The following is a 72089-nucleotide window of genomic DNA, read 5'->3' as shown; positions in this document are numbered from 1 at the left end:
GATTCTTTTCCAGCACCTGTGCTACTGTTTTTAGTTTCCGGGCTCCTGTTGTCGCTGTTTTGAGTTTCTAGGCTCCTGTTATCACTGTTGTGAGTTTCCAGGCTCCTGTTATAACTGTTTTGAGTTTCTAGGCACCTGTTATCACTGTTTTGAGTTTTCAGGCACCTGTTATTACTGTTTTGAGTTTTCAGGCTCCTGTTATCACTGTTTTGAGTTTCCAGGCTCCTGTTATCACTGTTTTGAGTTTCTAGGCACCTGTTATCACTGTTTTGAGTTTCTAGGCTCCTGTTATCACTGTTTTGAGTTTCCAGGCTCCTGTTGTCACTGTTTTGAGTTTCCAGGCTCCTGTTATCACTGTTTTGAGTTTCCAGGCACCTGTTATCACTGTTTTTACTGGTTTTCAGGCACCTGTTATCACTGTTTTGAGTTTCCAGGCACCTGTTATCACTGTTTTGAGTTTCCAGGCTCCTGTTATCACTGTTTTGAGTTTCTAGGCACCTGTTATCACTGTTTTGAGTTTCTAGGCTCCTGTTATCACTGTTTTGAGTTTCCAGGCTCCTGTTGTCACTGTTTTGAGTTTCCAGGCTCCTGTTATCACTGTTTTGAGTTTCCAGGCACCTGTTATCACTGTTTCTACTGGTTTTCAGGCACCTGTTGTCACTGTTTTAATGGTTTTTCAGCACCGTTTGTTACTGTTTTAATGCTTTCCAATACCTGTTGTCACTGTTTTAACTGAATTTTTAGAACCTGTTGCTTCTGTTGTCGTCGTGTGTTTTCCGTTACCTGTTGTATACTTTTTCGACGGCGCTTTATCTTCTGTTGTTACTGCAATAACGGGTTTTCCAAAATCTGTTGTGACAGTTATTTTTAACACCTATTTTTAATGTGTTTCACCCCTGTTGTAACTGTTTAATGGTTTATCAACACCTGTTGTAAATTACAAATACGCCTAACTTATAGATTTACAAAGTAAATTTGAAATTTTCAAAATTTTGAAGTTACAAGTAAATTGTAAATTTAGAAATTGTAAATTTTCAAGTAATGGTAAATTTATGAGTAAATCGTAAATTTACAATTAAAATGCAAATTCACAAGTAAATTGTAAATTTAAATTGTAAATTTACAAATTGCAAATTTACAAATTGTAAATTTGTAAATAACTTGTAAATTTAAAAAAATTGTAAATTTGCAAATAACTTGTAAATTTGCAAGTAAATTGCAAATTTACACGTAAACTGCAAATTTACAATTGTAAATTTACAATTGTAAGTTTGCAAGTAAATTGTAAATTTGCAAGTAAATTGTAAATTTGCAAGTAAATTGTAAATTTGCAAGTAAATTGTAAATTTGCAAGTAAATTGTAAATTTGCAAGTAAATTGTAAATTTGCAAGTAAATTGTAAATTTGCAAGTAAATTGTAAATTTGCAAGTAAATTGTAAATTTGCAAGTAAATCGTAAATTTACAATTAAACTTTAATTTACAATAGAAAATTTACAATTGTACATTTATAAATAATCTGTAAATATAAAGGTATACGAAAGAAGGTGTTTAACCTCGCTCAGCCAATTATCTGGTATATATCGCTTCATTAAGTAACGCAAAAGTATAGATAATTCTCGTCTGAGGGTAAATACTTGAGAGGCTGTGTGTTGTGAGATGGTAGAGATGAGAAGACGAGTAGCAAGCATCACGTTGAAGTGTTGTGGGAGATAAAGTGGAGCCAGCGTGCAATTTGAAGAGGAACCAGGGAGCAAAATATACATAAGAGGGAGAGGTTAAGTGGTGTGTTGTGTTTAGGAGAGGAGTAAGTGATGTGTTGGGGAGAGGTGTAAGTGGTTTGCTGTGTTGGGAGAGGTATAGAAAGGTATTGTGTTGGAGAAGGGTGTAAGTGGTGTGTTGTGTTGGAGAGGGGTGTGTGTTGTGTAGGAAAAAGGTGTAAGCAGTGCCTTAGGGTGGTGTAATGTTGGATTGTGTTGTAAAGGTGTATCAGGTTTCGTGAAGATGCATTAAGAGTGTGTAGTGTACAACTTACTGGGATCAAACTTACCCAAGTAATAACTGACACGATCTTCCCTGAAGGCTACCACATACTGAGGAAGAGATAAGAAAGGGACGTGATGTACTCACTACATTGTTCAAAGTCGGTAAAATTTAAAAGGAAAGAATATTCAAAATGCAGAGGAACTCACAGAGTAGATGGCACGCAGACAGCTGTAATAAGAGAAATATACAACCCTCTGCCAAACAACAGTAGGCCCAACAACCCTGTGTTTACTAAGCTATTTCCTTATATTGCTCTAGTATATCCCACAGTGTTTCTCTAATTTTTTCTAGTGTAAAGAGGTTAACGAAAATGGGAGGAACTGTGGACTGTTGCACTTGCATATATCTCAGCATTAATTGACTTAAGAAATCGTAATGACACGATTGCAAACAAACCATACCCCCGGCCGGGATTGAACCCGCGGTCATAGTCTCAAAACTCCAGCCCGTCGCGTTAGCCACTAGACCAGCTAGCCACAATAAGATTCATCCAACTAGGTATATTTCTACACCATAGGAAGGCTAGCACAGGCACCTCTGTGACCACAAATGCAAGTTTTTACAGACGAATCTCCAGCTAGCGTGGCCGTGACGAACTCTAGCTCAAGTCCCTTCACTGCCGTCAACATGACTTAAGAAATCGTAATGACACGATTGCAAACGACTTGAGCTAGAGTTCGTCACGGCCACGCTAGCTGGAGATTCGTCTGTAAAAACTTGCATTTGTGGTCACAATGGTGCCTGTGCTAACCTTCCTATGGTGTAGAAATATACCTAGTTGGATGAATCTTATTGTGGCTAGCTGGTCTAGTGGCTAACGCGACGGGCTGGAGTTTTGAGACTCTATGACTGCGGGTTCAATCCCGGCCGGGGGTATGGTTTTCTCAGCATTAATTGTTTTGCAATATACCAGTCTCGCTGAAAAGCGGTACTTCCAGGCAAAGAGAATCAATACCCTCGCTTGGATAAATCCAGATTCTTATCCATGACTTATGCCGAAAAATCAATCAGCGATTTTGTGTTTGTATTGCAATATTAATAATTTAGAAATTTCAGAGGAACTGGGTGCTAGCGACCACAAGTCAATTACATTTAGCATTGAATGGAAGTACGATAGTAGCGATAACTCAGTAACAGTCCCAGATTTTCGCTTAGCAGATTACGATGGGCTTAGAGAACACTTATCATCTGTTGACTGGGGTAACGAAGAGAGCTATCAATATGACAGTTTTCTGAACACTATACATGCTGCTCAAAGAGCGTTTATCCCATATAAAGAAATTAGATCAAATAGAAATGACCCAAAATGGATGAATAATAGGCTCAAATATCTACTAGGGCATAAGAAAGGAATTTATAGGCGTATCAAAAGAGGTGAGGGTCATCTTATGAATCAGTATATTGACATTAAGAGGGACATTAAAAAGGGGATAAGAAAAGCTAAAAGGGACTATGAAATTAAAGTTGCTAGGGATTCTAAAACTAACCCAAAAAGTTTTTTCCAGGTCTATAGAACAAAAGTTAGAGATAAGATAGGTCCCCTTAAAAATAACTATGGGCACCTTACTGACAATGAGAATGAAATGTGCTTGATTTTAAATAATTATTTTCTCTCAGTTTTTACACAGGAAGACACTAACAATATTCCAGTAATTAATTTTTACAGTGGGCTAGAAGAAGATAAATTATGTAACATCACAGTCACTAGTGAGATGGTTGTGAGGCAGTTAGACAGACTGAAGCAAAATAAGTCGCCGGGTCCTGATGAGGTTTTTTCAAGGGTTCTTAAGGAATGCAAAATGGAACTCTGTGAACCATTAACTAATATTTTTAATTTATCTCTTCAAACAGGTGTAGTGTCTGATATGTGGAAGATGGCTAATGTAACTCCTATTTTTAAAACAGGGGACAAGTCGTTACCGTCAAATTACCGCCCAATAAGCCTGACCTCAATTGTAGGCAAATTACTAGAGTCAATTATAGCTGAGATTATAAGAAGCCATCTCGATAAGCATAGCTTGATTAATGATACTCAGCATGGATTCACAAGAGGCCGGTCTTGTCTAACTAATTTATTAACTTTCTTCAGTAAAGCTTTTGAGGCTGTTGACCACAATAAAGAATTTGATATTATTTACTTAGATTTTAGTAAGGCTTTTGATAAAGTTCCGCACCATAGACTGTTAAAGAAAGTGGCAGCTCATGGCATTGGGGGAAAAGTGCTCTCGTGGATCGAGTCATGGCTCACTGACAGGAAGCAGAGAGTGTCCATAAATGGGGTTAAATCCGAGTGGGGATCTGTAACAAGTGGCGTTCCACAGGGATCAGTCTTGGGCCCGTTGTTATTTATAATATATATCAATGATCTTGATGAGGGAATTACTAGTGATATGAGCAAATTCGCCGATGACACAAAGATAGGTAGGTTAATTGATTCAAACGTAGATGTTAGGGAACTTCAGGAGGATTTAAACAAACTCTATTCTTGGTCAGAAAAGTGGCAGATGCAGTTCAATGTGGATAAATGCAAGGTTCTGAAGCTTGGGAGTGCCCATAACCCTAGTACTTATAAATTAAATGATGTAGAACTTAGCCATACAGATTACGAAAAGGACTTGGGGGTTATGGTGAGCAGCAACCTTAAACCAAGACAGCAATGCCTAAGCGTACGTAATAAGGCAAATAGATTACTGGGATTTATATCAAGAAGTGTAAGCAACAGAAGTCCAGAGGTCATACTGCAGCTTTATACATCATTAGTAAGGCCTCACCTTGATTATGCAGCTCAGTTCTGGTCTCCGTATTACAAAATGGACATAAATTCGTTAGAAAACATTCAGCGTAGGATGACTAAATTAATACATAGCATCAGAAATCTTCCTTATGAAGAAAGATTGAAGACTCTTAAGTTACATTCACTTGTTAGACGAAGAATGAGGGGAGACCTGATCGAAGTGTATAAGTGGAAGATAGGTATTAATAAAGGGGATATTAATAAGGTCTTGAGGATGTCTCTCCAAGAGAGAACGCGCAGTAATGGATTTAAATTAGATAAGTTTAGATTTAGAAAGGACATCGGAAAGTATTGGTTTGGAAATAGGGTAGTTGATGAGTGGAACAGTCTACCTAGTTGGGTTATTGAGGCTGGGACTTTGGGTAGTTTCAAATCTAGGTTGGATAAGTACATGAGTGGGATGGGTTGGATTTGAGTGGGACTTTCACATCAGAGCTTATTTCTTGGGTGGCATTGAAAATTGGGTAGGGCAAATGTTTTGTTAGTGGGATGAATTGTAAAGGACCTGCCTAGTATGGGCCAGCAGGCCTCCTGCAGTGTTCCTCCTTTCTTATGTTCTTATGTTCTTATGTTCAATTGAAGTCCCCCATCAGACGACAGTTCCATTACTTGCTTCTTTTCGTGAAATGACAGGTGCGATAGAGGGGAAAGAATTGACAGAGGCTTTGTATATTCAGATCCGAGGAGTTCAGAATCTGTAGCTTCAGAATCTGTAACTGCTGATTCAGATGCTTGAAATGCTCAGCTACAAGGCTTTTCACAACACTACAAGGATTTCGATGAATTTTTATGGTGTTGGTAAGTATCGAATGGAATTATTGTAGTGTTCGTGAGTACTGAATAAAATTCTAGTAACATTCGTGAGTACTGAATAGAATTATTGTAGCGTTCGTGAGTACGAAGTGGGATTCTTGTAGCTTGCGTGAGTACTGAATGGAATTCTTTTAGCGTTTTACACGGTTTTACAAAGGGGCGTTCCTGTCTTACGAATTTACTAACATTTTTCTCTAAGGTGTTTGAGGAGGTAGATCATGGTAATGAATATGATATTGTGTATATGGACTTCAGTAAGGCTTTCGATAGAGTTCCACATCAGAGGCTATTGAGGAAACTTAAGGCACAAGGAATAGGAGGAAAATTTTTTTCCAGGGTAGAGGCATGGCTGACAAATAGGCAGCAGAGAGTTTGCATAAATGAGGAGAAATCAGAATGGGGGCACGTCACAAGCGGTGTTCCTCAGGGGTCAGTATTGGGCCCGTTGTTGTTCACAATTTACATAAACGACATAGATGAGGGAAAAAATAGCGACATAAGCAAATTTGCTGATGACACCAAAATAGGCCGTCCAATTCATTCTAATGAGGACACTAGAGCACTCCAGGATGATTTGAATAGACTGATGCAATGGTCGGAGAAGTGGCAGATGCAATTTAATATAGACAAATGCAAAGTTCTAAATGTTGGACAGGAAAATAACCATGCGACATATAAACTAAATAATGTAGATCTTAATACTACTGATTGCGAAAAGGATTTAGGAATTCTGGTTAGCAGTAACCTAAAACCAAGACAACAGTGCATTAGTGTTCGCAATGAAGCTAACAGAATTCTTGGATTCATTTCTAGAAGTATAAATAATAGAAGTCCTCAGGTTGTTCTTCAACTCTATGTATCCTTGGTTAGGTCTCATTTAGACTATGCTGCTCAGTTCTGGTAACCGTATTACAGAATGGATATAAATGCTCTGGAAAACGTACAGAGGAGGATGACAAAGTTGATCCCATGTATCAGAAATCTTCCCTATGAGGATAGACTGAGGGCCCTGAATCTGCACTCTCTCGAAAGGCGTAGAATTAGGGGGGATATGATCGAAGTGTATAAATGGAAAACAAGAATAAATAAAAGGGATGTAAACAGCGTGCTGAAAATTTACAGCCAAGACAGGACTCGCAGCAATGGTTTCAAGTTGGAAAAATACAGATTCATGAAGGATATAGGAAAGCACTGGTTTGGTAATAGAGTTGTGAGTGAGTGGAACAAACTCCCGAGTACAGTTATTGAGTCTAAAACGTTGTGTAGTTTTAAAAATAGGTTAGATAAATACATGAGTGAGTGTGGGTGGGTGTGAGTTGGTCCTGACTAGCTTGTGCTGCTGGGTCTGGTGCCGTGCTCCTTCCTTGAGTGGAGGTGACCAGACTGGGTGGGTCATTGGGCTAAACCGGGGGGGATATGGACCAGCTCCGCATGGGTCAGTAGGCCTGTTGCAGTGTTCCTTCTTACTTATGTTCTTATGTTCTTATGTGAGTACTGAGTGGAATTCTCCACAACACAGCTCGAACAGTATTTTAGTTCCTTTATATAATTGTCTGGGCCATGTCTTGTGTGTTGAACACTGCCACTGGCGTCCTGGAGACTTAAATGCAGACAATTCCAAACGCATGCCTGCTTGGACTTCCAGCAGGCATGCGTGAGCGTGTTTGATAGGAGTGAATGGAGACAAATGGTTTTTAATACTTGACGTGCTGTTGGAGTGTAAGCAAAGTAACATTTATGAAGGGGTTCAGGGAAACCGGCAGGCCGGACTTGAGTCCTGGAGATGGGAAGTACAGTGCCTGCACTCTGAAGGAGGGGTGTTTATGTTGCAGTTTAAAAACTGTAGTGTAAAGCACCCTTCTGGCAAGACAGTGATGGAGTGAATGATGGTGAAAGTTTTTCTTTTTCGGGCCACCCTGCCTTGGTGAGATTCGGCCAGTGTGATAAAAAAAAAAATTCCAAACGGAAAGTATGTCTGTCAGATTTGCTACTTTCTGTACTAGCCATTTTCGTGAAGGCAATAAAACTTTGTCAAAACATTGTTTTACGACAACGTACTGGCCTGTAATTTTTAGGACTCACTTGTCATACCTGAAGAGAGTTCCGGGGGTTAACGCCCCGGCGGCCCGGTCTGTGACCAGGTGTCATGGTGGATCAGGGCCTGATCAACCAGGCTGTTACTGCTGGCCGCACGCAATTCAACATGCGAACCACAGCTCGTTCCTGTCCAGTGCCTGCTTGAAGACAGTCAGGGGTCTATTGGTAATCCCCCTGATGTATGCTGGGAGGCAGTTGAACAGTCTTGGGCCTCTGACACTTATTGTGTTGTCTATTATCATGCTAGTGACACCCCTGCTTTCATTGGCAGGATGTTGCATCGTCTGCCGAGTCTTGCTTTCATAGGGAGTGATTTTTGAGTGCAAATTTAGGTTCGAACGTCTCATACAGTGAGTATGAGACGTGATTCATACTCACTGCACATTTCCTTGCACAGATTTGAGGATGGATTTTTGACGATATTTGCCGTTTTCACGGAATCATTGAGTTATGACAAGCTAATTTGAATGTTAAGGACCTGTCTGTGAGTGCTGTGTCCAGGAAACTAATGGAGAGCCTCACCTGACTTTGTATACAAATCCCTTATGCTACCGTGTCACTGACATCATTCCCTCGGTATATGTTCCCAGACAACGGGCTCAGTTGATGTCATTATCTCTCATGAAGTTGAAGATCAAATTAAAACGAAAACTTGTTGTACTAATGACAAGGAGATAAAGAAATTTATGAACTGTATCCTCAAATCAGAGACGTAATTCGTATTCGGTTTAGCAGTCACAAAGAAATCAGGTCGCCCTAACAAATCCTCATCCCGCTGGTCCCTTTCTTGATAAATTAGACACATGTGCAACTCTTGGGTATCTTTATTGAGGAAACGTTTCGCCACACAGTGGCTTCATCAGTTCATACAAAGGAGAATAGTGAAGAACAGGAGGAGAATGAGGTAATCAGTCCCTCAACATTGAGTCGAAATGGTCAGTCCATAAATCTTGAATAGAATACGGCATATGTGCGGAGAAGTAGCTTATATACTGTAGGCAGGAGAGGTGCAGCAGTCGTAGGTGGTATCACATTTGTCCAATGTGGAAGTAGGTCGTGCCCAAGGGTTAGGCAAGCGAAGAATTCCCAAGAAGTTGCAGTGTCTGACAGGATTGTAGATGAATGGCTCAGAGAACCGACACGTTCTCTGAACCAATAAAGATACCCAAGAGTTGCACATGTGTCTAATTTATCAACGTGTCGGTTCTCTGAACCATTCATCTACGGTTCCTTTCTTCTCCCAAAACACTCATCATTTATGCAGTGAATTACATCTTAAAGTCACTTTGACTTTACCAGTGTGATTTCTGACTTGATTAATTCTAATGTTTCTGCTCAGTGTATTATTACCTTGCAGTGTAATGCTGACCTATGTGTGTAAGAAAAACCTTGCAGTGTAATGCTGACGTGCGTTGTAAGAACACCTGGCAGTGTAATTCTGATTGTGAGGAAAATCAACCTGGCAGTGTAATACTGGTTGTGGGTAAAATCAACCTGGCAGTGTAATTCTGAAGTGTGTTGTAAGATCACCTTGAAGCGTAATTCTGTCGTGTCTGATGTGTAATTCTTTGACTCTCAACAACAACAAAAGAACAGAATCTGTACCATCCTCTCCTATAACAACAATGATTTTGTTGTAAGTCAACTGTTGTGAATGGCATTCTGAGGCAAGGCACTAGGATGCCTATGACAGTGCCTGTGTGATTGTCGACTCTTTCTGGCATCCCGTTATCCCGTTATGCTTTAACATGATCTAAGACAGAAGTCCTGCTTATAATTTCAACGGTGCAACAGCCTCAGAAACTATATAAATAACTGAAGTCTATAACGGCCATAATCTAACAGTAAGAATCAGCAATGATTCGAAATAGTATAATAATGGATTAGTTAGAAACGGTATCCCTCTACTTACTGGCAAAACTTCCAGAATTGCCTCAACCATAACTTCTCCATTTCTTTCTTCCTCTCTCCGTCCCATTCTCCATATATATATACTGGCTTCCTCACCGTCGTGTGTTAGTGTAACTTGTCAGTGGTACAAGTCGGACCGCAACGTCGTCATGAGGTTCTCTCTCCGATGTGCAGGTTATTTATATATGTAATACTTAACAGAAATCACTACCAACTGTGTGGAAGGTTGGAACAATGGGTAAGTACAGAGTGTATCTCATGTCTGGAACAATCACGAGGAAACGAAAATAAATATCCAGTATGAAAAGTCTTTTAGTCCAAATAACGTATTCAGTGTGTCTACCATTATTATTAAATAACAAAAAAAGGCACAATACCGTGACTGGAACGATACATAAATAATAAAATGGTATAAAATACCGACAGGTTGTTAGGTAAGACACATATGCAACAGTTAGGTATCTTTATTTCGAAACGTTTCGCCTACACAGTAGGCTTCTTCAGTCGAGTACAGAAAAGTTGATAGAAGCAGAAGATACTTGAAGACGATGTAATCAGTCCATCACCCTTAAAGTTTTGAGGTGGTCAGTCCCTCAGTCTGGAGAAGAGCATTGTTCCATGGTATGAAACATATTCTGTACTCGACTGAAGAAGCCTACTGTGTAGGCGAAACGTTTCGAAATAAAGATACCTAACTGTTGCATATGTGTCTTACCTAACAACGATACATAAATAACCCGCAAGTCGGACCGAAACGTCGTCGTAAGCTCCTCTCTTCTATGTGCGGGTTATTTGTGTACCATTATTATTCATGAACGAATGTGGTAAATTGCGATGTCCCTAACGACAAAAGATGCAATAACAATGTATGAGAGCAAACTCTTGCCAGCAAAGGAAAAGAGTTCGTCAAGAGTCTTTTCTTGTTTTGTTTTGGTTTCTGCCTTGCAAGAGAAGATTTGGTCTTCGGCCTAAAAATACTCCGAAGACGGGTGGCCCAACTTCAGAAAAAATGAAGGTGATTCAATTTGTTTCGTGAGGCGAAGATCTCCATGTACGCCATTGTGACTTGGTGGTGGCTGGCCTCTGTGACCTGGTGCCTGGCCTCGGTGACCTCCAGGTCCCTGGCCTCGGTGGCCTCATGCTGGTCTAGCAGCCCTCCCACGCGCTCTTTAAGTCAGAAGATCACTCCCACACATGCACAAAACCCATTTTACCTTGATAACCCCACTGCAGCCCCCCTCCACCCACGTCTGCTCCCTCTCCCACCCCCTCCAACCACGCCTGCTGCTGCCACCATCACCTCCACCCACGCCTGCTGCTGCCACCACTACCTCCACACACGCCTGCTGCTGCCACCACCACCACCTCCAGCCACACAATATTATACCCGCCACACACACACACACACACACACACACACACACACAATAGACCAGGAGGACAACATGACTGAGATAGTAAATGTCAAGCCATTACAATGGCTTGACAAAGCTCCTAGAGAGCGAAACGTTGCCACAATAAAATGTCCCACTAGTTGCACTTGTGTCCTTTTACTTTACATATTGTCGGTAATTTTACAAACTTTATTACAAAAACTTATTCTCCAAAATATATTTTTTTCCTGTACTAAAATCTGCAATAATAATATTTTAGAGATACTTAAAGACACGTCGTAACTCAAAGATTATATTTAAAGTGATTACAGTTACCTCTATCTTTTTTCCCGAAACTTTTCGCCTACATGGCAGGCTTTTCTTTCCAGTCAAATACATGTACAGAGAAGAGTGCGGAAGTAGAGAGGTGAAGATGAATCAGTCCATGAACGTTTTAGTAGTAGTTTTGAGGTGGTCAGTCCCTCAGCCTGGAGAAGTGTTTGCCTCCATAGTTGTGAACAATATGGAACTAAACACCTCTCCAGGCCCAGGGACTGATCACCTCAAAACTACGACTGACGTCATCAATCTTTACCTCCCTGAACGTTTTCTCCAGCGCTGCCTCTCCTCCCAGGTACAAATATTCCCTGAACTCACCTGTTGCTTCAGAATTGCTTCCTACCCACACGGGCAAGCAGGAAACATGAGATGTCATTACACAAAGTGTCCACTATTGGCTTCATTTCGCCGCCAGCGTCCAAGAGCGAGACATGACCCCAACACCAATCGTGGCACATCTCATGTCTTTTCCTGGCTGGCTATCATGTCAAGAGGAGGAGGAATGTGAATAAGAAAATAAAGAAGTCTAGATAAAGTGGGTACCTGGGTGTTAGTGGACTGGTGTGGGTGGCATCCTGGGTGTTAGTGGACTGGTGTGGGTGGCATCCTGGGTGTTAGTGGACTGGTGTGGGTCGCATCCTGGGTGTTAGTGGACTGGTGTGGGTGGCATCCTGGGTGTTAGTGGACTGGTGTGGGTGGCATCCTGGGTGTTAGTGGACTGGTGTGGGTCGCATCCTGGGTGTTAGTGGACTGGTGTGGGTGGCATCCTGGGTGTTAGTGGACTGGTGTGGGTCGCATCCTGGGTGTTAGTGGACTGGTGTGGGTCGCATCCTGGGTGTTAGTGGACTGGTGTGGGTGGCATCCTGGGTGTTAGTGGACTGGTGTGGGTCGCATCCTGGGTGTTAGTGGACTGGTGTGGGTCGCATCCTGGGTGTTAGTGGACTGGTGTGGGTCACATCCTGGGTATTAGTGGACTGGTGTGGGTGGCATCCTGGGTGTTAGTGGACTGGTGTGGGTCGCATCCTGGGTGTTAGTGGACTGGTGTGGGTCGCATCCTGGGTGTTAGTGGACTGGTGTGGGTCGCATCCTGGGTATTAGTGGACTGGTGTGGGTGGCATCCTGGGTGTTAGTGGACTGGTGTGGGTCGCATCCTGGGTGTTAGTGGACTGGTGTGGGTCGCATCCTGGGTGTTAGTGGACTGGTGTGGGTGGCATCCTGGGTGTTAGTGGACTGGTGTGGGTCGCATCCTGGGTGTTAGTGGACTGGTGTGGGTCGCATCCTGGGTGTTAGTGGACTGGTGTGGGTCGCATCCTGGGTGTTAGTGGACTGGTGTGGGTCACATCCTGGGTGTTAGTGGACTGGTGTGGGTGGCATCCTGGGTGTTAGTGGACTGGTGTGGGTCACATCCTGGGTGTTAGTGGACTGGTGTGGGTCGCATCCTGGGTGTTAGTGGACTGGTGTGGGTCGCATCCTGGGTGTTAGTGGACTGGTGTGGGTCGCATCCTGGGTATTAGTGGACTGGTGTGGGTCGCATCCTGGGTGTTAGTGGACTGGTGTGGGTCACATCCTGGGTGTTAGTGGACTGGTGTGGGTCGCATCCTGGGTATTAGTGGACTGGTGTGGGTCGCATCCTGGGTGTTAGTGGACTGGTGTGGGTCGCATCCTGGGTGTTAGTGGACTGGTGTGGGTCGCATCCTGGGTATTAGTGGACTGGTGTGGGTCGCATCCTGGGTGTTAGTGGACTGGTGTGGGTCGCATCCTGGGTGTTAGTGGACTGGTGTGGGTCGCATCCTGGGTATTAGTGGACTGGTGTGGGTCGCATCCTGGGTGTTAGTGGACTGGTGTGGGTCGCATCCTGGGTGTTAGTGGACTGGTGTGCGTCGCATCCTGGGTGTTAGTGGACTGGTGTGGGTCGCATCCTGGGTATTAGTGGACTGGTGTGGGTCGCATCCTGGGTATTAGTGGACTGGTGTGGGTCGCATCCTGGGTGTTAGTGGACTGGTGTGGGTCGCATCCTGGGTGTTAGTGGACTTGTGTGGGTCGCATCCTGGGTGTTAGTGGACTGGTGTGGGTCGCATCCTGGGTGTTAGTGGACTGGTGTGCGTCGCATCCTGGGTGTTAGTGGACTGGTGTGGGTCGCATCCTGGGTATTAGTGGACTGGTGTGGGTCGCATCCTGGGTGTTAGTGGACTGGTGTGGGTCGCATCCTGGGTGTTAGTGGACTGGTGTGGGTCGCATCCTGGGTGTTAGTGGACTGGTGTGGGTCGCATCCTGGGTGTTAGTGGACTGGTGTGGGTCGCATCCTGGGACAAAACTGACGTAATTTGCGAGAAATGCTCAGCATAACAAGCGACCTTCTATATAGTAGTATGTCACTGATGTCACCTATGGTCTGTATGCCTTGTACATGTACTTGTATACCTTGTACATGTACTTGTATACCTTGTACATGTACTTGTATACCTTGTACATGTACTTGTATACCTTGTACATGTACTTGTATACCTTGTACATGTACTTGTATACCTTGTACATGTACTTGTATACCTTGTACATGTACTTGTATACCTTGTACATGTACTTGTATACCTTGTACATGTACTTGTAGAAATAAAGATATTATTATTATTATTATTCTTATTCTTATTCTTATTATTATTATTATTATTATTATTATTATTATTATTATTATTATTATTGTTATTATTATTACCAATAGAAACCTGGCTATTGGGAGTGAGGTGGAGAGACACTTAAAGTCAGTACCTGACCAGCCGGGCTGTGGTGCGTGAGATCAGCAGTAACAGCCTGGTTGATTTAGTCCTGATCCACCATGAGGCCTGGTCATGGACCGAGCCGCGGGGGCGCTGACCCCCGGAACACCCTACAGATTAACAGTGTGATCAACCAACATTTACAGTGTTGATCCATGTAGCACACTGGATGGTTTGCTGGGTTTCAATCCTTTCGACTGCATGGCATTAAAGTAAATTCTGATTCAACTCCATGATATTAAATTCTGATTCGACTGCATGATGTTAAGGTAAATTCTGATTCAACTGCATGATATTAAATTCTGATTCGACTGCATGATATTAAATTCTGATTCGACTGCATGATATTAAATTCTGATTCGACTGCATGGTGTTAAGGTAAATTCTGATTCAACTCCATGATATTAAAGTAAATTCTGAGTCAACTCCATGATATTAAATTCTGATTCGACTGCATGATATTAAATTCTGATTCGACTGCATGATATTAAATTCTGATTCGACTGCATGATATTAAATTCTGATTCAACTGCATGATATTAAATTCTGATTCGACTGCATGATATTAAATTCTGATTCAACTGCATGATATTAAATTCTGATTCAACTGCATGATATTAAATTCTGATTCAACTCCATGATATTAAGGTAAATTCTGATTCCAGTCTGTATACTGTTAAGTAAAAGGCCACAAGTGCAACTAATGTGACATTTTATCGTGGCAACGTTTCGCTCTCCAGGAACTTAGTCAACGTTGCCACAATAAAATGTCACATTAGTTGCACTTGTGGCCTTTTACCTAACATATTGTCGGTAATTTAACGAACAATTATTACAAATTGCATACTACTAGCTGGAGGAATCTTATTGTAGCCAGCTGGGAAAATGGCTTACGCAGTGGCCTACAGTTTTCCGACTCACTTGCCGCGAGTTCAGTCGCCATCCGCACCCTCGTTTATTTGCAATCATATCATTACGATTTCGTGAGTCACTGTCGTTGAGCGCTAATGCCATGTGAGTCATTCGACGCAAGACACAGTGGAGGCTCGATCCTGCGTCTGCGGAGAGGGAGATAGACTCACTTCCTATATGTACTCACCTACATGATAACAGTGAAAAAAAACTCCTCACAGAACGAGTTTTATTAGGAAAATATCTCTGCCAGCAACGTATATCCTCCTTTCAGATCAATTATCTTCACCTTCCTTCAGGAAATACATTGGATCTGTGATACAGTTCACTGAATGACTTCCATCGACCCCCTTCCACAGGCGCTGTGTAATTCTTGCGGGTTTAGCGATTCCCAGGTGATAATCAGGAGAGAGAAGTATGTAGTTAAAATAGGACTGGAAACTAATGATTACATTTACCTTTCAGAATCTGTTTGGAGTCGATTTTTGGGGTCGCCACCCCCGCGTCCCGGTCCCAGACCAGATTATGTATGATAGGGCCCATAATGACAAGAATCAGTGTATGTCTGTAATTTTTTTTTGGGGGGGTTGGGAATTTTTGTGATGGGGCCAGGAGATGTTGCTTAACCTGTGGATTGTACTCCATGAGTACAAAGATAGTTGAGACGAGAACAAAAAGGCACAATACCGAGACTAACGACTACGCTTTGGTCTGACTTTGACCATTTACCATTTGTAAATGGTAAATAAAGTGTAAAATGGGATAGTTTCGTGTTTCAAACCCATGGAGCCACTATGCTACCTTGGAAGGATGGAAAGCAGATTGCCTGGGACTACACATGTGCCACCACATTGGCAGACACCTACTTGCCATACTCCGTAGTGGAAGGGGGTGGAGCTGCCAGCCACAGGGAGACCCAGAAGATCCGCAAATATGAAGACCTTCCCTCTTGCTATAACTTCATCCCAATAGGGTCGGAGACCCTTGGAACATGGGGTAAGTGTGCTCTAAAGTTCCTAATAGAGCTGGGTGAAAAGCTCATCATAGAAACCAAGGACCACAGGGCGACCAGCTTCCTCTTTCAGAGACTCAGTGTTGCAATCCAGAGAGGAAATGCCTGCAGCATTCTGGGCACGCGGCCCACCGCCGGGGAGCTGGACGAAGTATTCGAGATGTAGCTCTGAGTCACCTATGTTGTTTTACTTTCTATCGTATTTTTGTGAATATTTTGTCAATGTATTTTGTCTTTAAATAAAATATACATAAAATATAGGGGGTGGTAGGAGAAAATTCTCAAACAGCTTCAGGGAAAACCTTGAGTTTTCCCTGAAGCAAGTTTATTCTTTTCTCTGAGGATGAGGGTCCCTATAACAGTTCTAGAGGTGGTACCTCCCTATATATATATCTATATATCTATATATATATAAATATATATATATATATATATATATATATATATATATATATATATATATATATATATATATATATATATATATATATATATATATATATATGTCGTGCCGAATAGGCAGAACTTGCGATCTTGGCTTAAATATCAACGCTCATCTTGCCATACGGGACAAGTGAAAATTCGTGTATGCAATAATTTCGCCAAAATCATTCTGAACCTAACGGAAAATATATATATTTCACTTTGTTTATTTAGTATTAAATTATTGTAAACAAATCTAAAATATATTTTGTTGGGTTAGGCTAAAATAAATTTCGCTTGTTATAATAAGGTTAGGTAAGTTTTCTAAGTTCATTTTGGTGCAATATCATAAATTTTTACATCAACATTAATGAAAAAAATATATCTTTAAACGTATAAGAGAAATTTTTTAGAAAGGACTTAATTTTAAATGAGTTCTTGCTAATTGACCAGTTTTACATATTCGGCACGACATATATATACATATATATATATACATATATATATATACATATATATATATACATATATATATACATATATATATATATATATATATCATGACTTGTAGAGATAAAATACAAACCTGGAGGCAGCAATGTACATTATAAAAATAATTGCTATGGTATACATGCATATGTATACCGATGAAGCAAAACGTACTGCATGACGCAACACGTACAGCGATAACGCAATTCGCATAGCAGTGACGCAATATATACATAACATGCAACAATGACGTAAAGTTCCGACACGAAATCGTAATAAAAACACATAAAATAAAGCGAGATAAAGGAGGTGAAGAAATGACAATAAAGCCGTGGGAGGAGCAAACTGCAATAATGAAACAACGAATAATAAAAGCGAAAAAAATCTGCACAAAATATTAGAATACAAAGAAAAGAGAAGCACAAACACAGGCAGAAATTGTTGCCAAGAGAGAGAACAATAAACAAAAGACTACATAAAAACAGAAGTAAAAATGTTAAGAGAAAGAAGAAAGGAATAGAGAGAAAATATAAGGGGAAAAATGTTTGATGGGAAAATGCGATGAACTGGGAAAATGAGATGAATTAGGGAAAAAATAAGATGAGCTAAGGGAAAAATGAGATGAACTAAGGGAAAAATGAGATGAACTAGGGGAGAAATAAGATAAACTAGGGGAAACATAAGATGAACTAGGGGAAAAATAAGATAAACTAGGGGAAAAATAAGATGAACTAGGGGAGAAATAAGATAAACTAGGGGAAAAATAAGATGAACTAGGGGAAAAATAAGATAAACTTGGGGAAAAATGAGATGAACTAGGGGAGAAATAAGATAAACTAGGGGAAAAATGAGATGAACTAGGGGAGAAATAAGATAAACTAGGCGAAAAATAAGATGAACTAGGGGAGAAATAAGAAAAACTAGGGGAAAAATGAAATGAACTAAAGGAGAAATAAGATAAACTAGTGGAAAAATGAGATGAACTAGGGGAGAAATAAGATAAACTAGGGGAAAAATGAGATGAACTAGGGGAGAAATAAGATAAACTAGGCGAAAAATAAGATGAACTAGGGGAGAAATAAGATAAACTAGGGGAAAAATGAGATGAACTAGGGGAGAAATAAGATAAACTAGGCGATAAATAAGATGAACTAGGGGAGAAATAAGATAAACTAGGGGAAAAATGAGATGAATTACGGGAGAAATAAGATAAACTAGGTGAAAAATAAGATGAACTAGGGGAGAAATAAGATAAACTAGGTGAAAAATAAGATGAACTAGGGGAGAAATAAGATAAACTAGGAGAAAAATAAGATGAACTAGGGGAGAAATAAGATAAACTAGGGGAAAAATGAGATGAACTAGGGGAGAAATAAGATAAACTAGGAGAAAAATAAGATGAACTAGGGGAGAAATAAGATAAACTAGGGGAAAAATGAGATGAACTAGGGGAGAAATAAGATAAACTAGGCGAAAAATAAGATGAACTAGGGGAGAAATAAGATAAACTAGGGGAAAAATGAGATGAACTAGGGGAGAAATAAGATAAACTAGGCGAAAAATAAGATGAACTAGGGGAGAAATAAGATAAACTAGGGGAAAAATGAGATGAACTAGGGGAGAAATAAGATAAACTAGGCGAAAAATAAGATGAACTAGGGGAGAAATAAGATAAACTAGGTGAAAAATGAGATGAACTAGGGGAGAAATAAGATAAACTAGGAGAAAAATAAGATGAACTAGGGGAGAAATAAGATAAACTAGGGGAAAAATGAGATGAACTAGGGGAGAAATAAGATAAACTAGGAGAAAAATAAGATGAACTAGGGGAGAAATAAGATAAACTAGGGGAAAAATGAGATGAACTAGGGGAGAAATAAGATAAACTAGGCGAAAAATAAGATGAACTAGGGGAGAAATAAGATAAACTAGGGGAAAAATGAGATGAACTAGGGGAGAAATAAGAAAAACTAGGCGAAAAATAAGATGAACTAGGGGAGAAATAAGATAAACTAGGGGAAAAATGAGATGAACTAGGGGAGAAATAAGAAAAACTAGGCGAAAAATAAGATGAACTAGGGGAGAAATAAGATAAACTAGGCGAAAAATAAGATGAACTAGGGGAGAAATAAGATAAACTAGGGGAAAAATGAGATGAACTAGGGGAGAAATAAGATAAACTAGGGGAAAAATGAGATGAACTAGGGGAGAAATAAGATAAACTAGAGGAAATTTGATATGAACAAAGGGATAAATAAGATGAACTAGACTAAAATTAGTTGAACTAATGGGTAAAATAAGATGAACTAATATACTTATTAAAATGAATTATTTAAAAAATAAGATGAACTTGGGAGAAAAACAAACACACAAATATAAAACAATAACAGAGATAAAGAACAAAAACTACAGAGGCAAAAAACGAACACAAACACACACACACATACACATACACACACACAAACACACACACACACATACACACACATACACACACACACATACACACACACATACACACACACACACACACACACACACACACACACACACACACACACACACACACACATACACATACACACACACAAACACACACACACACATACACACAGATACACACACACACATACACACACACATACACACACACACACACACACACACACACACACACACACACACACACATAAACACACACAGCGCAGAGGCGCTATGTGTACCCCTAACAACAATATTCAATACATCTATCGAAACAGGGAGATTGCCTGAGACATGGAAGACAGCAAATGTAGTCCCAATCTTTAAAAAAGGAGACAGACATGAAGCATTAAACTACAGACCAGTGTCACTGACATGTATAGTATGCAAAATCATGGAGAAGATTATCAGGAGAAGAGTGGTGGAACACCTAGAAAGGAATGATCTCATCAACAGCAGCCAACATGGTTTCAGGGACGGGAAATCCTGTGTCACAAACCTACTGGAGTTCTATGACATGGTGACAGCAGTAAGACAAGAGAGAGAGGGGTGGGTGGATTGCATTTTCTTGGACTGCAAGAAGGCGTTTGACACAGTTCCACACAAGAGATTGGTGCAAAAACTGGAGGACCAAGCAGGGATAACAGGGAAGGCACTACAATGGATCAGGGAATACTTGTCAGGAAGACAGCAGCGAGTCATGGTACGTGGCGAGGTGTCAGAGTGGGCACCTGTGACCAGCGGGGTCCCGCAGGGGTCAGTCCTAGGGCCAGTGCTGTTTCTGGTATTTGTGAACGACATGACGGAAGGAATAGACTCTGAGGTGTCCCTGTTTGCAGATGACGTGAAGTTGATGAGAAGAATTCACTCGATCGAAGACCAGGCAGAACTACAAAGGGATCTGGACAGGCTGCAGACCTGGTCCAGCAATTGGCTCCTGGAGTTCAACCCCACCAAGTGCAAAGTCATGAAGATTGGGGAAGGGCAAAGAAGGCCGCAGACGGAGTACAGTCTAGGGGGTCAGAGACTACAAACCTCACTCAAGGAAAAAGATCTTGGGGTGAGTATAACACCAGGCACATCTCCTGAAGCGCACATCAACCAAATAACTGCTGCAGCATATGGGCGCGTAGCAAACCTCAAAACAGCATTCCGACATCTTAATAAGGAATCATTCAGGACCCTGTACACAGTGTACGTTAGGCCCATATTGGAGTATGCGGCACCAGTTTGGAACCCACACCTAGCCAAGCACGTGAAGAAACTAGAGAAAGTGCAAAGGTTTGCAACAAGACTAGTCCCAGAGCTAAGAGGTATGTCCTACGAGGAGAGGTTAAGGGAAATCAACCTGACGACACTGGAGGACAGGAGAGATAGGGGGGACATGATAACGACATACAAAATACTGAGAGGAATTGACAAGGTGGACAAAGACAGGATGTTCCAGAGATTGGACACAGTAACAAGGGGACACAGTTGGAAGCTGAAGACACAGATGAATCACAGGGATGTTAGGAAGTATTTCTTCAGCCACAGAGTAGTCAGTAAGTGGAATAGTTTGGGAAGTGATGTAGTGGAGGCAGGATCCATACATAGCTTTAAGCAGAGGTATGATAAAGCTCACGGCTCAGGGAGAGTGACCTAGTAGCGATCAGTGAAGAATCGGGGCCAGGAGCTCGGACTCGACCCCCGCAACCTCAACTAGGTGAGTACAACTAGGTGAGTACACACAAAAACACACATAAAACACACGCACACACATAAACACACACATAAACAGGAAGAAGACCAAATACAGCCTCCCTCAACTTCCTATAGAAGCCTCCCAACCAGGTCAACCCCAGTGCAACCAAACACTCTAAATCAAAACACCCATGCCACATCCAATGCCCCCACCCACTGCATTACAAACTCCACCCCCACAGCAACCACCCATAGTTCCTTATCAGGTCTCCCACTTCCCCAACCCCAATAAACCTCCCAGACCACAGTCTTAGAAAAGAAGTTGAAGGTGTGGTATACAAATGCAGATGGAATAACAAATGAATATGAGGAGTGGCACGAAAGAATCAAGGAGACATCCCCAGACATAATAGCACTCACAGAAACAAAACTCACCAGAATAATAACAGATTCAATCATTCCATCCGGATATCAAATCCTCTGGAAAGACAGAGGGAGGAGAGGGGGAGGAGGAGTTGCACTGCTCATTAAAAACCAGTGGGGGTTTGAGGAAATGGAAGGAATGGACGGCACGGGCGAAAGGGACTACTTAGTAGGAACAATCCAGTCTGAGGGACATAAGGTGATAATTGTAGTAATGTACAACCCACCACAGAACTGCAGGAGGCCAAGAGAAGAATACGATGAGAGCAACATAGCAATGGTCGACACACTAGCCGAGGTGGCCAGGAGAGCACACATGGGGGGAGCAAAGTTACTAGTTATGGGTGATTTCAATCACAAGGAGACTGACTGGGAAAACCTGGAGCCCCATGGGGGTCCCGAAATATGGAGAGCCAAGATGTTGGATGTGGTACTGGAAAACCTCATGCATCAACATGTTAGAGACACTACCAGAGAGAGAGAAGAGGATGAACCAGCAAAACTGGACCTTGTATTCACCTTGAGTAGTTCGGACATCGAGAATATCATGTATGAAAGGCCCCTGGGAGCTAGTGATCATGTGGTTCTGTGCTTCGACTACATAGTTGAGCTTCAAGTGGAGAGAGTAGCAGGAATAGGGTGGGAAAAACCAAACTACAAAAGGGGGAACTACTCAGGCATGAGGAACTTCCTTCAAAACATTCAGTGGGAGAGGGAACTGACAGGAAAACCAGTACAAGAAATGATGGACTATGTGGCAACAAAATGCAAGGAGGCGGAGGAGAGGTTTGTTCCCAAGGGAAACAGAAATAATGGGAAGAACAGAACGAGTCCTTGGTTCACCCAAAGATGTAGGGAGGCAAAAGCTAGGTGTGCTAGAGAATGGAAAAGGTACAGAAGACAGAGAACTCAGGAAAATAAAGAGATTAGCCGAAGAGCCAGAAACGAATATGCACGGATAAGAAGGGAGGCTCAGCGACAATATGGAAATGACATAGCATCGAAAGTCAAGACTGACCCGAAGCTGTTGTACAGCCACATCAGGAGGAAAACAACAGTCAAGGACCAGGTAATCAGACTGAGGAAGGGTGATGGGGAATTCACAAGAAACGACAGAGAGGTATGTCAGGAGCTCAACACGAGATTTAAAGAAGTATTTACAGTGGAAACCAGTAGGACTCCAGGAAATCAGAACAGGGGGGTACACCAGCAAGTGCTGGATGAGGTACATATAACCAAGGAGGAGGTGAAGAAGCTGCTATGCGAACTTGACACCTCAAAGGCGGTGGGACCAGACATCTCTCCATGGGTCCTTAAAGAGGGAGCAGAGATATTGTGTGCCATTAACAAAGATCTTCAACACATCATTTGAAACTGGGCAACTCCCTGAGGTATGGAAGATGGCAAATGTAGTCCCAATATTTAAAAAGGGAGACAGACATGAGGCACTAAACTACAGACCTGTATCACTAACGTGTATAGTATGCAAGGTCATGGAGAAGATCATCAGGAGAGTGGTGGAGCACCTGGAAAGAAACAACTGTATAACTGACAACCAGCACGGTTTCAGGGAAGGAAAATCCTGTGTCACAAACCTACTAGAGTTTTATGACAAGGCGACAGAAGTAAGACAAGAGAGAGAGGGGTGGATCGACTGCATTCTTTTGGACTGCAAGAAGGCCTTCGACACAGTTCCTCACAAGAGGTTACTGCAAAAGCTAGAGGATCAGGCACACATAACAGGAAAGGCACTGCAATGGATCAGAGAATACCTGACAGGGAGGCAACAACGAGTCGTGGTACGTGACGAGGTGTCAGAGTGGGCGCCTGTGACAAGCGGGGTTCCACAGGGGTCAGTCCTAGGACCTGTGCTGTTCTTGGTATATGTGAACGACATAACGGAAGGGATAGACTCAGAAGTGTCCTTGTTTGCAGATGATGTGAAGTTAATGAGAAGAATCAAATCGGATGAGGATCAGGCAGGACTGCGAAGAGACTTGGACAGGCTACAAGCCTGGTCCAGCAGCTGGCTCCTTGAGTTTAACCCTGCCAAATGCAAAGTCATGAAGATTGAGGAAGGGCAAAGAAGACCGCAGACACAATATAGTTTAGATGGCCAAAGACTGCAAACCTCACTCAAGGAAAAAGATCTGGGGGTGAGTATAACACCGAGCATATCTCCTGAGGCGCACATCAATCAGATAACTGCTGCAGCATACGGGCGCCTGGCAAACCTACGGATAGCGTTCCGATACCTTAGTAAGGATTCGTTCAAGACTCTGTATACCATTTACGTTAGGCCCATACTGGAGTATGCAGCACCAGTTTGGAATCCACACCTAGTCAAGCACGTCAAGAAATTAGAGAAAGTGCAAAGGTTTGCAACAAGACTAGTTCCAGAGATACGGGGATTGTCCTACGAAGAAAGGTTGAGGGAAATCGGCCTGACGACACTGGAGGACAGGAGGGTCAGGGGAGACATGATAACGACATATAAAATACTGCGCGGAATAGACAAGGTGGACAAAGACGGGATGTGGGATGTTCTAGAGAAGGGACACAGACACAAGAGGTCACAATTGGAAGTTGAAGACTCAGATGAATCAAAGGGATGTTAGGAAGTATTTCTTCAGTCATAGAGTAGTCAGGCCGTGGAATAGCCTAGAAAGTGACGTAGTGGAGGCGGGAACCATACATAGTTTTAAAGCGAGGTATGATAAAGCTCATGGAGCAGGGAGAGAGAGGACCTAGTAGCAATCAGCGAAGATCCGGGGCCAGGAGCTATGACTCGACCCCTGCAACCACAAATAGGTGAGTACAAATAGGTGAGTACACACACATAAACACACACCCACACACACACACACACACACACACACACACACACACACATAAACACACACCCACACACACACACACACACACACACACACACACATAAACACACCCACACACCCAAACGCACACACACACACATACACACACACACACACACACACACACACACACACACACACACACATAAACACACACATACACACACAAACACACACACACGCACATAAACACACACCCTGTACACCGTGTACGTTAGGCCCATATTGGAGTATGCGGCACCAGTTTGGAACCCACACCTAGCCAAGCACGTGAAGAAACTAGAGAAAGTGCAAAGGTTTGCAACAAGACTAGTCCCAGAGCTAAGAGGTATGTCCTACGAGGAGAGGTTAAGGGAAATCAACCTGACGACACTGGAGGACAGGAGAGATAGGGGGGACATGATAACGACATACAAAATACTGAGAGGAATTGACAAGGTGGACAAAGACAGGATGTTCCAGAGATTGGACACAGTAACAAGGGGACACAGTTGGAAGCTGAAGACACAGATGAATCACAGGGATGTTAGGAAGTATTTCTTCAGCCACAGAGTAGTCAGTAAGTGGAATAGTTTGGGAAGCGATGTAGTGGAGGCAGGATCCATACATAGCTTTAAGCAGAGGTATGATAAAGCTCACGGCTCAGGGAGAGTGACCTAGTAGCGATCAGTGAAGAGGCGGGGCCAGGAGCTCGGACTCGACCCCCGCAACTTCAACTAGGTGAGTACCACTAGGTGAGTACACACAAACACACACACACACAAGCACAACACAGTGACAAAACAGTTGAATAACGAACATAGACGCAAAAACCATGCAAAGTGACGCAAACCAAAGGACGCAAGTACAACTAATGTGACATTTTATTGTGGCAACGTTTCGCTCTCCAGGAACTTTGTCAAGTTGTTACAGCCAATACAAGGACACAGATGGTATATATGTACCACAACAACCACTACTACTACTAATGTTACTGCTACTGCTACTACTAATATTACTACTACTACTACTAGTACTACCTATAGCGGTTATATTATGATTTTACATATCTCTCTAATACATTATATATATATATATATATATATATATATATATATATATATATATATATATATATATATATATATATATATATATATATATATATATATATATATATTATATATATATATATGTTGTTTGTGACGGCTTGACAAAGCTTCTGGAGAGCGAAACGTTGCCACAGTGAAATGTGGCATTAGTTGCACTAGTGTCCTTTTTACCAAACATAAACGAACACACAGACAAAAACAAACACAGATGCAAAACAAAGACAACCACAGTCGGAGATTGGTATGCAGAAATGAAGTGAGAGAGAGAGAGAGAGAGAGAGAGAGAGAGAGAGAGAGAGAGAGAGAGAGAGAGAGCAAACGCACACACATCATTCACCCTTAAAACAAAAGTGACCTTTAATGACCTTCGTCTCTTCTCTGGACTCCTCACTAACTAGTGCATTCATGCCGTTGTTTGCGCTTGGAAACTGCCAGCCTGTTTGTCACCGCTTCAAATTTATTATGCTAGACTCTTTACCGAGTTGACTGGCTTCAGAGGTGAACCGGTTGACGAGGTTGACTGTTTACGCTCTCTCTCTCTCTCTCTCTCTCTCTCTCTCTCTCTCTCTCTCTAGGTTGAAGTCCTCTTGGCTTGGAACTCATCTCAATGAAATTACTGAAGAAATTTTTTTTTAGTAAAAAAAATGGATTTCAATTCCTTTCTGAGGTTTTTTAAAATAGTTAAAGTTGAGTCTGTCTTCGTCTTCCACTGGTTTGTTGTGTCTGTGTTCCTATTTCACTGTCTGTATTCCTCTCCCCCACCTCTATTGTCTGTTTCTCTGTCTCTTCTTATACAGTTTGTTTGTTTCTGTCTTTCCCTGAAACTGCATTAATATATATATATATATATATATATATATATATATATATATATATATATATATATATGTATATATATATATATATATATATATATATATGCAATAAGATCACAGTAAACAGGTGATTTCAAAATATGCAAAACAACCACTCTGAAAGAATAGAGAAATTCCAAGCGCTATCGTGACTACTCACATTATCAAGTGAGTAGTCACGAAAGCGCTTGGAATTTCTCTATTCTTTCAGAGTGGTTGTTTTGCATATATATATATATATATATATATATATATATATATATATATATATATATATATATATATATATATATATATATATATATAAATATATATAGCAATTAAATCACGAAACAAGTGATTTTAAATCATTTACCAAATTGCGGCAGGCCAGGACTCGACCCTACGAACCTTGTACTGCCTCCAGAGACAACACAATGTACGCATCACCTTACCACTAGGTAGGATCAGTGGCGTAGTGGTAAGGTGATGTGTATATTGTGTTTTCTCTGGGAGATACCATATGTGTGTGTACGCACTTAATTGTGGTTGCAGGGGTCGAGTCATAGCTCATAGCGTGTGTGTACTCACATAGCTCCTGGCCCGGCCTCTTCATTGATCACACAATTAAGGTATTAGCAAGAATATTCTTCAAAATCATAAATCTGGCCATCACATAGCTGCTACTACTACTATCACTAGTATTATTACTACTACCTACGACTATTATATACCTTGCCCTCACTAATACGTATCTATATATACCTTCTGTGTCCTTGATGTAATGCCTTGACGAAGCTTCTGGAGAGCGAAACGTTGCCAAAATAAAAATATCGCATTAGCTGCACACGTGTCCTTTAAGCTAACTTGCTACAATAGCCAGAAACTTGAGTATCGTCACTGGTCTACTGCAAATCTGTCATCTAGGGCAGACATGTGGAGCAACTTGTAAACCTATCTTCTGTGATGGAAACCTCGGATGGGGGTGGGAGGGTAAACTTCGCTAGCCTTTGCTCCTACTGCGCAAACTTCATGTAGAATAGGGTAACGGCACACTACTGATGTACCCAATTTTGCTAAATTAAAAAGAAAAGGCAAAGCAAAAAGGGTGGTAATGAGCCCGTTAGTGTCTTTCCTCAATGGTTCCTTTGACGAGCCAACTACTCGTTAGTGTCGGAATTACGCGATTGCCCGTCTTGTCTTACCATACAGAGGTGGGGAGAGGGAGAGGGTGAAGAGAGGGGTTGGGGAGAGGGAGAGGGTGAAAAGAGGGGTTGGGGGGAGGGAGGTGGGGGAGGCCGCAATCACCCCCAACCCTCACCCAACACAAATACGCTATTCAAGGCGAGGACAAATTACTGTAATCCAGAGTTGGTAAACTCTCATTGGAAGGGCTGGGAGGTGACGAGGTTTTGACAGTAGGGGAGAGACGGGGTGACGGTAGGGGAGAGACGGGGTGACGGTAGGGGAGAGAGGGGGAGGCGGTAGGGGAGAGACGGGGTAACGGTACGGAAGAGAGAAACGGGGTGACAGTAGGGGAGAGAGGGAGTGACTGTAGGGGAGAGGGAGTGACTGTAGGGGAGAGGGAGTTTTTGTAGGGGAGAGAGAGAAAAATGAGATGGAGAAAGGAATGAGAGACAGGAGGCAAGTTTTTTTTTATAACCTGACGTGCTCTTGGAGTGTGAGCAATGTAACATTGTTGGACGAATTCAGGGAAACCGGTTAGCCGGACTCGAGTCCTGGAAGTGGTAATTAGAGTGCCTACACCCTGAAGAAAGGTCATTTGAACTGTGACGTCAGGACACGCTTCTGGCAAGACAGCAATGCTCATCTTGCCATATAAGACAAGTAAAAATTTGTGTATGCAATAATTTCGCCAAAATCATTCTGAACCTAACGAAAAAAAATATATTTGACTGTGTTTGTTTAGTATTAAATTATTGTAAACAAATCTAAAATATATTTAGTTGGGTTAGGCTAAAATAAATTGTTCTTGCTATAATAAGGTTAGGTAAGTTTTCTAAGATTGTTTTGGTGCAAAATTTAAAATTTTTACATTAACATTAATGAAAAAAAATATATCTTTAAACGTATAAGAGAAAATTTCAGAAAGGACTTAGTTTTAAATGAGTTCTTGCTAACTGACCAGTTTTACATATTCGGCACGACATATATATATATATATCTATATATATATATATATATATATATATATATATATATATATATATATATATATATATATATATATATATATTTATTTATTATATATAAGTTCAGATTTTACCGTTGAGAAAAAACGTGAGATGCTGGGGAAAAGTTTTGACAATATGGCGAAAAAGACCGAGTGGGGTTCAATATTGCGTGGGTGGTAACACTGATGAAGCATTCACGCACACACACACACACACACACACACACACACACACACACACACACACACACACACACATCTAATATCCTAAATGTAGTACTGAAAGAATGTTTTGCAGCGCTTTGCCAGTCTTAAAAGTTGTTGATGTTGTTGGAGCGGTGGTGGTGGAAGAAGCAGCAGCAGGAACAGCAGGAGAAGCAGCAGGAACAGCAGGAGAAGCAGCAGGAACAGCAGGAGAAGCAGCAGGAACAGCAGGAGAAGCAGCAGAATAAGCAGCAGCAGGAGAAGCAGCAGCAGCGTGCCAGTGTCTGCACTGGTCGTCAGTAATTATAAGATGGCTCTTCTTTTTCCAGCTGGTCCACAGGGCTCAAAGCGTCCAGCATCTTATTATTGAAGATGCAATGGTTTTTAGCCCAAGACGCAGGACATGCGACTTTAACAGCACTCTATATGAGGATGCAGCAATACCAGCTGTAGGTACACGCACATCCACCCACCTACCCACCCGGTGCAGCAATACCAGCTGTAGGTACACGCACATCCACCCACCTACCCACCCGGTGCAGCAATACCAGCTGTAGGTACACGCACATCCACCCACCTACCCACCCGGTGCAGCAATACCAGCTGTAGGTACACCCACATCCACCCACCTACCCACCCGGTGTAGCAATACCAGCTGTAGGTACACGCACATCCACCCACCTACCCACCCGGTGTAGCAATACCATCTGTAAGTACACCCACATCCACCCACCTACCCACCCGGTGTAGCAATACCAGCTGTAGGTACACGCACATCCACCCACCTACCCACCCGGTGCAGCAATACCAGCTGTAGGTACACGCACATCCACCCACCTACCCACCCGGTGCAGCAATACCAGCTGTAGGTACACGCACATCCACCCACCTACCCACCCGGTGTAGCAATACCAGCTGTAGGTACACGCACATCCACCCACCTACCCACCCGGTGCAGCAATACCAGCTGTAGGTACACGCACATCCACCCACCTACCCACCCGGTGTAGCAATACCAGCTGTAGGTACACGCACATCCACCCACCTACCCACCCGGTGTAGCAATACCAGCTGTAGGTACACGCACATCCACCCACCTACCCACCCGGTGTAGCAATACCATCTGTACGTACACGCACATCCACCCACCTACCCACCCGGTGTAGCAATACCAGCTGTAGGTACACGCACATCCACCCACCTACCCACCCGGTGCAGCAATACCAGCTGTAGGTACACGCACATCCACCCACCTACCCACCCGGTGTAGCAATACCAGCTGTAGGTACACGCACATCCACCCACCTACCCACCCGGTGTAGCAATACCAGCTGTAGGTACACGCACATCCACCCACCTACCCACCCGGTGCAGCAATACCAGCTCTAGGTACACGCACATCCACCCACCTACCCACCCGGTGTAGCAATACCAGCTGTAGGTACACGCACATCCACCCACCTACCCACCCGGTGTAGCAATACCAGCTGTAGGTACACCCACATCCACCCACCTACCCACCCGGTGTAGCAATACCAGATGTAGGTACACCCACATCCACCCACCTACCCACCCGGTGCAGCAATACCAGCTGTAGGTACACGCACATCCACCCACCTACCCACCCGGTGCAGCAATACCAGCTGTAGGTACACCCACATCCACCCACCTACCCACCCGGTGCAGCAATACCAGCTGTAGGTACACACACATCCACCCACCTACCCACCCGGTGTAGCAATACCAGCTGTAAGTACACCCACATCCACCCACCTACCCACCCGGTGTAGCAATACCAGCTGTAGGTACACGCACATCCACCCACCTACCCACCCGGTGTAGCAATACCAGCTGTAGGTACACGCACATCCACCCACCTACCCACCCGGTGCAGCAATACCAGCTGTAAGTACACCCACATACACCCACCTACCCACTCGGTGCAGCAATACCAGCTGTAAGTACACCCATATCCACCCACCTACCCACCCGGTGCAGCAATACCAGCTGTAAGTACACCCACATACACCCACCTACCCACCCGGTGCAGCAATACCAGCTGTAAGTACACCCACATACACCCACCTACCCACCCGGTGCAGCAGTACCAGCTGTAGGTACACCCAAATCCACCCACCTACCCACCCACACACACATGAGAAGGTATGTTAATGATCTTGGAGAGGGGAGAGAACGACCTAGTAGCGACTAGCGTAGTGGCTGGGCCAGGAGCTTTGACTTGACCCCTGCAACCACATATAGGTGAGTATACACACACACACACACACACAAAGTCACAGGGATGTTAGGAAGTATTTCTTCGGTCATAGAGTTGTCAGGAAGTGGAATAGTCTAACAATTGATGTAGTGGAGGCAGGAACCATACATAGCTTTAAGACGAGGTATGATAAAGCTCATGGAGCAGGGAGAGCGATGACCTAGTAGCGTTCAGTGAAGAGGCGGGGCCAGGAGCTGAGTCTCGGCCCCTGCAACCACCAATACAAATCATAACACTTAAGTTCTTTCACCCTGAGAGCATTTCGCCACCAGTGAGTTAATTAATTAATAGCCACTAGTTATTAATTGGTAAGCCCAATGGTTGGCGAAACGTCTTCAGGATAAACATAACTTTGTTTTGCTCATGTGTCTACATCATCACATTAATGAAAAGAATCGAATCGAAGAAGACGACGAGAGCTGTCGTGAGATGGGAAGGAAGAAGGATAAGGAAGGGTGGAAATAACTGGAAAAGGATGGGAAGGAGGGGAAGAGGGGGAATCAAGGCAAGTGGCCTTGATTCATCCAAGGGGGACTTTAAAATTGCATATGTGTTCAAACTAATGGTTATATTAATAACCATTATGAATGTAAAGGGGTGGACTGGTACGCCAGTGGAAGGCCTTGATCAGACGACCAAAAACTCCACTTGCGGGTCATCATTTGATTTAAAACCCTCGCCAGGAAACATTTGTCCTGCTTCCTGACAAATCTTACCTATCCTAACCCGGTGGCTTCTCGAATTCATTACAAACAAATGCAAGGTCATGTAGCAAACAGCTGCAAATATCGGAAATCTGAAGGGATCTGGAGTTAACATAACACCAAGCATATCGCCAGAACTAAACACAGACCGAGTAACGTCAGCAGCACACTCAAGATTAGTAAACATCAAACGAACATTTAACAACTTGAATAACGAATTCTTCAGAACGTTATTTACCACATATGTTGAGCCAATCACTGAGTACGCGGCTTCAGAATGGAGCCAACGTGAAAATACCTCGAAATTTTAAAGGTTTGCCTGATCTGATATGGGAAGAATGATGAACTTTTCAAGAGTAAAAGCAACACCCTGTAGAATCAACTCACAGAACGAGATGAAACTGTACAACACTTGGGTGTAATAACGTCGGACGATCTTTCATTTAGAGAACACAATAAAGGAACTGACGTGAAAGCCAGAAAAATGACGGACTGGACAATGTGAATGTTGAAAACAAGTGGCGCAATGCCACTGGTGCAACTTTCAGACTCACTTGTGCTCTCTCGTATAGAATACTGTTAAGTGTTGATGGTTTCGTTCAAGACAGGAGATGCAGAGATCTACACACTGCCATAATAACGTACTGGAGTGAGAGATACGAAAAAAATATAATATAAACCCAGTACAAAGAAGGGGCGCCGTGGGCACCATAAGCAAACATTTTATCAATATCCGTTGTCCCAGAATTTTTATCATTTTGCCAGAAAATATAAAAAATACTGTCAAGCAAGTATAGAAATCTTCAGACTCGGCATATACCCGCACCAAGTACCTGATCAACCAAACTGTGATGACTGTGTGATAATGGGCCGCCAGCAGCAACAGCCTGGTTGACGATATAAGCACCAGACAAGCCTGGACCAGGGCCGTGCTGCGAGAGTAGGAAATCTCTCGAAATATATCAAAAATATTGCCCACATCGAAGTAGCAAAATATTTAAATTATTAAGAATGCCTTCAAGTACCTGAAATATTTTCTAGAGTTAAGAAGAACTAGATACCTAATAATACCTAGAAAATGCTTAAGGGGTCTAGTTTATGAGGCTAGCAAGGAGTGAAACTAGCAGGAGGCAAATTGAAAGGAAGTCAAGAGCTATACCACGTCCCAAGTCTACATAGTACCTTAACAACGTACTGGACTGGGAGATATGGGAGGTGTGAAAGAGATCCGAGGAGAAGCAAGGGCACCACGGGCACGATAAGAGAACACTGTTTACATCCGTGATCCAAGACTCTTCATGTTGGTAGAATTACCGACAATATGTAAAGTAAAAGGACACAAGTGCAACTAATGTGACATTTTATTGAGGCAACGTTTCGCTCTCCAGGAGCTCTCCTATCGGCTTGACAAAGCTCTTGGAGAGCGAAACGCTGCCACAATAAAATGTCACATTAGTTGCACTTGTGTCCTTCTACTTTACTCTTCAACCTGCTACGAGCAAATATATGAAATCTTGCTGGAACAAGTGTAGAAGCTTTGAAGAGATAATGAATTTTCTCTAACAGGTGCTAGGTTAGGTTAGGTAAGATTTGTCTGGAAAGAGAACAAGTGTCTCCTGACGAGGGTCTTAGTCATATAATGACCTGACGCTGGAGATGTCTTCCATTGGATTAACCTTTTAATCTTTTAACAAGGGCCACCCACAACAGTTGACTGACAACAAGGTGCATACTTGCTTCTAGGTGAACAGAGACAGCGGGCCACTAACAACCAAGTTGAACATACGGCATTAGAAAAACACATTAAACAGAACGAACGCACGATCAGCCATTCGAATAAGTGTTTTGGGCTCCCATTCTGATTATTTCGCCCTTAAGTGAGCAAATATCACTCACAAGTGTTATTACCTGGCTGTTATGGGCTTGTCTTCTCCGCTGCAATATCTCATTACGTACAGTGATTACATTACGTTCGGTTAACTGCTTTACTGAGGGTCCGTCAAGGCTGAGGGCTGCACCCACTCCCATTATACACCCAGCTAAGACCCAACACATGTGGGTACTCACCTGTTTGTGAAGAGTAAGACACATGTATAATAGTTGGGTACAGTTATTGGTTGAAATATTTCAAACCACAGAGTCAGAGGCATCAGGTGTAGGACCGAAGTCAAAATGATGTAATCAATCCATCAATTTTGGGGGGAATAGGTTTTGAAATGGTCAGTTCCTCAGCCTGAATTAATGTTTAGCTGGACCACTTTGATTAGCGTCACAAATTTCTGGCTTCTTGGGCTTTATTATATCTACTCATGAAGCTGTGTACTGAATTTACTTCCACCCTTCCTCGTGTAAAGTAAAAGGACACAAGTGCAACTAAAGTGACATTTAAATGTCACTTTAGTTGCACTTGTGTCCTTTTACTTTACATATTGTCGGTAATTCTACCAACTTTATTACACCCTTCCTCGTCCAAGTCATCCCACTTTTCCAAAATTTTACGACAGAAGAAACACTTTCTTATATAAATAAGCTCGAGAATATACAGAGAAGGGTGGCGAAATTTATTCCACATAATATAAACCTTTCCTACGAAAACAGGATGAACTTACACTCTTTGGCAAGGCGTAGAAATACGGTTGGTACAAAGTATACAAATGGAAAACGGGAATAAATAAATGGGATTTATATAGCGTATTGAAAATATTTAACTAAGACAGGACTCGCAGTACTGGATTCAAGTTGGAAAAATTTAGATTTAGAAAGGATATTGGGAAGTACTGCTTTGACAATAGAGTTGTAGATGAGTGGAATAAACTTGCAAGTAGTGTCATGAAGGTAATAACTTTGGATAGCTTTAAATATTAGTTGGACAAGTATACTTGAGTTAAGTTTTATTTGTCTGTCATATGTTGCTTCTCTTTTCACGTTTACTTCCAAAAGTTAATGGAAACTCAGAAGCATGTGGTCACTAGTACCATGGGGATTTTCATGTGTAATATTCCCTATGTCAAAATCATTCAGTGTGAACACAAGGTCCAGTCTTGCTGGTTCATCCTTTCCTTTCTCTATCTGTTTCTACTTGTGTCTCTAGCATGGTGGTGAATGAAGTTTTACACTACCACCTCCAGCATCTTGGTCCTCCTCGTTTCTGGTCTCCCATGTGGCTCCAGGTTCTCCCAGTCTCTATGCGGCTAAAATCTCCCAAGATCAGCAGCTTTGCCCTGCTCACGTGGGCTCTTCTAGTCTCCTCCGCAAATGTATCCACCACTGCTCTGTTGTTTTCGTCATATTTTTGTCTTGGTCTCTTACCGTTTAGTGGAAGGTTGTACATTACTGCTATCACCATTTTGGGACCCCCGTCTTCAGTGAGCCTACTACGTAGTCATCTTTTCCTCTGTCCCTTCCTCTCATCTCCTCAAAACTCCACTGGTTTCTGATGAGAGGTACCACTCCTCCTCCTCTGTTAATCAATCAATCTTTCCTCATGATATGATATCGAGCTGGTAAGATCGCGTCTGTTATGATCTTAATGAGTTTTGTTTCAGGAATATCTGGGGATGGCTCTGCTATTCTTATTAGTAATTCCATCTACGTTAGCTGAAATACCTACTTCTACATTCTTTTCTGCGGTGCTCTGGTTCTTTTTTTCTGGAATTTCTGGTCCTTGTACATGGGTCAGGGGAGGTGGGAAGGGCTGGTTTTGATTGGGGTAAGGATAGAGGTGGATTTTTAGCCCTGGAAGAAGTCAGGATCCTGGATAGAGGTGGATTTTTAGCCCTGGAAGAAGTCAGCATCCTGGATAGAGGTGGATTTTTAGCCCTGGAAGAAGTCAGGATCCTGGATAGAGGTGGATTTTTAGCCCTGAAAGAAGTCAGCATCCTGGATAGAGGTGGAGTTTTAGCCCTGGAAGAAGTCAGGATCTTGGATAGAGGTGGATTTTTAGCCCTGGAAGAAGTCAGGATCCTGGATAGAGGTGGATTTTTAGCCCTGGAAGAAGTCAGGATCCTGGATAGAGGTGGATTTTTAGCCCTGGAAGAAGTCAGGATCCTGGATAGAGGTGGATTTTTAGCCCTGGAAGAAGTCAGGATCCTGGATATAGGTTAGATTAGGTAAGTTTTGTCAGGAAACAGGACAAATGCTCCCTGACGCGGGTCTTAGTCATGTGATGACCCGCAGCTGGAGTTTTAGGTCATCTGACCGAGGCCTTCCACTGGCTTACCATTCCACCCCATTAAAAATTATATATGATTATCAAATGGTATACAATACCGACAGGTTGGTAGATAAGACACAAAGGCAACATTTAGGCAACTTTATTTCGAAACGTTTCGCCTACACAGTAGGCTTCTTCAGTCAAGTACAGAAATTAGGCAGGAGCAGTAGAGATGTGAAGACGATGTAGTCAGTCCATCACCCTTGAAGTCGTAGATTTGAGGTTGTCAGTCCCTCAGCGTGGAGAATTTCTGTTCCAAAGTCTGGAACTAACTGAAGATCAAGTGACAGTGTTGAGACTTAAATACTGTCGGAAGGAGAGGTGCAGAGTAGTAGTAGTGAGAATGTAGCCACTGAGAGGGCATGTCCCTCTCAGATCAAACAGTTCTACTGTTTGATCACTACTACTACTCTGCACGTCTCCTTCCGACAGTATTTAAGTGTCAACACTGTCGCTTGATCTTCAGTTAGTTCCAGACTTTGGAACAGAACTTCTCCAGGCTGAGGGACTGACAACCTCAAATATACGACTTCAAGGGTGATGGACTGATTACATCGTCTTCACATCTCTACTGCTCCTGCCTAATTTCTGTACTCGACTGAAGAAGCCTACTGTGTAGGCGAAACGTTCCGAAATAAAGTTGCCTAAATGTTGCCTTTGTGTCTTATCTACCAAAAATTATATATACGATTATACTTCCTTAATGTAGATGGGGTGAATTAGGAGGTTGGGGTGAAGAGGATCATAAGGTCTTGGTGTCGGGGGCAGTTGCGAGGAAGGTGGAGAATGTGGGTGTGTGGGTGTGGGACGGGGTTGGGATATGGCTTGTTGTGGGCTATTGTCTTTGGGTGGGAGTGGAAGGTAGGGGTTAGGGAGGGGACGGTGTTTGGGTGTCTGGTTGGAGGCTGAGCTTCCATATATACTTCTGGAATGATGCACTATGTCTCTTTCCTGCCTCTGGAATCCTTGTACTCTCTCTCTCTTTCTCTTTCTATCTCTCTCTTTCTCAGTCGTTCCTAGTTATGTGTACTCACCTATTTGTGGTTGCAGGGGTCGAGACTCAGCTCCTGGCTGTGTGTGTGTGTGTGTGTACTCACCTAGTTGTACTCACCTAGTTGAGGTTGCAGGGGTCGACTCCAAGCTCCTGGCCCCGCCTCTTCACTTGTCGCTACTAGATCACTCTCCCTGAACCGTAAGCTTTATCATGCCTCTGCTTAAAGCTATGTATGGATCCTGCCTCCACTACATCGCTTCCCAAACTATTCCACTTCCTGACTACTCTGTGACTGAAGAAATACATCCTAACATCCCTGTGATTCATCTGTGTCTTCAACTTCCAACTGTGCCCCCTTGTTACTGTGTCCCATCTCTGGAACATTCTGTCTTTATCCACCTTGTCAATTCCTCTCAGTATTTTGTATGTCGTTATCATGTCTCCCCTATCTCTCCTGTCCTCCAATGTCGTCAGGTCGATTTCCCTTAACCTCTCCTCGTAGGACATACCACTTAGCTCTGGGAATAGTCTTGTTGCAAACCTTTGTACTTTCTCTAGTTTCTTTACGTGCTTGGCTAGGTGTGGATTCCAAACTGGTGCCGCATACTCCAATATGGGCCTAACGTACACGGTCTATAGGGTCCTGAACGATTCCTTATTAAGATGTCGGAATGCTGTTCTGAGGTTTGCTAGGCGCCCATATGCTGCAGCAGTTATTTGGTTGATGTGCGCTTCAGGAGATGTGCCTGGTGTTATACTCACCACAAGATCTTTTTCCTTGAGTGAGGTTTGTAGTCTCTGGCCCCCTAGACTGTACTCCGTCTGCGGTCTTCTTTGCCCTTCCCCAATCTTCATGACTTTGCACTTGGTGGGGTTGAACTCCAGGAGCCAATTGCTGGACCAGGTGTGTGTGTGTGTGTGTGTGTGTAATTTAGATTCTAATATTTGAATGTTGCAGTTTAAAAACTGTAGTGTAAAGCACCCTTCTGGCAAGACAGTGATGGAGTGAATGATGGTGAAAGTTTTTCTTTTTCGGGCCACCCTGCCTTGGTGGGAATCGGCCAGTGTGATAATAGAAAAATAAATTTGAATTCTTATATTGCTTAACTTTCTCACATCTTCTTTCTCCTTCTCCTCCTCCTCCTCTTCCTCTTCACATTCATCTTCACTGCTCTTCCTGCAATAACTTTAGAATTGCCCTTGAGATCGACCTCAAACGCTCAACGATTGCGTATTTTGCTAAAATAAATTCATGAAATGCTACTGGGCAGCGTAACTCACTGTTTCACAATTTTTAGACCCAAATTTTTGAGGGCATTATTCTCAGCTTCTGTACCTCCTTTTAGTCTACCTACTAACATATGGCTCTTCCACCTATAAGTTGGCATAACTCTCTGTCCAGGACGTGAGATCACTGACTCTTCTGCATCAACATTCAACAATTAATCAAAATATTCCTTCCATCTTCCCAGTACCTCAACGTGTTGATCTCACTCAAAAATCTCACTCAAAAATTTGTTGATAACCTCAGCCACTCTCTCAGAGGCTCACACTGAGCTCTTCCTCACTAGTCTTTTAACCTTTATTTTATTCTCCATTTTGAATATATATATATATATATATATATATATATATATATATATATATATATATATATATATATATATATATATATATATATATATATATATATATATATATATATATATATATATATACAACAACCACTCTGAAAGAATAGTGAAATTCCAAGCGCTTTCGTGACTACTCACCTGTTTACTGTGATCTTATTGCATTTATTATATATATATATATATATATATCTATATATATATATATATATATATATATATATATATATATATATATATATATATATATATATATATATATATATATATATATATATATATATATATATATATATATATATATATATATATATATATATATATACAAAACAACCACTGTGAAAGAATAGTTCTTTGATAATGTGAAAAGTCACGAAAGCGCTTGGAATTTCACTATTCTTTCTCAGTGGTTGTTTTGCATATTCTGATACCACCTGTTTACTGTGATCTTATTGAATATTTATATTTACACTTGTATATATATATGTATGCTCAAAATGTTTTTTTGGAGACTCGAACAGCGGTCAGGAAAGTAACAGTCCGACAGGATTACCACTTGACCATCGCGCCCTAAAAGATTGCTTTACCAGCCTGCTGGGTACTGCAACTGCGGCATTTTTAGTAGCCACGGAATGTGGTCTATCTACATTTTTACAGCCAGTGAACCACAGTGATAAAACCAGGTGGCAGTGACCGGCATTTCTCCTCTGTTGTCATCTGTGAGTTGTTTCACGTTTTAAACGCTTGTAACAATTCAGTTTTTTTGGAAACTCACTCGTTTAAGAAACTCTTTATTACTGCAAGCGTTTATTGTAGTAAATAACACACACACACACACACACACACACACACACACACACACATATATATATATATATATATATAAATATATATATATATATATATATATATATATATATATATATATATATATATATATATATATATATATACATATATATGGTAGAATTATTATTGAAAGAATTAAAAGTAAGACGGAGAATAGGATAGCAGATGAACAAGGAGGCTTTAGGAAAGGTAGGGGGTGTGTGGACCAGGTGTTTACAGTGAAACATATAAGTGAACAGTATTTAGATAAGGCTAAAGAGGTCTTTGTGGCATTTATGGATTTCGAAAAGGCGTATGACAGGGTGGATAGGGGGGCAATGTGGCAGATGTTGCAAGTGTATGGTGTAGGAGGTAGGTTACTGAAAGCAGTGAAGAGTTTTTACGAGGATAGTGAGGCTCAAGTTAGAGTATGTAGGAAAGAGGGAAATTATTTCCCAGTAAAAGTAGGCCTTAGACAAGGATGTGTGATGTCACCGTGGTTGTTTACTATATTTATAGATGGTGTTGTATGAGAAGTAAATGCGAGGGTCTTGGCAAGAGGCGTGGAGTTAAAAGATAAAGAATCACACACAAAGTGGGAGTTGTCACAGTTGCTCTTTGCTGATGACACTGTGCTCTTGGGAGATTCTGAAGAGAAGTTGCAGAGATTGGTGGATGAATTTGGTAGGGTGTGCAAAAGAAGAAAATTAAAGGTGAATACAGGAAAGAGTAAGGTTATGAGGATAACAAAAAGATTAGGTGATGAAAGATTGAATATCAGATTGGAGGGAGAGAGTATGGAGGAGGTGAATGTATTCATATATTTGGGAGTGGACGTGTCAGCGGATGGGTCTATGAAAGATGAGGTGAATCATAGAATTGATGAGGGGAAAAGAGTGAGTGGTGCACTTAGGAGTCTGTGGAGACAAAGAACTTTGTCCTTGGAGGCAAAGAGGGGAATGTATGAGAGTATAGTTTTACCAACACTCTTATATGGGTGTGAAGCATGGGTGATGAATGTTGCAGCGAGGAGAAGGCTGGAGGCAGTGGAGATGTCATGTCTGAGGGCAATGTGTGGTGTGAATATATAGCAGAGAATTCGTAGTTTGGAAGTTATGAGGAGGTGCGGGATTACCAAAACTGTTGTCCAGAGGGCTGAGGAAGGGTTGTTGAGGTGGTTCGGACATGTAGAGAGAATGGAGCGAAACAGAGTGACTTCAAGAGTGTATCAGTCTGTAGTGGAAGGAAGGCGGGGTAGGGGTCGGCCTAGGAAAGGTTGGAGGGAGGGGGTAAAGGAGGTTTTGTGTGCGAGGGGCTTTGACTTCCAGCAGACATGCGTGAGCGTGTTTGATAGGAGTAAATGGAGACAAATGGTTTTTAATACTTGACGTGCTGTTGGAGTGTGAGCAAAGTAACATTTATGAAGGGGTTCAGGGAAACCGGCAGGCCGGACTTGAGTCCTGGAGATGGGAAATACAGTGCCTGCACTCTGAAGGAGGGGTGTTAATGTTGCAGTTTAAAAGCTGTAGTGTAAAGCACCCTTCTGGCAAGAGAGTGATGGAGTGAATGATGGTGAAAGTTTTTCTTTTTCGGGCCACCCTGCCTTGGTGGGAATCGGCCAGTGTGATAATAATAATATATATATATATATATATATATATATATATATATATATATATATATATATATATATATATATATATATATATATATATATGTATATATATATATATATATATATATATATATATATATATATATATATATATATATATATATATATATATATATATATATATATATATATATATATACACACACTGAAAAACATTCACATCACGGTGAATATTTTCTGTGATCTTGCGCTCTTGAGAGTGAGTGAGTAAAGAGCCACTTGCTCTGATGTGGACTGTAGTTCCTCTTAGTGTTGCCCCCTCCTGTGTGATATCTCTTTTCCCTCACATAAACTCACTAAGGTTTACAAGAGTACGTAAGAAGGAGAGTTTATGATCACTAACATGGGGACGCCCGCAGTGCCAGGGGAGTTAATACTAAGAAACATTTGGCTGCTAAACTGAGATGGCAAGAGAGGTAATTTTAATGAGTTTTAGTGAAATAGGTGAATACTCCACCATGCTCTGAATAGCCCATACAGGTTTAGTGTTTCACAGAGTATAGATAGCAATATTTTACGACACTGCATAGTGGAGCAGTGGCTAAATAGGTAGTAGTAGTAGCAGTAGTAGTAGTAGTAGTAGTAGTAGTAGTAGTAGGTTTAGTATTACTTGTGATAGTAGTATTAGTAGTATTAGTAGTAACAGCTATGCATTGGAGGGGTTTATTGTTTTGAGGGGGATTTTTGCTAATAGTTCAGAGATAACGAAGCTGCCTTTATTCAGTCCGTCTTAGAAACAGCGATTAATGATGATTCAAAACATCTGTGTCTCCAGAAACTGCGTTCTTTAAGCACTAGGCGTCATTGAAGTTCACCAGGCGCTTGGGTGAATTCTTGTGCTCCTCGCTGGTATTGTTCAATTCTACCAACATTATTACAAGACAGACCATGACATATTGTATATGAATACAAAGCAAAGGAAAATACACACATTGAGGCTGTGTTTAGGGAAAAATATTTTAATGTTACTAAAAATCCATAGTCTGAACTATGGTGTCAGCCAGTAGAGTGATGATATCTCTGTTACATAGGAAGATGAGTAAAGACGTAAATCTCCCGTTAATGATGATCTTGTAAACAGGGAGGTTACTTAAAGATGAAGGTGAGTCCAGAGGTAAATCCCTCATTGATGATGATCTGGTAAATATGGAGGTTACTTAGAGATGAAGGTGAGTCCAGAGGTAAATCTCTCATTGATGATGATCTGGTAAATAGGGAGGTTACTTAAAGATGAAGGTGAGTCCAGAGGTAAATCCCTCATTGATGATGATCTGGTAAACAGGGAGGTTACTTAGAGATGAAGGTGAGTCCAGAGGTAAATCCCTCATTGATGATGATCTGGTAAATATGGAGGTTACTTAAAGATGAAGGTGAGTCCAGAGGTAAATCCCTCATTGATGATGATCTGGTAAATAGGGAGGTTACTTAAGATGAAGGTGAGTCCAGAGGTAAATCCCTCATTGATGATGATCTTGTAATTAGGCAGGACATTATTTTCCTTATGAACAAAAACACGGGTACTACTGCAATGGTGTCGAGTAATGCAGTACCTATAATAATAATAATAATAATAATAATAATAATAATAATAATAATAATAATAATAATAATAATAATATCTTTATTTAGTACAAGTAAATGTACAAGGTATACAGTCCTAGTTGACATCAATGACATACAACTATATAGAAAGTCCCTTGTTATGCAGAGCATTTCCCGTAAATTAAGTCCTTGTCCCAGGATGCGACCCACACCAGTCCACTAACACCCAGGTACCCATTTTACTGATGGGTAAACATAGACAGCCGGTGTAAAGAAACACGTCCAATATTTCTACCCTCGCTGGGAATCGAAAGCAGACCCTCGCCGTGTGAAGCGAGAGCTGTTGGTGGTGATAATTTCTGAGAGGATAGAAAGGGACAGACGTGAAGAAACAAAATGACAAAGAGGGTGGGAAAACATTGCACGAGAAAAACACAGAAGAAGAAAGAGACGGGAGAATGAAGAGAGGGAGGATAAAACAGATAAAGACAGGAAGAGTGGGGAAACAAGTGTCTCCTCACACTGCTTTTGTAAAGTGATGACCCATTCGCTAGTTAAGAACCAGGAACCGGGCACCCACTACAACAGATAACAAAAGAATTACAACAAAGCGCCACGCACGCACACACACACACACACACACACACACACACACACACACACACACACACACACACACACACACACACAAATGCCAAAATGCCAAATGCAAAGTCATGAAGATAGGGGAAGGGCACAGAAGACCACAGACAGAGTATAGGCTAGGTGGCCAAAGACTGCAAACCTCACTCAAGGAGAAAGATCTTGGGGTGAGTATAACACCGAGCATGTCTCCGGAAGCACACATCAATCAGATAACTGCTGCAGCATATGGGCGCCTGGCAAACCTGAGAACAGCATTCCGACACCTTAGTAAGGAATCATTCAAGACACTGTACACCGTGTATGTCAGGCCCATACTGGAGTATGCAGCACCTGTTTGGAACCCGCACTTGATAAAGCACGTCAAGAAACTAGAGAAAGTACAAAGGTTTGCAACAAGGTTAGTTCCAGAGCTAAGGGGAATGTCCTATGAAGAAAGATTAAGGGAAATCGGCCTGACGACACTGGAGGACAGGAGGGTCAGGGGAGACATGATAACGACATATAAAATACTGCGTGGAATAGACAAGGTGGACAAGGACAGGATGTTCCAGGGAGGGGACACAGAAACAAGAGGCCACAATTGGAAGTTGAAGACACAAATGAGTCAGAGAGATAGTAGGAAGTATTTCTTCAGTCATAGAGTTGTAAGGCAGTGGAATAGCCTAGAAAATGACGTAGTGGAGGCAGGAACCATACACAGTTTTAAGACGAGGTTTGATAAAGCTCATGGAGCGGGGAGAGATAGGGTCTAGTAGCAACCGGTGAAGAGGCGGGGCCAGGAGCTAGGACTCGACCCCTGCAACCACAAATAGGTGAGTACAAATAGGTGAGTACACACACACACACACACACACACACACACACACACATATATATATACATATATATATATATATATATATATATATATATATATATATATATATATATATATATATATATATATATATATATATATTGTAGTTTGTGTTTGTGTTTCTGCTTACGTCTGTGTGTGATGTACACTGCCTCGTATGACGCAGGTGATTGATCAAAGCTCCGCGTGGGAGAGGTTCATCCCGCGTGAGAGCAAGATTAGGCAAGATTACGGCTATCATGCCCTACGTTGTAAATAAAGATTGCAATATTACCTCCAATCTTAGTGGTTGATTGATTCATAATTAACTCCCTCACCTTCCCTTCTTTGAAGTGAATATTACATTACAATATATATATATATATATATATATATATATATATATATATATATATATATATATATATATATATATATTTATATATATATATATATATATATATATATATATATATATATATATATATATATATATATATATATATATATATATATATATATAAACATGGTATATACAGTACATGAGATGTGAGAGACATATGTCTGGTACATATTGTTACGTGTTTGTCACTGGTTATAAGGCGAAAATCTCATCCAGGTCTTCAGAACTGGGGCGCGTGCCCAAAATACAGCAGGCATTACCCCTCTGAACAGCAGCGCTGAGTCGCTGGAACAGAAAACTAGCTGCCCTGAGATCCCTAATTACCCTGATGAGTCTTTTACCTAGCTACCTAAGGAACTTAGATGCACTCTTTCCCCATGAGCCAAGGGTCTCTCTCTCTCTCTCTCTCTCTCTCTCTCTCTCACACACACCTTGTGAGTTTCAGCTGTTTTCTAATTGTTATCCATAATGTGACTTGTGTATAAATGACATGACGAATATATAAATGACATGACTCTTAATAAATGATATAACTCCTGATAAATGACATGAATCCTGATAAATGGCATGAATCGTGTAAATGACGTGAATTGTTGATAAATTATATAATTCGTATACAGATGACATGAGTGTTGCCAAAATGACATGACTTGTGTATAAATGACATAAGTCGTGCATGAATGACATGATTTCTATAAAAATGACATTTGTGTTTAAATGGCATGACTCGTTTATAAATGACATTCTTGCATGTATAACATGACTCGTACATAAATGACATGACTCATGTATAAATGACATTCGTACATAAATGACATGACGCGTGTATTAATGACATGTCTAGCGTATAAATGACATGACTCGCGTATAAATGGCATGATTCCTGTATAAATGGCATGATTCGCGTATAAGTGACACGATTCGAATATAAATGACATGACTGGCGTATAAGTGACATGACTGGCGTATAAGTGACATGACTCGCATATAAGTGGCATGACTGGCGTATAAGTGACATGACTCTTGCCTAAATAGCAAGATACGACAAGTAGGAAAATCTGTGTGGATATTGTTTTACTTTACCTCTCTTCTCTCTCCTCTTCTCACCTCTCTTCTCTTCTCGTCTCGTCTCGTCTCGTCTCGTCTCGTCTTGTCTCCTCTCCTTTCTTCTCCCTCCTTTATTTTACCATTTTTTTTTAACTTTCGTCTAGCTCGTTAAACCCCCCCCCCCACAGGATTATCTTCCTCTTCCCTTTATCTTCCTCTTTCGCCTCCTTTTAATTCTTCATCCTCCTCTCCTCCTATATTCCCCTCGTTTAATATTCCTCTGTCATCCTCTCTTCCTACCATCCTCTCTATCTTTCCCTCCTTCATTTTATCATCCTTTATCATCCCGTCTTCATCTTTCCCCTTCTTTATTCCCCCTTTATCAACCTTTCTTCTTACCCTCCTCTCTTCCTCTTTCATCTTCTCACCCAGAATCTCCCAAGACGGGAAGAGGCTTGATCGAATTATCACCTGTGAAGGTGATAATTCCAACACAGACTTGTATAAATTCCTAGAGTAATATGGCTCTCTAAGCCCAAATGTAATGGCTATAATAATAATAATAATAATAATAATAATAATAATAATAATAATAATAATAATAATAATAATAATAATAATAATAATAATAATAATAATAACCAGCAAAAGGTCTCGGTCAGATGACAAAAAGCTTCAGCTAAGGGTCATAATATTACTCACACCCACGTTAGGTAACACTTGTTCTGTTTCCTGATAGACTTTGCCTAAGCTAAAGAACAGAAAGGCACAATACCGTGACTGGAACAATACACGAATAACCCGCACTTAGGAGAGAGGAGCTTACGACTTGGAGAGAGGAGCTTACGACTTGGAGAGAGGAGCTTACGACTGTAAATGGTCCGACTTGGACCATTTACAGTCACACTGAGACGTAGTCGTAAGTTTCTCTCTCTCATATGTACGGGTTATTTGTGTGTACCTGCCTGACCTAACCTAACCTAACTTTACCTAACCTAACCTTATCTAACCTAACCTAACCTATGAGCTCAATACCTGGATGGAAATATTAAAGTTTAAGTGTACCACAAGTACGTAATTGCTGGTTTTGACAAATTATAACATTGAGAGCGCTTGCAAAAACCCTTAACACACTACCACAAAAGGTCAAGAATCACTAATTCTCTACAGGTATCTAGGAACACAGTTCCACAGAGGTCAAGTAGAATGACTCGACTTTGAGTTTACAGGACTCAATAAGGGCATGAGGATGAGAAGGAGATTATCATGGTAATAGTCAGTTACACAGGGCAGGACCAGGAGCTGAGACATGATCCCGTAAACCACAAATAAGTACATACAATCACATTTAAAGTACGATGACTTTAGAGTCGATGTAGTAGCTAATTAACCCTCGAAAAGGGACTTACTGGTCAGCATTAATTGTTTCAATAACTTCTGCCTTAGATTTAATAATCAGATTATAAGTATCTTGAATATAACGCGGATTTGTCCGCATAACATCCCCAGATTTTACCAAACCTTCGTGTATTTCATCTATATGCTGCCTATCTTATTTTTTATTTATTATCACACTGGCCGATTCCCACCAAGGCAGGGTGGCCCGAAAAAGAAAAACTTTCACCATCATTCACTTCATTACTGTCTTGCCGGAAGGGTGCTTTACACTACAGTTTTTAAACTGCAATATTAACACCCCTCCTTCAGGGTGCAGACACTGTACTTCCCATCTCCAGGACTCAAGTCCGGCCTGCCGGTTTCCCTGAACCCCTTCATAAATGTTACTTTGCTCACACTCCAACAGCACGTCAAGTATTAAAAACCATTTGTCTCCATTCACTGCTCACCTATGCACCCTTAATCCAGATTTTGTCCCAAAGGATCTGCCGCAGCTGGGACACACACACACATTGAGAAACCACAGCACCCCTACCCGCCATAGCTAAATACACAAGAAAACTAAATACCACGCACACGGCAGAGATACACTCTCCCATAAACACCGTAAAGCCCTAAATTGTGGAAGAGAAAGGGTCGGTGCGTGGATAACTGTGCTGCGTTCACCTCGGGATGCAGCGCCTGGTGTGACACGCACACCTAATCCTATGTTACCAGCTCCCACCTGGATTTCCCTGGAGGGACTCCAGGAAGACCTTATTCCTGGAAGTTGAATCCTTAGATCTTAATAAAACATGCGTACCTAGAGCACAGGAGGTTAGACTTGACTATGTCACTGGACATGAACTCACCAACACTGGTCAGCGACCATTCTGACCTCCTAAACACAAACACAAGAAGTGTAGATCAATGGTATTCAGCACCGATAAGATGAAGAATTAGACACAAGTGCAACACCAAGGTATCTTTAATAGTAGACATTTCGCCATCCAGTGGCTTTATCAATACAATAGAAGGTCTGATGACCAGATATACATGCAGAAGACAGTGGGAGACGATACATAACTTATCAGACACAGCGACATCATGGAATCTTAGTACAGAGGACATCTCCACAACTTTCTAACTCATTGCTCAACTCTCTGGAATGATCTACTTCCACTCGGGAATCCCAGCTACCAGTGACAATGTCCTCGTCTGCCGTACCTCGTCTGACTCCAGTATATAAGCACCAATCTTTCTGCTTGTGCTTCGGATTAAGAATATGGTCCTCATCACCTTCTAGGCTGAGGGACTGATTATCTCGTCTTTACTATGTACCGTATTGCACTGATAAAGCCATTGGATGACTACGTACGTATTGCACTGGTAAAGCCATTGGATGACTACGTACGTATTGCACTGATAAAGCCATTGGATGACTACGTACGTATTGAACTGCTAAAGCCATTGGATGACTACGTACGTATTGCAATGATAAAGCCATTGGATGACTACGTACGTATTGCACTGATAAAGCCATTGGATGACTACGTACGTATTGCACTGATAAAGCCATTGGATGACTACGTACGTATTGAACTGATAAAGCCATTGGAGGACTACGTACGTATTGCACTGATAAAGCCATTGGATGACGAGACGTCTGCAAGTAAAGATACTCAGATGTTGCGCATGTGTCTAATTCTGCATCACAGTAAATGATGTCATGCCACTGCCCTTTGCTTAATATACAGACCTTACTAATTAAGATAACGTATTACCCACATCTGTCTAAATCAAACTGGCTCCGCTGCACTCATACCCGCATTACGCAGCGCAATTCACACCTCCGTACCTGCAAGAAGATATTGAGACGTAAGAATACAGAAAAAAAGTAACGAATTTATTTGAAACATTAAGACATGGGATTACAGATATGTCTCATTGATGAGGGTAGTCAACACTATCACATTATGGAAAAGCAAGACCTATTTAACCCCCGCAATATATAGGGGATATGAGAGGATATAGGTTGTTATATATACTGGGAAGTAGAACTTCCGCGTGTATATCTGACTCCTTATTTGTATGTACAGATAATGATGTCATCTTTGTTGGAAAGCAGGTGAATGCTTCCCGACACAAGTTAATCCTGTAGGAAACCTGTGGCCAGATGTAAGAGCTCTTTTACCGCTTACATCCTGTGGTCAGACTTCCTGTTTGTCCGGTGAGTCAGGCAGTTGTTGCTAGAGGCCTTAGAATTACATAGATATCGTAACGTGGCTTCTCAGCCACTCTAAGCAAGTTTTGGTTCCATTTCCACTTGAAAAAAAAAGAGAATATTCCTGATATTGCGGGTGTTGCATACCATTGATCTAAGATCAGGTCTATAAGCAGGTTGAAGAGTAGTCGACCATGGATGTTGACACAGCATCCATTGGTTCATTGGTGCTACAAATCAGTAGTTAAGAATGGTCACACTAGTGTAGAAGGGCAGGATCTGAGAGGGACCTCTCTACCATAGTCTATTGTTGTAATAACGTGCATTTCTTATGGTTAAGCAACGTTGCCATACCAACACTATATACACCCTTCGTTCAGCAACCTCTGGCTTACCACGCAATATACACACCTCTCGTTAAGCATGTTAGTTACCATTTTGTCTTAGGCACATGTCGATTAGACACTAGGCCTGTTGTATATGAGTACGTATGTGTGTGTGTGTGTGTGTGTGTGTGTGTGTGTATATATATATATATATATATATATATATATATATATATATATATATATATATATATATATACATATATATATATATATATATATATATATATATATATATATATATATATATATATATATATATATATATATATATATATATATATATACACATATACACATATATTATACATACATACATACATATATATATATATATATATATATATATATATATATATATATATATATATATATATATATATATATATATATATATATATATATATATATACATATATATTGGAAAAAGTATAGTAATGCCAGTTTATACTAAAAATATGAATTAAATACATGTATACGGAAACAAAATATCTGGAAGCATATTATCAATGTAAAAGAAAATATGGGATGAGAAAATATGTTACTATAAAAACAACTTACACAGGCCACAAAATAGTCGCAATAAGCTATTCTGTCAATATCAACTGTCACCACTACGCATACAGGTAAAAACTGAACTTGGGGTGATGGCAGCCTCTGAGGTCTACCCAAGGTGATAGCAGCCCCTGAGGTCTACCCAGGATGATGGCAGCCTCTGAGGTCTACCCAAGGTGATAGCAGCCCCTGAGGTCTACCCAGGGTGATGGTAGCCGTGTTGGCTTCCCGGTGCTGGGTTATCCATCTCATTTAAAAAAACAAAACGAGGATTACCTTTACAAGATCCTGAATATATATATATATTATATCCAGTATTTTTCAATATAAATATAAATAATTGTAATATTGTCTTGGTGATTAAAATATTTTTTGTAGAAAATATTGACATGAGCCAAAATTTAAAAATATTTTTATTATTATTATTATTATTATTATTATTATTATTATTATTATTATTATTATTATTATTATCAGTGATAGTAATAGTAGTAATGATGATGTTAGTAGCAATGAAGAAATAACAGTAGTGGTGCCTAGTAACAACAGTGTAAATAGTAGTAGTAGCAACAGTAGCAATAATAGTAGTAACAGTAATAGTAACATTAGTAGTGGTAGTAGTAGTGGTAATGAAGAAATAATAACTAGTAGTACCTAGTAGCAATATTAGTAGTAACAGTAGTAGTAATAGTAGAACTTGCAGAAATAATAGTAGCAACAGTAGTAACGGCAGCAGCAACAGCATTGCTGCTGCCGGCGGCAGTAGTAATAGTAATAGTAGTAATTATATTAGTGTTTTATTTGTTTTTTGATCAGGTAATCCAGTAGTTCGTCAAGTAGGCTTCTAAATTTTAGCCCCGATACCACATGAAGAAATACATTGATCTAAGTGGTTTATTTTGCAAAGAAATACATCCAGAGAGTTGGAAAATATGTTCCATTATCGCTGTGCAAAAATTAGGTGCTTTCTCTTCAGTGTACCTAGCAGGAAAATGACGTCCATCTTTATACTAACTGTACCTATTTGATCACACCTGTATGCCTTCGAAAATGAGTTCTTGAACCAGCCAGCCACATTAGTCTTGGTAAGGTCATCATAGCCACCAACTTTGCACCGGTCGAAAGGTCATCCGCCAACACAAACGCTGCCAGAGGATAGCTTTTGTCCCAATGCTGTTATTGTGCCCGAATGTTAGTAATTAACAGTTGTAAGTTTTTCGTTAGGTAGTGCTGGAATCAAACCAATGGCTGGGAAATGTCAGCCCTCCACTATACCGACATGGCACTCATTATCTGCCCCATTCAGTGGTACTCACGGTACTCATGGGCTCGTACTCAGCCCCAGTATCTTGGACTGAAGCAGCTACACAGTGGCTTCATCAGTCCAATACAAAGAATAGTGAAGATCAGAAGGAGATTGAGGTAATCAGTCCCTCAGACTGGAGGGACTTGTGATTAATCCAGACTCATCATTCCTGGCAATATTATCTCAGTTCCCCCTTGCTGGGACTCGTGTCATACTTCCACTTGAAGATGTTGTTATCTTCTGCAGGTGACAGACAAGCTGAAGCATGTTCATCTTGACGTCTTGGAGTGTAGGGTCTTGGAGAACAATACACATATAACCTGCACATAGTTGAAAGACGACGTTTCGGTCCGACTTGTACAATTTACTACTACGACTACCACTCCATTTCTACAACGATTGCTGCTACTGTTACTATTGCCTTTCTTCACCCTTCACTCCTCTTTCTCTCTATTTTCTACTACAAGTATTACTATTACAACTTCACCGAAATCACTACTTTTTCTTCCTCTCTTGGTCCCGCCCCTGTTCTCCTCACCTATATATACTGGCTCCCTCACTCTTTTTTGTTAGTGTGACTTTGTAAATGGTCTAACTCGGAAGATAACGTCATCATAAGCTTCTGTCTCCTATATGCGGCTTATTCGTGTATTGTTACAGTTATGGTATTGTGTCTTTTGTTTTTCCTGTAGGACAAGTTTGGAGCGGTGCCTTGTATGAGCCAGTAGTCCTGCTGCAGTGTTCCTCCTTTGTTATGCCCTTATGTTTAAAGCCAATCGACGACACGGAGGTCATTAAGGTGTGTATGTAACCTGTTCACAACCAATCAGGAATATTCTTTATAGGTTAGGTAAGGTTCGTGTTTCCTGACGCGGGTCCTAGTCATATGATAGCCCGCAGCTGGAGCGTTTGGTCATCTGACCGATGCCTTCTGCTGGCCTACCTAAGGTCCACCCCATTAAAAAATATTATTATAATTATAATCATAGATAATTTGCACATACATATTTTTTTTTATATTTTGAATTCTGGTGTTTAGTGTAAGCCTATCAAAAATTCTCTACTGGAGGCCTTGTTGCTATCCTGTGTGAGTGTCCTGTTCTCCTCCATGCTGAAGTAGGGATGATATGTAAAATAAGATTTGTTGGGATTTTTAACCTGGAGGGTTAGCCACCCAGGATAACCCAAGAGAGTCAGTGCGTCATCGAGGACTGACTGTCTTATTTCCACTGTGGAAAATCAGGTGGGGATTGTCATGGAGGTTGGATTCAGTGGCGTGGAGAAGTCTGGTGATGCCCGGGGCCAACTCCTTGATTGTATGCCCCAAAGACTCCTTGATTGTATGCCTCAAATCACTATCTTATTTCCCTCTCTAATTGGATGCCCCCCTCATTTGGATGCCCTGGGCCACCACCCCTTCGGCCTCCCCTCTGCACACCACTGGTTGGATTTGAGATGGACCTGTGCGGGACGCGCAACTAGGCATGTTGTTATCCATAATCCATAACGGCTGTAGATCCATGGGTCCGACTTAGGTTATCCCATTATTTGCACACCATAAATGACCTGATTTGACCCAGTGACACTTCCGTGAACGAGTTTCAGTGAAGCCGCTCACGGGCCTGACCTTCACCATCTGCCTACATCATCATAATGGGTCAGGTGATGTAAGCTGACCGCGAGGTGTAACCTCGTTCTTACATGCTTTCTGCTGATCATTTATTTTTACAGTTCCTTGATAATGTGAGAACTCGCGAAAGCGCTTAAAAGTTCACTTTTTCTTCATATTAGTTGTTCTGCATGCGCGTACACACACACACACACACACACACACACACATATGTATATATATATATATATTATATATATATATATATATATATATATATATTGATATATATATATATATATATATATATATATATATATATATATATATATATATATATATTATATATATATATATATATATATATATATATATATATATATATATATATATATATATATATATATATATATATATATATTTGTCGTGCCGAATCGGTAAAACTTATGATTTTGGCTTAAATAGCAACGCTCTTCTTGCCGAATAAGGCAAGCAAAAATTTGTGTATGCAGTAATTTCGCAAAAATTATTCTGAACTAAATGAAAAAAAATATATTTCATTGTGATTATTATTAAATTATTGTAAACTTGTCTAAATTATATTTAGTTGGATTAGGCTAAATTAAAATGCGCTTGTTATAATAAGGTTAGGTAAGTTTTCTAAGGTTCTTTTGGTACAAAATTATTAATTTTTACATTAACATAAATGGAAAAATATATCTTTAAACGTATAAGAGAAAATTTTAGAAAGGACTTTATTTTAAATGAGTTCTTGCTAACTGACCAATTTTACCTATTCGGCACGACATAATAGGTAATTTTATTGTCAAGTGGTTTAATGTATTAACCTACATTAAGTTTCTCTGAATGGTAATAACAAATGTTAAATTTTTACTGTGTGTTAAAACTGGAAGAAATAGTTATTCTGGGGGAAATTGGAAGTTTTAACCTGAGAACAAGTTACTTTATTGCCTAGGATTCGTAAGAGAATTTCTCCTCTAATACCATGTGCAGGCATTTCTTCAACTGTCTCCTGTGTGGAGATCTGATGGAGATAAGAGATAAACTGCATCCTTCTCCGTGTTATGCTCACTCGCCTTGAATACCTGAACATGAAACTAACTACCGTATTTCACGGCTTATTAAACGCATGTTTTTTTCCATAAAAAGTCTCTAAAAACCAGCCTGCGTCCTATAAACTGAAGGTCAATGACGGGAGCTATAAGAGTGGTGTTGGGTGGACTGTTGCTCTTCCAGTTACGTCCGATGCCGAGCCGCGTCTTATAAGCCGCGAAATACGGTATATGGAAGAGCGTCTTACTAATCCGTTTTGAGAGGTTGAATTTTGAGGGCGAGAGGGAGATAATTACAGAGAATGCGGAAACTTGGGGAAAGGTGAGAATGAGGGAGATAAGAACGGGATAGAAAGAGAGAATAATGGTTAAAGTGAGGACAAGAGGAAAGAAAATGAGAAAGGTAAAGGCGAGGAGCGAATGAGTTGAGGAATTACGTGAAATTTACTGTAAGGTTGAACTAAAAGGTCAACCAGTGCTTAATATAATGAAAACTTTGTAACGACAGCCACACACAAGCCGACCCGACCACTTTGTAACAGTACAAGCAAATCCACACACACACACACACACACACACACACACACACACACACACACACACACACACACACAGGAAGGAAGTATTTTTTCAGTCATAGAGTTGTAAGTCAGTGGAATAGCCTAGAACATGACGTAGTGGAGGCAGGAACCATACACAGTTTTAAGACGAGGTTTGATAAAGCTCATGGAGCGGGAAGAGAGAGGGCCCAGTAGCAACCGGTGAAGAGGCGGGGCCAGGAGCTAAGACTCGACCCCTGCAACCACAAATAGGTGAGTACAAATAGGTGAGTACACACACACACACACACACACACACACACACACACACACACACACACACACACACACACACACACGCACTCACTCACTAACTCCCTTCATTTGCATAAGCTCTCATTCTTTCCCTTTTTTCAGAAATTTACACTCCAACATCTAAATATTTATCACATGCCTGTCTAATCCTTCAGCGGCTCATTAACTCGATCCCTGGAACAATTTCCCGCTGGCATCGCTCCAGAAGCACTAACTTCCAGCAGGTTATCAAGTCTTCCATAAAACAAGGCTTCCAGGAAGTGAAAATGATTCCTAAGAAGATAACTTAGCCTCAACGAAGTCATCACGAATTTAAGGAATATACTTTAGCATTTTTCACAGAACGTCAACCCTGTAAGAATTTTCTCAGTTTTTTAAGTGTGGTTGAGGCTCGATTCTCCGGCCGATAATCGCGGTCTGTGACCTGTCATGCTTTGATTAGGATAGAAAGGTCTTAAATACATGTCACAACCTTCAGGAAGTTAGCATTCATGAAATCAGAATGACTCGGAGTGACATCCAGAAAGATAGCAGAAGAAGGAGGCATTCCTAATAGATATTTAGATAAAAAAAGCGGACATTAAATAAAAATCAAACCTACTTCACTGTCTCCCATTACCCTTTTCTCTCCTCTTCTTCCCTGTCCTCGCCAGTTCTTCTGCGTCTTCTTCTTCCTCTGAATACGTAAAGTTTGCTTTAATATTTTGTCTCCGATGACTACACTTCCTTCTTCAGATCATTCTTACCAACACCTGCTGCCTCTCATCATTCACAGTGTGTCTGGATGTTATACCAACACCTGCTGCCTCTCATCATTCACAGTGTGTCTGGATGTTATACCAACACCTGCTGCCTCTCATCATTCACAGTGTGTCTGGATGTTATACCAACACCTGCTGCCTCTCATCATTCACAGAGCGTCTGAATGTTATACCAACACCTGCTGCCTCTCATCATTCACAGAGTGTCTGAATGTTATACCAACACCTGCTGCCTCTCACTTCACCTTCAGATGATCATGCGGTCACGGAACATATCGATATATGTATGCTTCTTATTGTGCATACTGAGAATTTTCTTCTATCCCTGTTTCAGGGATTAATGTATCCCTGGGTGGATGATAAAACACATCTGCAACAGTTAGTTGTAGTAAAGATGTGATCGGTCCATCACAATTGACGATGTAGTTTTGACAGGTGACGGGACAATTGCGTTCTGGACAAGTGTGCCCCGGTCAAATGCGTCCCTGTCATAGGCGTCCCTGAACATTTGCGCCCGTTTTTTTTACATCCCGGACATTTGTAACCCAATACATATTTCATTTATGTTTATATGCAGGGAATAAAACGCAAAGGTTGATTTCTTCAGCATAACCATTGCACCTATAGTGAATCAACCCTTTTTTGTAATTATGAGAAGGTTTGTTTATAAGTGTCTATGTCGCAAACGAGGCGCCCCTCATTTGTTTACAATTACCCTAATTGATTAGACGGTTGCTTTTTGAGCTGAGATAAGAGTCTTAGCATATATAACAGGGGGGGTTCTTACCCAGTAGTTACATATATTGGGACCCAAATGACCGGGACGCAAGAAAGCCGGATGCAAATGCCCAGGGGCACCAATGACTGGGACACAATCGTCTAGGAAGCAGATACCCTTGTACCGTTTTGAGGTGGTCAGTCCCTCAGCCTGGAGAAGAGTTCTGCTCCATAGTGTGGAACAATGAGAAGCTGTAGCAGTAGAATGAGACATAGTGTCAAGGAAAGGCACAGAACATCTTGATAACAGAAGAGGCAGTGCCCACTAGTAGAAGAAAGAATGTAATTACAGAGGCAGTGTAGCAAGCCTACTGGATACGTCCCTCTCAAATCCAATCCTTCTCACTCGTAACTAGTGGACAGTCAGTAATGTTGTCGAAAATGTTCTCTGTGCTAAGGTACCATTTTTTCCGGTGTCTGACAGCGTGAATATGCTTTACAGTACCGACAAGTTGATGAGAAACATGAACAATGGTTGTACATGTGTCTCATTAACTTGTCAGTATTGTATGCGATCATATCCCTTATTGTATGGTGAAGAGATGAGGAGCCCTAATGTTCCCTTGTGTATTCGATACGCTTTAACTAATTAACGAACCCGCCAATATAAATATTCACGAACATGTCCACACCTCCTCATAAGACTCCCACTTATAAAACATCAACAATCATACACTCAATCTCTTACGCTTTGTCTGTATACGTATTACAAGTTCACTTATATCCACACACAACCCCATACTCATACACACACAAACCCGCGCTCATACGCACACATGATTCGCGTATGATAATCCTGTGCTCGTATAGCTAAAATTGGAAAAAGAATCAGTGAAAATTGGATATAACTTCTGAACAGTAAAATCCCCATAATTAACAAGCAGTTCAGTTACACGATCGGCAAAATCCTGTGAATCCAATTTGTTGATAACAACAATGAAGCCCGTTGGTATTCTCTTTAGTTCTTCAGACTGTCACTACCCTTAACTACGACAACAAAACTCACTGAAAAACAAGCCGACAAGATGGTATTAAGATACTTTATATAGAGCAGTCTTTTATTTTGGACGACGTTTCGCTCAGGTTTATCAAGTTCTGATCAAAACATCGCCTACACCATAAGCTAGATCTGCTATACGTATACTGACACCAAAATCTTCAAGTTCAGGTGAATAGTCTGTACGTCTCTGAGCTGTCACGACCCTTATATATATATATAAATATATATATATATATATATATATATATATATATATATATATATATATATATATATATATATATATATATATATACTACGCTGTTGCTGCGAAGTTGCATCTGTGTTGTTAACAACAGTGTTGTAGCGTCACAATAACTTTACTGCAATATAGCAGCATCACAGCTGTAACATCACAGCAACAAGCAACAACACAGGAGCAACAATGCAGCAACATAATAGCACCTCCGCTGCAACACACCAACATCGCTCCAACATTACATCAACACAGCAGAAATAGTTCCAACATGACAGGAACACTGCTGCAACATCACAGTAACAGAGTATCAACACTGCAGAAACACAGCTGCAACACTGCAGCACCACAGTACCAATACAGCATCAACACTGCGAGAAGCACTGCAGAAAGCAGCAACACTGCAGGAACAATGCTTCAAAACAACATCAACAATGGCAACAGCACTACAGAAACACAGCTGCAACACTGCAGCGATACAGCCCCTGGCAGTTCAGGATAGTGTAAACAAAGAATGTTGAACCAAAGTTTGGATTGACTGGTCGGGAAAACTTTACCAAACTCTCTGGACTAGTCTCGACTGGCTCAGCTCTTATGGTGAAATATCCTCAACATCCCTCACCTTCACTCTTACACACTCACACTTCAACTAACCCCCCTTTCCATACACACACACACACATAGGTGGGGCTAAGAGCTGTGACTCGACCTCTGCAACCACAACTAGGTGAGTACACATACAGAGGCCAAGTGTCAGTCGACTCTTGGAAGTATTAGTCCTTCTGATGTGTTTCTCACTGTGACTTACGCTGAGCATGTTACTTTTATTCGATGTTCATCACACACCCACTAACATGCCTTCTCGACCAATGAATTAGTAATTCGGAGTATAGCGGTTCTGGGGCCCCGCTTCTGTATTAAATATCCAGTTCAACCCACCAATAAGGTGAAGGCTCCCAGTTAAGGTGAGGTCATACTTGCCTGGCAGGGTGACAGACACCAGCTTACGCTGGTCGAATCCACTCCTGTTGCTTCGAACGTCTATCTGCTCTGAATTATCCTTATATTGCTAACGTAATTTTATAAACATTGTACATAGCAATAAAGAAATATAAGGGAAAAGAAACTACCCCGTCCGTGTTTGCCTTGCCGTTGTCTTGCTCTGTTGCTTGCAATATGGCTAAATTTGGTTACTGTTAGATGTAACAAGCCTTGATTTGCTACCTGTGTTCGTAATAAAGTGACATGAATGTTGAGATGTAGGAGGAAGACGGAAATTACTTGTCTCTTTTGATTGAAGGAATAGAACGCAGATGGAACAGGAATAGGAAGAGGGGAAAAAAAATGATTCAGGAGAAGGCAGAGAGGAAAGAGCATATGATGAGAGAAGATACATGCATGCCAAAAGGGAAGGTGCAATGGCAGGGAGATTACTTAACCAGAGTGAGCTGGAAAAAATGAAACAGAAAATGAACATGAGACAGTCGAGGAATTGAATCTTTCAGACGAAATGAAAACAGACGAGTGACATTGATAGAAAAAGCTGTTATAAATGAAGAGAACTATAGATATTTAGTCATACAGCAGAGCAGAGAAAACTAGGATGATTTCTGTACAGCCTAAACATAAGAACATAAGAAAGAAGGAACACTGCAGCAGGCCTACTGGCCCATGCGTAACAAAGATGGAAAAATGAACAAAGGGAGATAAACGATTTAGCAACACCTCACAGAGGCAACAAGAACTGAGACAACAATTGTGTTCAGATTCCGATTGTACGCAAGACAATGACGACGGCCAGACGTCCAGTGAAATTGTGATTGTATACAAAAGAATAGACTGTGATTGTACACAAAAATTTGACTGTGATTGTTCACAATAGAATTGACTGTGATTGTACACAAAAGAATTGATTGTGTGTATAAAAGAGAATTGATTATGACTGTACGCAATAGAATCGTGATTATATACAACAGAATTGTGATTGTACACAAGAGAACTGGTTGTGATTGTACACAGGAGAATGACGACGTCCAGTGAAATTGATTTTAGGATCAGTAGCAGCCAGAGAGAAGATACTAAACAGGAAATTGAAACCCAGGCAATCCTGACAATTTTTTATACACAGCCACGGGCAGTATAGTGAAGGAAATGCAGAAAGGTGACCAGGGAACAGAGGATTACCTGGAGTTTACCTGCAGATGGTTTCGGGGGTCAACGCCCCCGCGTGGAGGATCAATCTACACAAAACCAAGAGAAATAAGAAAAGAATAAAGATATTTGTAAATATGTACCATTTCCCATCATTCCCAATTATATAACTCTCAAACTTGCTCTATTCTTTTCCCCAAGATATATATATATATATATATATATATATATATATATATATATATATATATGTCGTGCCGAATATGCAAAACTGGTCAATTAGCAAGAACTCATTTAAAATTAAGTCCTTTGTAAAATTTTCTCTTATACGTTTAAAGATATATTTTTTCATTAATGTTAATGTAAAAAAATTTAATTTTGCACCAAAAGAATCTTAGAAAACTTACCTAACCTTATTATAACAAGAACAATTTATTTTAGCCTAACCCAACAAAATGTATTTTATATTTGTTTACAATAATTTAATTCTAAACAAACACAGTGAAATATATTTTTTTCGTTAGGTTCAGAATGATTTTGGCGAAATTATTGCATACACAAATTTTCACTTGTCCTATATGGCAAGATGAACGTTGCTATTTAAGCCAAGATCGCAAGTTCTGCCTATTCGGCACGACATATATATATATATATATATATATATATATATATATATATATATATATATATATATATATATATACATATGTAAGGTTAGTTTAAAACATAAATGACAGGAATTGGCATGGAAGACAAAGACGTGAGTGTAGAAAAAGGGAAATGGAGAGGATAGGAAGGAGCAAGGAAAGGATAGATGCAGGTGAGAAATGTTACAAAAGAGGCTCAAGAGAATAGGGAGACTAGGAGGCTGGAGTGAGGGGGGTAAGGATGAATAGGGGGATGGTGATAGAAATGAGATGATAGGAGAGGTAGGGGTTGTTCAAACAATGGTGTGGATTATTACTTCTAATAAAAATGTTTGTTTCTGCAAGTACATGATACAACTTTTACAGACCATAGCTGACATCAGTGACATATTACATAGCTGACATCAGTAACATATTACATAGCTGACATCAGTGACATATTATATAGAAAGTCCGTATTTATTCAGAGGATTTCGGGCAAATTAGGTTAATTTTGTCCTTATGATGCGACATACACTAGTAGACTAACACCCAGTTACCTATTTACTACTAGGTGAGAAGGGACAGCAGGTGCCTTTAGGAAAAATGCCCAGTGTTTGCACCCGTACCGGGGATCGAACCATAGATCTCGGTGGTAAAGTTTCTCCCTCACAGGATATTCAGTGCATTAAACAGTGATTTCTTACAGTTCCTAACGAATACGGAATTCCAGGATTCAGGGTCTGGAGCAGAGTGCAAGGGTATGCTGTGAAAGGCTTTTTCGAAGTCTAATGAGGTTAGAATTGTGGCAGAATTATGAAGATGTCAGCACGGTTTGGATTCTTCAACATAAAAGAAAACTCATTTGGATTGTCAATCTTTAGACGGGTTAATGCTTATTCAACACACAGTCGTATTGTGACTCCAATATTTCACTCATTTCTTTATTGTCGTCCATTTCGTATAATTTCACTCTCACACAGTCATATTGTGACTCCAATGTTTCACTCATTTATTTATTGTCGTCCATATAATTTCTCTCTCACAGTTATATTATGACTCCAATGTTTCACTCATTTCTTTATTGGGGTTCGATTCTAGATGCAGTTTTTGCTCTGGAATTTGTATACGAAAAAGAATATTTTGTATTTCTATCAATTTCATTTACGGCCTTGTCTTCCGTGTGTCTCCTGAGCTCTGTTTGATGCACTAAATTTGAATTCAGTGTTTTAATCAAATATTCTAACCAGTTTTTCTTTCCTTTAGAAAGTCTACAGCCTTTGAGAAGTTCTGTAAATTCTCAGACTTCGTGTGTAGAGGAGCACCTCTCTTAAATCTGCATCTTCTCTTGTATTTCTTAATGGTACATGTCTGCCACGTATTTTTAAGAACATAAGAACATAAGAAAGAAGGAACACTGCAACAGGCCTACTGACCCATGCGGAGCAGGCCCATGTTAACCCACCGGATTAGACCAATGACCCACCCAGTATGGTCATCTCCACTCAAGGATGGAGCACTGCACCAGACCCAGCAGCACAAGCTAGTCAGGTCAACTCACACCCACCCACACCCACTCATGTATTTATCTAACCTATTTTTAAAACTACACAACGTTTTAGCCTCAATAACTGTACTCGGGAGTTTGTTCCACTCATCCACAACTCTGTTACAAAACCAGTGCTTTCCTATATCCTTTCTGAATCTGAATTTTTCCAACTTGAAACCATTGCTGCGAGTCCTGTCTTGGCTGGAAATTTTCAGCACGCTATTTACAGATTCAAGGCCCTCAGTCTATCCTCATAGGGAAGATTTCTGATACATGGGATCATCTTTGTCATCCTCCTCTGTACGTTTTCCAGAGCATTTATATCCATTCTGTAATACAGTGACCAGAACTGAGCAGCATAATCTAAATGAGGCCTAACCAAGGATATATAGAGTTGAAGAATAACTTGAGGACTTCTATTATTTATACTTCTAGATATGAAGCCAAGAATTCTGTTAGCTTTATTGCGAACACTAATGCACTGTTGTCTTGGTTTTAGGTTACTGCTAACCAGACAACCCACACATAGGAGAGAGGAACTTACGACCACGTTTCTGTCTGACTTGGACCGAAACATCGTCGTAAGCTCCTCTCTCCTATGTGCGGGTTATTTGTGTATTGTTCCAGTCACGGTATTGTGCCTTTTTTACGTATTTTTATGGCCATTCTCGGGAGCTGCTGGTTCAAGTCCTGGTTTATCATATCTTACTTGTATATTTCGATAAAGTCGTGGTTTAATTGATCTCGGTAAAGTCGTGGTTTAATTGATCTCGGTATAGTCGTGGTTTAATTGATCTCGGTTAATATATATGTCATGATTTAATTGATCTCGGTTAATACTTGATTATTGAAAATTATATTTAGTCGAATGCGCTTTCATGTTTATGTTCCTCTGGTCAGGACCAGTGTGTTTGTGTTCTACTGGTCAGGACCAATGTGTTCCACTGGTCAGGACCAGTGTGTTTGTGTTCTACTGGTCAGGACCAGTGTGTTTGTGTTACACTAGTCAGGACCAGTGTGTTTGTGTTCCACTGGTCAGGACCAGTGTGTTAGTGTTTCACTGGTCAAGACCAGTGTGTTTGTGTTCCACTGGTCAGGACCAGTGTGTTTATGTTCCACTGGTCAGGATCAGTATGTTAGTGTTTCACTGGTCAAGACCAGTGTGTTTGTGTTCCACTAGTCAAGACCAGTGTGTTTGTGTTTCACTAGGTCAAGACCAGTGTGTTTGTGTTCCACTGGTCAAGACTAGTGTGTTTGTGTTCCACTGGTCAAGACCAGTGTGTTTGTGCTTCACTGGACAAGTCCAGTGTGTTTACAGGGCAGAACTTCGATTAAGTTGTGGTCTGAACTTGCAGTCTTGGACACCTTTGTGTTTAGTGCCAGATCCTCATTGTGATTATAGAATAAAGGGTATTTTCCACCTGAGGAACTGGACACAATCCTCGCCCAAGTGGATGTGTTAAAAACAAATGGATCTGATAAACAGTCAAAAATGAATTCTGATTTTAATCTAGGCTTCTAGAGTAGAAGTCTTGAAATTAGTTATGAATGGGTTACAATTATTAGGGGAAGAGAGATTCAGAATGAACTGGAGATGAGCAGAGACAAGAGTTAAATAGCAAAGACTACAGAGATAGATCACATCAGCCGGAAGATAGTTAAGATGCTGGACCAACTGCTGGAGCTCAACACCTTTAAATTCTGCAAAGTTAAAAAACATACACACGAGAGCTAACAGAAAGTTACCAGGCTGGCCAAGTGCCGGAGATCAACACCTGTAAACTCATCTAAGTAATTACAGCAATATAAACAAACGCAGCAACAACAACTCTGGTGAGTACACACAAACACAAACACACAGCGCCACCCAACAACCTCTACCGCACACACACACACGCCCGCCACCCAGTCTGCCAGACATCCTACCTGTCAATACACAAACTCCATCTTTACGTAACAATGAATAAATAACTCGCACATAGGAAGGAGGAGTGTACGACGACGTTTTGTTCTGACTTGGACCATTTACAGTCACACTCCATCCTTCTCATGTTCCCTACCCAATGCCAACAAATCCTACACTCATCCATCCCAATATCCTTTCTCACAGCACTCCTCACTAGCAACCCACTACTGCTATTCCACTCAGGTATAAAATTACCACCATTAATACCACCCCACATCAGCTATGTCCCCACTCAACAGTACCATCCACTCCCCAGACAACATCTTCATCAAGGGTGATGGACTGATTACATCCTCTTTACTTCTCTAATGCTTTTGCTGCCTTTGTGTTCTGTATACGTTTCCCGTACTGTGTAGGCGAAACGTTTCAGAATAAAGACACCTAACTGCTGCAGTATGTCTTATCAACTTGTCTGTATTGCATGCGTTTGTCATTTCAACTTCTCCCTGTTCTATCTCTTCATCTAAGAGACTCACTGTGAGGAAAAAGTTCATTAGATAAGAGTGAAAGCATGAATAAGTGGTGGTGGTAGTGTAATTGGTTGAATGGTTGTTCAGCAAGGTGTAAGCACTGTTACCTCTACCACCTCGCCCTGCTTCTCCTCCCGGTGGGAGTTAACATTGGTCCCTCCTGCAGAGTTAACAGTATTTGTCTTCCTGCTCCCATCAAATCTGTAAGTAGTGAGTTCCACTCTTATTTATTGTTACATTGTGAGCAGGGTTATTAATTTAACCAGACATGATCTGACTTTGTGTTTTTACGTAATCTTTGTTCTTAGCGTTTCTTTTGTAGGTCTTCTGCATATCTTGAGTGTTGGTCCTGGTTTGTAACTTAGTGTTTTTCTCCTTTTACAGTGTTATTTGAGCGGAGTCACTCGACACTAGCGAGAAAAGATGGGCAGCTGGATCTATGCAATAGCTCCGTGTTGACTTCCTCTACGGAACACTAGTGTGCCACTTAACCTAAGCCGTTAACTTTTTTTTTTTTTTATATTTTATTTAAAAACTTTACAGCTTGATATTAAATTAAGATATAAAATGGATACAGTAGGATCCTCAATCCTACACAACATACACTAGCCAATTATTAACAACACATTGTAATTGACATAAAAGAGGTTACCCATATACACACAAACTTTTCCATATAACATACTATGATAAACAAAATAAACTATAACTATATAAACTATATAAAATATACACTATATACAACTTTCAGATTTGTATAGTTAACATACTATGACGGACATATGACAAAGGTTCACAACCTTCACAGGAGATAAACAGAGTAATAACCTTACATCCCAATCTCAGTTAAAAACAATCACATACTCTTCCCAAAATTAACCCCTATACAATAAGAAGTACCTAAGCACATACATACGTGCCTCACTACAATCTCTTTTTAAGCATTGAAAAAAATCAAAATCAAATCAAATAAAATCAAAATCAAAATCAAAATCAAAATCAAAATCAAAATCAAAATCAAATCCTAAATCAAAAATCAAATCCTAAGCCTCACACTTATACTAAATAAATATTAACAAATATTACTAAATATTAATACAGCCTCTTCCACCGGCTGAGCACATTATATAAAGTAAGAGACTAAACCATACTGTCCCATTACAAACTTTTAACGAGGCATTACAAATTTATGGAAGTCAATATCGTTCCATCTAGCAGCAACTGGATGAGCACATTATATAATGCTAAAATAAAGACAGTACACTCGCTAAAAACCCACAACACTAAACACAAACATAATTTAATAACCTCTCATCGCGATACAATTATCGCACATGATTTATGCCCAATAAAGGCTATAAACGCACACTCTACATAAGCCCTAAAGCTCTTCACGGTCTTAAAACTATAATCTTGACACCATTCACACTTAATTCATGAAGAAGGTCATGACGACCCTGACACATCAAACACAGAATTTTCCATTCAGGTACTACGTAATTACTTGATATCATCTTTGGTTTCTGTGCCCACTTGCATGCTACATACATGTATGCCACTCATCTACACCTTCATATACCCACATACACCTACACTCACACCCCTCCCCAGGAGGCGACCCCGCTGTGTCCCCCTGAAAACCCCCTTCCCGTATGTAATCCCCAACCCCCCCCCCTTACTCACTCAGTCCAAGTCGTAGATTGATGAGAAAACCTAACGTTAACATTCTATACCCTTCCGAAAAATCCTTCTCCCACCTCCTCCCATACAGTTCTCTATTACGACACATCGTACGATAAACCGTTACCGCTAGTACCCGCCTCCGCACCTCACAATTCCCCCTCCCCCTCATCACCCACGATATATATATATAATCCACTATTATATAATCCAAAGCTCGTATAACACTCTCATCGAACCCTCCCACATCTAGGCTTAGTGCACGCAGAACCGACACCCCTCTGCCCCCCACCCCCTGTACTACCCTACTTAACCAATACCTAACACCCTCCAGTTCCCCACAAAAGTATACAGCATGGAACGCCGTCTCATCCTCCCCACAGATTCCACACCTTCCGCCCACAATTACCCCTCTGGTTCTTAAAACCTCCCCCGACGGTAGTATGCCATGCAAAAAACGATACATTACCTCCCTTACCCTAGGCTTTAACTTCAACCTGCTAAACCTATACCAAATACTCGTCCATGCGTACATGGGGAACAATCCCTCAACTGGTACAACAATCCTGTCTGCAAGCAGCTTACACAAAACCCCTACTCGAATTTTCCTGGGTTCTCTAACCAACATCAAAGCCCTCAAAATAGTTTCACATTCCCTCAACTCCACACCACCATACAACTTACCCAACCTATCATGTACTTTTCCCAGCTGCCCTCCACTCACACCTTCGCGCAAAACCTCCCATTTAAGAAACACACATTTAATCCTCCTCCTCAGATCCATCAACCCCAACCCACCCTGGCGCACAGGTAACATTACAACCTCTCTCCTCAGCCAATCGCACCTTGAACCCCACAAAAAGTTAAACACTCGTCTCAGAATTCCCACAATCGCCGTCCCTGTTAATGGGAACACGGCTGCTACGTGCCAAACCTTACTATACAATAATACGTTTATAACAATCACTTGTTGCACGAGAGTCAGATGATGAGGTCGCAAAGCACCCAGACGCCCATGAATCCTTTCCATTAATCTATTCGAGTTTTCCTCCCGAGCAGCTTCCAAATCACCCTTATAGGTGATACCACAAATTTTTAAAGACACCGTTTGTTTTCTCACAACGTTACATCTCCCCCCCCCTCCACCCAATCACCCAACCCCATGATCATTGACTTCTCTCTATTTACCTGCATCCCTGTTGCATTTCCGAACTGTTGCACAACAGCATCCAAAACACCCAACGTCATCCCCTCCCGAACCAGGACTGTTGTATCGTCTACGTATCCTATTATTCCCGGCCACACTTTCCCTACCCCACCCCCCCCACCTCCACTCGTGTCACATACACAACGTTCAACCATTCTATAGAAGGGGTCCTGAATGCACGCAAACAACATTTGTGACATGGGACACCCCTGCCTAAGTCCCCTACCCATTACAATCCCCTCCCCCAAGCATCCATTAATCTGTACCCTCATCTTGGCACCATTGTACAACGTGGTTACCCAATTAACTATTTCATCCCCATAACCCTGCCTCCTAAGTATAGCTCCCAATGCTCCTCGTTCCACCCTGTCATAGGCCCCCTGCCAGTCTAAAGCCAACAACGCCGCCCTCCCTCCCCCCCCTTTTGACTCCACAAAACTTCTCAGTATTCCATGACCCTCAATCATCGACCTTCCAGGCAAACCATACTGCGTTTTCGAAACCACTCTCCCTACCACACATTTGAACCTATTACCCAAGACTTTAGCGAACAACTTATAATCAGCACATAACAGGGATATGGCACGGTACTCCTTGAGGGTGTGCTGCCCCTTACCCTTCTGGACCAACACTACAACTGCTGTTGCTTGCTTGTCCCCCATCACACCCTTCTCCTTCATCTGATTAAATAACCTACCCATGAAACCCCTTATCACCTCCCAATGTTGGAGATAAAATTCAGCCGGGAGACCGTCTATTCCCGGTGCTTTGCCTTTCCTCATTCCCCTTAAAGCCAACTCTATTTCCTCCTCTGTTATTACCCCCCCTAAAGCCTTTCTATCACTATTCCCTAAATTACACGTCACATACTCACACACCTTCTCTAAATCCACATTTCCCACCTTCCCACTTGTCCAATACCCTTCATACCATTTATCCGCATACACACACATTCCTTTTGTAGTTAGTATCTCCTGACCCATTCTATAACCCCCCGCCATCTCGTGTACCTCTAACCTCGGAATAGCTGTAACCTGCTGTCTTTGTTTTTGACGTCGCAACACACACGCCGATGGTTTATCACCCCAAAGCACCTCCTCTACCCCTGCCTGCACCCTTACCGCTTGAAACCTCTCATTTTGTAACTCCCTCAGTCTCCCCTTGACCTCGACAATTTCATCCATAGGATAGTTGCCCCCCACAGCCCCCTTCTCATAACAGCCCCTTAACCTGTCCTCCAGATAATTTGAAAGCCCATATTTAAAATCATTTATACGTTTGCCCACCCCCACATAATATTTCCTAATCCTTTCCTTGGCAACACAATCCCACCATTGTACGACATCTTCCACTCCCTGTGCCTCCTCACTAAGCTCCTTCCATAGGACAGAAAATCCCTCTAACCCCTCCTCATCACTCAATGCACTTATATTTAATTTCCAGTAACTCCTGTATATTTCTGCAAGCGCCTCCCACCCAACCTCCACCAACACTGCTCTATGATCTGACCATGCAACTTCAACAGTTTTGAAAGCTCTCACTACTACCCCGTGAGAAAGATACACTCTATCTAACCTCGCTGCATACCCTCTCCTAACAAATGTATGCTCTGTCTCCCACGCCCCCCCCTCGAATGCGTCTCTTAACCTAATATCCCTCAATAAATCTCGTAGGGCCACCGACACATAACCTGCCCCTTTTGGTTCCACATCAGCCCTCCTAATGACGCAGTTCCAATCACCTCCTACTATTGCCACCTCCGGTAATGCACGGAAAAAAAACACAAGGTCCTCGCACACAAACTCCTGCTTCACCTGTACATTATTCTCTGCAGGCGCATATACACTAATAAAAGCCACACGTTTTCCCATCCACAAACCATCTACGCGCAACACCCTTCCCCCTCCCCCCCCCTCACTTCTCTGCAAAACAAACGGGCTCGCCTCCCTAATTAAGATACCCACCCCCCCTTTTAAACGGGCAGATGGCAGGGTTACCACCTGAAACCCCTCCATCTCCAACACCCTACCCTCCTTAAAATTGTGCTCCTGTAGGAACACAACATCCACTCTAAATTTATTCAGAAACTCTCGAAACCATTCTCTCTTTACACTATTACACAAACCATTAACGTTTACTGTCATACACCGGAGGCCTATTAGAGTTTCCACCCCTGCCTCCTCTCTTCACTCTTCCGATGGCCACCAGAACGTGTGGGACCACTTGTCACCTGCACACTTCCCTCTCTCCCCCCCCCCCTTCTTTCGGTGCCTCCTGTCATGGCCACCACTACCTTCACCTTCTGCCCATATTTGCTTCCCAGTCCTCTGCGCCGGCGTTAGGACATCATCTGAATCCGATGCAGCGGCTCTCTTTCTTGTGACAGGCGCATCCTCCATGGCTTGGTCTGGGGATGCCTCACAATGTACCTCTACCTCCACTGTACACAGTGACAAAGATCTCGGTGACACCTCAGTCACGCTGTCACTCCCTTCGTCCGAATAGTTCTGTTGTTGATGCCCCACAGCCTTCACCTCATCTTCTACTACCCTGCCAGGAGCAGCCACCTCCTCAGGCGGTGACAAGGACTTCAAAACCTCGGCTAATTCCTCCTCAATTTCCAACACTTCCTCCTGTACTTTTTGCTCAACTCGATCCACTGGAAGTGTGTCTGGACCAGGTAACTGGTCAAGGGCCTCACCCTCTCCCCCAGCCTTATACGCCTCATCCACTATCTCGCTCCATAGACGACCACGCCCTCCTTCACGTCGTTGATCAACACCTGCTTCCCCTGGTGTAGAAGCGGATGTCTCCGCCTCTGGGCCAGGAGCTCGTTGCCGCTTCCCACACTCCGCCGCTATGTGATCATATTCCCCACATAGTCGGCAGGTACGCCTTTGCCCCGCGTATGACACCATGACCTGTGTCCTGAATTCCTTTAGGTACACGTAAGACGGTATGGGGTGTCGCAATGACATTTTTAGGTTAAAAGTGCCCTCCGGCATACCTGTGTAGGCACCCGACACCCACTTACCATGCTGGGCCAAATGAACAGTTCCGTATTCCTCAAATACGTTTCTGATATCTGCCTCATCCGCCTCAAAGGGGACATTACGCAATTTAATCCATGTATAATGTCTGGATACATCGATCATCCTCACACGCACAGCTGGTGTTGCATCAAGACTTACGTCCTGAAAACGGTTGACCAACGACTCGTAAACCGTTGCTGAGAGCAGTTTCACAAAAAATCTACGTGCTCCGTTCAATGCTACGCCGTACAACTCTCCATCCTGAATGCCATACGTGTCTCTGATTATTTTAGGTAGTAATACCTGGGCTGAGGCTGGCGTTATTGCCCCACTGAGAAGTTCAACACCGACAGTGTTAATCCTGCGTCTGTAACTGCACGCCATGTTGACTAATAGTAGTTCTCCTGGTCTGACGACAGAGGCGTGACCAGCACCACCTCACACTACTGCTGTCAGGGAACTGAAGAGCGTTTGCGCAGGAGGTCTGCACGGCCCAATAGCGATGCAGACAATGCCTAAGCCGTTAACTGTGGAGGAATATAGGCGTCTGTTACTGTCTCGGGTGGAACGTCAGGAGTCGGTTCCACCAGTGACTAGTCTCATACCGGCTTCTAGCTCAAAACCTTAAAGTGAATCCTGGGTTACTTCCCTCCAACATCAAAACACTGGAATACCATCTGTCTGTGGTATAAGTTTTGTTTCAAGATTTTTTAATTGTATTATTAATTACTTGCTTCTGTTGGGGAACTTCGTGTCTAAATTCTTTTTTCTTGTACTGTTATTCTCCTCGAGGGAAGTTCCTTGACGCTGGTGAGGGGCTCTTGATCTAGGGAACTGTATCTGTGCTCCAGTTCCCTGAATTATCTGAATACCTTCCATCTCCCCCCCCCCCATGCGCTGATAATCCTACGGGTTTAGAGCTCGCTCCATGATTATTTTTCAATTTTATGAGAAATGGTCCTTTAAACGATATCTAAGGGCCGTTATACCTTCCCACTCTTTTCCATTCCATCTCTTTGCAGATGATAGTTGTAGCTGATGGCAGCAACGGCCTTTAAAAATAGTTCATTAGTTAGCCAAGACCCTTAAAATCAGCAGTGCAGTGCAAGATATGACAGTGCAATTAAGGTTATAAGCAGTAGTTTCTCTACTGATGCTTCAGTCGTTTAGGCGCAAATTCCAGGAATAATAGAAGCTTCGAAGTTTTTAACCCAACGCTGAGTAGGACAAAACAAGTCGACTCGTCCGAGTTTGTCCTTAATGGCTGAAAACTGTTGAGACACATGTGCAATATTTAGGTATCTTAATTTAGAAAAGTCTCGCCTAAACTGAAGGATTCTTCGGTAGATATATCCAGCGCTGTATGACCCTTGTAGGTTTAGCGCTTCTTGATTTATAATATTATTCAGTGGATATGGTGATACCGATAAGATGCTGAGAAGTCTTCGGTACAGTTCAGGGTATTAGAGAAAAGCCTCACTACGAATAGCTTCAGTCCTGAAGCCATTAGTGAAGTTTCCTCAATGTCCTGAACTGTATTTGTTTCTTTTCCACAGCTTCAGTCGAATACAGAGGAGGCAGCAAAAGTAGAGGTGTAAAGACGATGCAGTCAGTCCAACACTCCTGAAGAGTTTTAAGGTGGTTAGTCCCTCAACCAGGAGTCAAAAATCTTAGTGATGAAAGAAAACG

This window comes from Cherax quadricarinatus, chromosome 91 (genome assembly GCF_038502225.1).
Source record: "Cherax quadricarinatus isolate ZL_2023a chromosome 91, ASM3850222v1, whole genome shotgun sequence".
NCBI lineage: Eukaryota > Metazoa > Arthropoda > Malacostraca > Decapoda > Parastacidae > Cherax > Cherax quadricarinatus.
Note: the sequence above shows the minus strand (reverse complement) of the source record.